The sequence below is a fragment of the Ruditapes philippinarum genome, unplaced genomic scaffold (genome assembly GCF_026571515.1).
Source record: "Ruditapes philippinarum isolate M1 unplaced genomic scaffold, ASM2657151v2 ctg7948_1_1_1_1, whole genome shotgun sequence".
Taxonomy (NCBI): domain Eukaryota; kingdom Metazoa; phylum Mollusca; class Bivalvia; order Venerida; family Veneridae; genus Ruditapes; species Ruditapes philippinarum.
Genome location: NW_026864683.1, coordinates 4687 through 76775, shown reverse-complemented (window position 1 = coordinate 76775; position 72089 = coordinate 4687). Strand labels below are relative to the sequence as shown.

At 33.1% G+C, this 72089-nt stretch overlaps 3 protein-coding genes across 3 annotated transcripts; all 3 read right to left on the bottom strand.

Moving 5' to 3' along the window:
• Positions 1 to 34371: 34371 nt before the first annotated feature.
• LOC132726502 (piggyBac transposable element-derived protein 4-like) lies at positions 34372 to 35979 on the bottom strand. Its single transcript, XM_060711825.1, has one exon. It carries the CDS (start codon positions 35450 to 35452, stop codon positions 34505 to 34507), a length of 948 nt encoding a protein of 315 aa, XP_060567808.1. The 5' UTR covers positions 35453 to 35979; the 3' UTR covers positions 34372 to 34504.
• Positions 35980 to 51661: 15682 nt separating this feature from the next.
• LOC132726501 (uncharacterized) lies at positions 51662 to 55817 on the bottom strand. The gene has a single exon (XM_060711824.1). It carries the CDS (start codon positions 55675 to 55677, stop codon positions 54889 to 54891), a length of 789 nt encoding a protein of 262 aa, XP_060567807.1. The 5' UTR covers positions 55678 to 55817; the 3' UTR covers positions 51662 to 54888.
• LOC132726500 (uncharacterized) lies at positions 55686 to 62894 on the bottom strand. Its single transcript, XM_060711822.1, has 2 exons — positions 60556 to 62894; positions 55686 to 57118 (listed from the first exon to the last, which is right to left on the bottom strand). The coding sequence occupies exon 2, from the start codon at positions 56583 to 56585 to the stop codon at positions 55686 to 55688; it is 900 nt and encodes a 299-aa protein (XP_060567805.1). The 5' UTR covers positions 56586 to 57118; positions 60556 to 62894.
• Between the last annotated feature and the right edge of the window lie 9195 nt (positions 62895 to 72089).

The window sequence follows — 72089 nt, the reverse complement described above, 5'->3', positions numbered from 1 at the left end:
TTGATAAATCTAATTTGAGCATCATATTTATGATATAAGACCATAACAAATTGTGTTACAGGACCTTTAAAATCCTTCTCCGATCAATAATTTGAAAAGTATTTGGCCTAAGTTTATGATAAGCGCATTGCCCAGTTGATAACCTCTATTGTTTTCTCATGTCATATGGCTAAAGGTTACATGCACTGACCACTATTAAATCCCTTTTCTGATCTATAATAAGACCAGAAGGAGTCCCATATTCTTTAGGAGGTCGATATTTAAAGGTCACACTAACGTATAAACTCTTTCATAATCAGTAAAAAGACTTTCCCCATTCACAAGCTTGTGAATTTTATTACTAATAATTCAATTTTTAACATATGTTACGTAATAAAATATCACTTGACTCTTTTGTTCAATGTGTATTGGTATGTAAACAGCAAATCAAATGGGGACCCCTATTGTCCACATGTATACACTTCTAGTTTATTTCAGCGTCCAATATCTTAAACTTCCGTTTCTCCCTTCCTATGATATTATTATATTCCGATCATATTGCATAATCTGTTTTTCGTACCTCACAATCCCAAAATCATGCTCGTTCCATCCTTCCACCCTTACTATGACGTAATATTGTGTGTCTACTTTTGAACATAATGAAATTAGCGTTAATAAAATTTGACTGTTTTGACACACATTCATCAAATGGAATACTATTTGTTTGATTGGTATTTCACTTAACGATTTTTATTCCCTGACAGGTATCTAATATTGTTTATTTTCCTTCTGTGGTGTCCCTCACAGAGTCACGCTGAGCTTTCATGCGATCTTCGCCACTTTGTCATTTTTGCAAGATTTGTCAAGGGATTCCAAAATCTCATAAGTAAATATCATTGGTAATAATATTACTTTTTGATTGAACCCGTTTCCTTTGATACGAAAATTAGAAAGTGTCATAAAGAGTTATTCAAAATATAAAAATCCGTTTGATATTTATGATTATTCAGCACTTAAAACCAACATTCCACCTTTAATAGATTGGGTTTTTAAAATTGGTAAATATAAATCACCTTGACATATTGACTAATTAAAATGACGGAAAATGGGTTCAGGCGAGAAAGGAAAGTTCAGTAAATTATAACACTATGGAGTCTTAAATAATAATTGTTTATCACACACCCGTGCCGATTTTGCGACTCCGTAAAAATGGTATTTTTTATTGACGTCATTAGCGTTATACAAACATAATGCGCTAAATGTTAGGTAAACGTTATACTATAGGCGCGTCAATGAAAAATAATCCTTTTTTCACTTTAAACGGTCTTTATTTTGGGTATGTGATAAATAAAATATGAAATTCATGTAAGTTTATTACAGAATTTATTGAACTCGTTGAATAAGATAATATTATGCTGGTGATGGTGAAATTTTGAAATATCCGGAGATGTGTTCATACAGCAGATCGCATTATCCTGTCAATGGTGAACATTTTTAAAAATACAACAGTGGTCCCGTTTTGTTCAATATAGTTTATCATAGCAGACTCGATATAATGTAGGTCAGAGTGATTTCAATAGCAACCTTTATGTCGCTTTGATGCGTAGGACTCAAACAGCCAGGCCTTTTGCCTTATTTGTACTATCTACACACACAAACTTTGCGTATGATAGACAAAAATATTGACATCAATTTACATACAAATGTAAATGTGTTTAAGAAATTAAATTTTAACAGAATTTCAAAAATGCTAATTGAGAAATGATTTGTAAATGTCAAGCAATGTCGTATTTAAACGTTGAAAATTCACCTCACCTCGCTGACGGCAAATATCTTGTTTTTGTGTCGCCTCTATGAATTAGTAGATATATAGGGATCACTTCTTTGTTCGTCTGTCCGTCCGTCACAAAACTTGTTCGGACTACCCCTCAGAAACTACTTGTGCAATTATATCCAAACATTACATGAATTATCAGTACCAAATAAAATATGATGAACAAGATCAACAAGGACAGGCGGCGGACAATGAACGCAACCCCCCACACGGCCCAGTACCAACGACTGAGCGACCCCTTCAATTAAACGATTCTTTGTCTAATCCGACTTAATTTCAGTCGGTCCAACGTATTTCCTATATGAATGGCCATATGCGACAAGCGACCCAAATTGGTCCTGACTCGCTGCTTTGCCGATATCTAACGACTTTCACAGCTTTCGAAATATCGGTCACATGTTTTTAACAACATTTATGCCGGTGCCCCACATTAGTGCATTGAGAACATCCCTGTACAACTGATGGTTTATGTGAAAGTTTCAACCATTAGTATTTGATATACTGGCTAACCTAAAGCATAAACATTATCTTAGGTTATATTAGCCTTCATTAGGTATAAAGACATGTCAGAAATAATTTGAATTTATTCTGAAATATTTCATTCATAGAAAAATTAAAGGAGAAACTGCCAATTATTTCTCAAAGGTCATTGACCTCGTCTTAATGATAACGTTCTATTTTGTTTTGTCTTGTTTGTTGTTTCTTTTATTCTCACGCAGTCACACAGTGACAGCGCTTTCAGTCTGTCGTCTGCCGTCCACAATTCATTTAAATGGCGTATACTCTGAAACCACCAAGCCAAATTTCATAAAATTTTGCAGAAATATTTCTTAGATAACGTTCTATGGAAATGTTAAAATAGTTTTTGCACATTGCATATCTGGATCACAGCTTCCTTTTTGGAGTGTTATATCTAAAATATTCTCTGTCAGCACAAGACCTTGTGGTTAGGTACATGTATTTGTTGTGAATTATTTTTAGTTGAACCTCTTCTAACTCTATTTTAACCCTAGGAATAAATTGATTTTATATGTCATGTAGCAATTACAATCTTTGTCGCTACATTGTATGGCTGCCATACTATGGTAAGCATCTTATATATTTGGTGTGAAGTATTGCCTAGTAGACCCATTCTAACATACTTACTTTGTTCAAGGCTCTGAAGACAAAGCAGGTGCTATTAAAGTACATGTATATTATATTGAAATCTTAAAAAATCATCTTTTTCTAAACCAGAATGTCTAGTGCGTAGATATTTAGTATGTAGAAATACATAATTGGATCACTACTAAGGCTGCTTAAGCCATATCCTTAGGGGCAAAATTCGTCATTTTTATATAGGATTTTAAAATTCTCTTCTCCCCGATGCCAATGCCTAGAGCTTATTATCCCCCGCCGAAAAGGCGGCGGGGGATATAGAAATAGTCTCCGTCCGTCCGTCCGTCCGTCCGACCTTCCGTCCGTCCGTCCTTCCGTCGGACATTTTTGTCCAGAGCATATCTGTAAAAGTATTTGAGTTATCAACTTGAAACTTCATAGGTGGATAGACCTCATTGAGGAGGAGTGCAGTGCACAAGAATGATAACTCTACCCTGCATTATTTTTGAGTTATTGCCCTTTGTTATTTTTTTAAAATTGATTTTTGTCCAGAGCATAACTCCAAAAGCCTATGAGATATCAACATGAAACTTCATAGGTGCATATACCTCACTCAGGAGGTGTGCAGTGCACAAGAATGATAACTCTACCTTTCATAATTTTTGAGTTATTGCCCTTTGTTATTTTTCATACTTAATTTTTCACCGGAGTGGAGCAAAACTCAAAAAGTTTTTGAGATATCAACATGAAATGTCATAGTTGGATAGATCTTATTGAGGAGGAATGTTGTGCGCACGAATGATAACTCTTCCCTATTCAATTTTTGAGTTATTGCCCTTTGTTCTTTTTCATACTATTTTGTCCAGAGCTTATCTCAAAAAGTATTTGAGGTATCAACTTGAAACTTCATAGGTGGATGGATCTCATTGAGGAGGAGTGCATTGTACAAGAATGATAACTCTACCCTGCATTATTTTTGAGTTATTGCCCTTTGTTATTTTTCAAAATTAATTTTTGTCCAGAGCATAACTCAAAAAGCCTTTGAGATATCAAAATGAAACTTCATAGGTGCATAGATCTCACTCAGGAGGTGTGCAATGCATAAGAATGATAACTCTACCTTTTATAATTTTTGAGTTATTGCCCTTTGTTATTTTTCATACCTACTTTTTCACCCGAGTGGAGCATAACTCAAAAGTGTTTGAGATGTCAACATGAAATGTCATAGGTGGATAGATTTTATTTAGGAGGAATGCTGTGCACAAGAATGATAACTCTTCCCTGTACAATTTTTGAGTTATTGCCCTTTGTTCTTTTTCATACTATTTTGTCCGGAGCTTATCTCAAAAAGTATTTGAGGTATCAACTTGAAACTTCATAGGTGGATGAATCTCATTGAGGAAGAGTGCAGTGCACAAGAATGATAACTCTACCCTGCATTATTTTTGAGTTATTGCCCTTTGTTATTTTTCAAAATTAAGTTTTGTCCATAGCATAACTCAAAAAGCCTTTGAGATATCAAAATGAAACTTCATAGGTGCACAGATCTCACTCAGGAGGTGTGCAGTGCACAAGAATGATAACTCTACCTTTCATAATTTTTGAGTTATTGCCCTTTGTTATTTTTCATACCTAATTTTTCACCCGAGTGGAGCATAACTCAAAAGTGTTTGAGATGTCAACATGAAATGTCATAGGTGGATAGATTTTATTGAGGAGGAATGCTGTGCACAAGAATGATAACTCTTCCCTGTACAATTTTTGAGTTATATCCCTTTGTTCTTTTTCATACTATTTTGTCCGGAGCTTATCTCAAAAAGTATTTGAGGTATCAACTTGAAACTTCATAGGTGGATGAATCTCATTGAGGAAGAGTGCAGTGCACAAGAACGATAACTCTACCCTGCATAATTGTTTAGTTATTGCCTTTTTTTTATTTTTCAAAATTAATTTTTGTCCAGAGCATAACTTCAAGGGTTGTAATAGAATGCGAAATGGACCCCATTTCGCGAAATGAACTTACCGCCTACGAAATGGACATTTGTTTGTTTAACCATGATGAGTAATATTATTTTTATTAATTTATGTTTAACATATGACATAAAACTACAGATTGAACCAGTTAAAATTACTATTTTCCTATTTTATAGTCATATTTCTGAAAATAATCTGGCCTCTACGAAATGGAGTTTTCGGCCACGAAATGGAGTTTTTGCTTACGGAATGGACATTTGCTTTACAAATTATGGTGTAACTGACATGTCACAAAGGGTATCTTTTCTATTCACTTACGTTTATTCTGGGACGACAAAAATATTTTTGTCCCAGGTTAAACATATGATATAATATAAAACAGAATCTTTCTACTTGAAAGACCATGTATAAAACACTGAACTATGTGGCATTATTATACGATTATTTTCAAATGTAAAAGCATAAATAATGAAAAAAATATTAACAAAATTGTTTAAATCGTAATTATATGTCATATATCACTTGTTCATTATTAAAAATGATATTAAATAGTACACTTAAACCAAAATTTAAAGAACAAATGTCCATTTCGTAGTCGAAAAGTTCATTTCGCGAAATGGAGTCCATTTCGCATTCTATTACTACCGTAACTCAAAAGGCCTTTGAGATATCATTATGAAACTTCATAGGTGCATAGATCTCACTCAGAAGGTGTGCAGTGCACAAGAATGATAACTCTACCTTTTATAATTTTTGAGTTATTGCCCTTTGTTATCTTTCATACTTAATTTTTCAATTCAATTTTTTTCTCAAAAAGTATTTGAGGTATCAACTTGAAACTTCATAGGTGGATAGATTTTACTGAGGAGGGATGCAGCGCACAAGAATGATAGCCTACCCTGCATTATTTTTCAGTTATTGCCCTTTGTTATTTTCAGCCCTCAGTATTCACATAGGTTTCAAATCTGTAATCACTATAGCCATCAGTTTTCATTACCAAAAGACCTCTTAAAATGGAATTATTCTGCTCTACTACATATACATTCTTCCAATGAGCAAACACATTCGGCGGGGGATGGCCATGTTGACATGGCTCTTGTATACATGTAGTTGGTATTTATAATTGTGTGGTGAACCAGTAGGAAGAGTTAGTTTCCAAATCATGACCATGAGATCAGAATTAGCTCTGTCCTGTGGGTCACTTGATTTTACAAAGAGTCATATATGAAGAACTATTTAAAAAATATTTTTCATGACTGCAGCTGAGGCTTAAATATTTTGTGTAGCATTGTAAAGCAGACCATTGCCATGATTTCTGGAATCGTGACCTTGCGGTCAAAACAAGCCCGCCTGGAAGGTATTATAACCTAAATTATGATCAAGTGACCTTCTTTTTACAAAAGAAAGTACAATCTGAAAGTTTAAAATACCTAATCAGTTTGATTTTCAATCGAAGTTTGATATAAGTTGACCTAGATTTTATCTATAGACCTATGTTTATTTTATATTTTGAGCTACGGCTCTATGGATCAAACACAGTTTCATATACAGATACAGTTGACATAGATTCTAACCGTGTGTCTGCGTTTTATTAAATATATTAGTATCAGTTATCCCTGTCATTTAAAGCTTCATAGACAGCTGACCTATCTTTGGCCATAATGGTCCTCTTGTTTCTTTTTAAGAGAAAGAAATACAGATCAACAAAAATAAGAAGTGCAGTTTTAGTAGAATGATAACACACTCCAATATCTATTACAGTTCTTTTTCAAGTTACCAAGTATGATGGCTAAACTTGTCCAGCATTTTCGCGCACGTGCAAACTTCCGCGTGCGTGCGTGCGCGCGCGCGTGTGATAGAATTAACTTAAATGATTGAAATCATCATCTCGTTATGTTTTACATCAAAACCAAATATTGCTTATGGCAAAAAAAAGTAATCTTTTAGAAAATAAATTATTCACATGAGAGAACAATGGTTTCTAATCGTAAAATACATCAGAAATAATATTTCAAATATCTATAGACCAATTATATATGATGCAATACCAGACGTTTTCATTATTTGACACTTAGCCAATTATTTAAGTGGTTCAATTTATAAGGGACGCTTGAATCGTTTGACCTTAATCGATGTAGATACAAAATGTACAGGAGACATCGATGTTTTCCATGCGAAAAAAAGTTCTATACAGCAGTGTGACGGGAGAAAATAAAATATGTTTATGTACGTGACCATCGGCCTCTAAAAGAAATCAGGATCAAAGTGAAGATGATGCTAGTGACGAAATCGTCATAGCTTATCTGTTAGGGAAAACGAAATAAATATACAATATGTGAAGTTATACTGTTTTTTTAGTACATTGTATGACAGGAACACTAGATCTGAAGCTGTTTTATATATATAACTGTTTAATACTGTAATAATTAAATCTAACTATAGAAAAATTGACCCGAAAGAAACATTTTATCAACTTGGAACCGTCCATGATCAGGCTCATCAATAAAAACGAGCCTGCAACTTTTACAACTTTGACGTGTTAGGTTTTCTTCAGGAATTCTGTTATTTTCTATTTTATTGCCTTATCATTCTTATTTTTGTCGTGTGACAGCTGTAAAAGGTGTCCCTGTATATTTAATCAAAGATGTTATATTTTCGATCCTTAAAGTTTGTTCAGCACGACATTATTGTTTTGAGTGCGTGTTTTTGGTACTATAGGTTTTTTTTATTTGGCATTTTTAGTAGGATGGTTCCAGTATTCCTCACTTGAATACTGTACAATCACCCTTGTGATATTTTGCGTGCTTTTTAACATTGTCTTTTGACAGCTTATCTTTCTTAACCTCTGATTCCCTTTCAAAATTCAATTTTATTTAGTTTCGCTCTTTGTTTTCTCGTTTAGGGCACACGCATATTTTTTACTTAGGGACCCAACGCCGCTTCTCATGGAATGGCAGTAACGTGTCACATTGAAGGTTCCATGAAAACCGTCGCATGAACACATCTGCGGATGTTTACAATTTTCAAAATTTTACTAGTTTTTGTAAAATATTGACTGGGCGAAACAAAATAAAATGAAATTTTGAAAGTATTCAATGCCTTAAAGATAGACAGAACAACAAGAATATCTCCTATAAGGGCCAGGCGAAGCAAGATAGAAGACAAAAATTATTTAAGAAAATTCAATACCCATGGGTCCCAACATCTTTTTTGCTGTTATCCCTTGAGATTTGGAATAATATCGACTTGTCATACAACTGTTTTAATATAAGCTTAAAGTCTTATAAAGCAACAATGTCCGATATTTTTCTTATTCGTCAAAGATACTCTTCTTTGAGCTTTCTTTAGGGATTCTGTTTTTTTTTTCTCTATTTTATTGCACTGGAAACTAAAACTAATTTTCCATTAAACATTAATACATTACTTTTAAGTCGTGATAATTTAGGATATGAAGATAACGTTGTCATTTTCGAAACTGATCAAAAATTATTAAGACTATGAATCGTTTTGATGATACATATTGATCTTGTATTCATTTATTTATGCTAATTTAATGAAATAACACCACTGAATTCTAAAAACAGTAATAAATCACTAAATAAGGATGTTAACCTGTGGGGTAATCGCTCAATAAAGCGTTTTCTAAAATTCTATTTATTACATTGATCTGATTAATTAAATAATGATTAAAAAAATGACAAAATAATACATCATTTAATTTTATAAATGTAAAAAGAAATCGTTACATTGTTGCCCTTATAGTATTTATTTCCCCTAATATTATTCATTACTGTGAAAGGCTTAATCTAATTTTAAATAACGAATACCTCGGAGTACACAATAGACCTTCGTTGAAGGAAAAACAACGGGTGAAGCTATTTCAAGAAACTTTTTATGAGTATATTTTATTTCTTATAGCGTATTTTCTTTCTATTTTCCTGATAATAGATAATAAGTTTTTGTTATGGTGTTACACTCTGTATATGTCTTAATGTGTAAAGTTATTATTATTTAATTATTTATTCATTTATTTATTTATTTATTTATTTATTATTATTATTATTATTATTATATTATTATTATTATTATTATTATTATTACTGCATTCATTTTCAAAATAATACGTTAAAGTGACATTATGCCCATCCAATGGTATGTAGTGAGAGAACGGATGAAGATCAAAATAAGTTTTCATTTTGTCATAATTCCTTTTAATTTTATAATTTAGTTCACATAAACAATAAATAACTCACAGATCCAAACGAAATTTCTGTAAATATCCATTAGAATTTACCTTTAACGCTATTAGTTTAACAACAATAATAATAAATGGCACATACCGTACTCATTAAACTTGAGTGAGCATTTCTTTCGTAAATGATTTTTAGAATAATTCCAAATATCTTTATACAAATGAGGTTGTTTTTTCATTCCGCAGACAATGGCCGCCATGCTGCTAGAGTATTTAGATAAGTGACATACTTTGGACTCTCAAATATCTGAATGCTTCTAAGGAGGTTGATTTATTTCATTAATACACGCCTTAGCTATCTTATGTGATAGTATTTTTTCTTATCTGTGTCATTTCCTCATATTTCCTTATTTCTCTAAACAAGCTAACACTATTTGTATTGCATGTTTGACTACGCATAATATTCTTTCATGTATGGAATCAAATATATATAATATTACATTAAAGTTTCAAGTTTTTAATACTTAAAAGACTTATACCTTATACTAGTTCTATGTACAAAGTGAAATTAAGGAATTCAGCATAAACACATTCATGTACAATGAAAGAGCGTAACACAGTATATGGATAAATTTTGACGTTTTTGGTTATAATGAAATTCATCTGAGTATATTAATAAAACCATTATATACGTTTCATATGGTTTAAATTAATGGTTTACCTCTATTTTCATGAAAAGTAAAGATAATTAATCGAAACTTGCTTTGTTTCCCAATGTAATTTTCAAATTTTCACCAGTGTGTAACAAAGGTTATGTAAAGAACGTTTTACAGAAAAAGCAGTTCATTCATTAAAATCAAAAAAATTACGTTACTATTTAGCGTCAATATTTTTGAAAGAGTTCTTCGCAAGCATCGATTAAGATATTAGCGAAGATATTATTGCCATTGGCCAATAATCATAAAGTTTTAAACTATTTTATTACCTTATTCTTAAAAAAAATATTTCACATTTATTAAAAAATTGATACTTTGCCTTTAAAAGGAAATATAATTAACAATTTCTCTTAAATTGTGTATAAATCTTTATTTATGTACATTTCATCACATACAAATATCAAATCATATGTTTATATAATATATTTAGCATAAATATATTGTTTTACTTTTTTCTATCATTGTATATTTATCTCGAAAAGTATATTTATCTCCAAATGTTATTGTTTTTTTATTTGATTTGCACTTTAACATTAACTCTTAAATAGTGTACTCCTCTTTTTCATCACACACATATAACCTCTCAAGACCGAAATATTCTGCATCTTAAAGATGAGGCAATGAATTCATATCTAGTCTCTCCTTTTGTATTTTGTTGCAAATCCAAAATGTTCAGTTGTTTCCTGTCTATATATTTTGCTAGAACGTTGTATAATGTTAAACTTTATTGTATTGTATTGTATTGTATTGTAATTGATAATTTAATTAATCTATACATCTGTATTAAAGAACATACAAATTCCATTAAACATTTTTATGTATATTGCAGATATTTTCTGATGATATATCTGTGATATAAACATGTATATTTAATTACGTTTAAAACAGTTTATCATCAACATTATAATATCAATTTTTTTTATTTGAAATAACGTTCTAGTATAATTACCCGTGCTCGTACTACAAATGACGTCATTAAAATGTAACGTGACATTGTCTTCAAAGTTTATTTTAATTCATTGAAAATTTGTATTTAAATTGTATTGTTTATGCATTTCTATCAATGTATTATCACACTTAGTATGATGATGTATTATGTACATATCAAAATAAAAAAATGTTCTGTTCTGTTCTATTCTATACTATATACATACATACAAACAAACATACAAACAAACAAAAAGATTTATAAAGAGTGTCAACTGTTTCTTTGAAGCAGTTGTGCGTTCACAGATATATGGTTGTACATTTGTATAAACATTTTTAAACAATTTATAAACAATTATTTGTACGTGCAATGTAATCTATGCAGGAAAAGCTAATAACATGTGGTGCCAAAATGCTGCGCATACCCTTAACGATTACACAACGATTCCGTTAATGAATTTTACTAACGACTGATTAGCGATATGGTAACGATGCTTTCTGGTTATGCAACAAAAACAATCGTAAAAATAACTAACGTGTTCGTTACGCGATCGCTAACGCCTTCGTAAGCGTGATTTTAACGAAAGCTTCGGGTTACTCACCCCTGGATAGCTTCCTCACATGAAAGACTTTGTTGCTCAACCAATTTGTTTTTATTGTATACTTATTATTGTACATTGTTTAACATGTATGTGATATAATCAAATAAGTTCAAACTTAAATCAAAACATAACGATTGAAGAAAGAATGTATTGTGTCTTTCGGCAAGATAGACCATGTTTTCTCAGTGTTGGTGAAATTCGAAACAAAGCAAATTTATAAAAATTGACAAAACGTATATCAACCTAAAGCATAAAGAAATATCTCTATTGATTATGCCTTTACTTGAATGTACTTCCATATTGTCGTTATTTCTGTTTGTCCTTGTCCTTTTTCGATTTTTCCTTTCCATTTGTTTACAAAGATTAGGATTCATTTGGGGATCAAATATTTTGCATACCCAGGGGTATAGAACTAAAACATTCATTTAATAGCTTTTGGCAATTCTTTTTTTGCAATTCTTTTTTTTAATTATATAAATACAATACACTTGTTTTGTTGTAACTTTGTCTTTGTATAACTTATTTTTAATTTGAAAACCATTTGTAAAAATGACTTCTTATTTCATTTTATTTTTATATATGAAATGAACCATTCCGTCCCTAATATGCTTTCATTTCATTTCTCAAAGGCTTTTTATGTTTTTCCAGATTTGGTATAATCTTTTCGAAACAGTACCCGTTTGCCATAACTAAACGATCACTTGTTGTTTTGGCCATCAGTAAAGTTATAGTAATTTACTACTTATATTGCATTTTGATACTTTATTATGAAATAGTTCACACTCAACGCCACTTTCTCCATGTGATAAGCATGTAACATGCTCTAAATCCATTATAAAAACGTTATACATTTGTACATTTGCATCATGAGAACAATTGAATTTAGCTGAGGCTCAACGTGCCTAGGATTTGAGGTCATAACATAATGAGGTCACTAAATATTTGAAGATATTTCATCATTTAAAAATATGAAAGTAATTGAAACAAAGTACATGTATGAAAATAACAACTTGGACAATTAATATTCAATCTCGTAAACAACTTTTAAGTTTCCATGGAAACATACTAGACTTTAGTTTGTTTACTTTATAATTACTTTTGTGTCTTGGTTTAGGTTCGAAGGGAATGTCATGAAAGCAATATTGATCATGAGGCTCACAAATATAAAGGACAAGTTACTTTCTAGTTGCTATCTTTTCTACAAATATTTATACTAAATATGATTTATAATTATTTGAAAGCACAAGGATGGGCTATTTTGAAGAGAATCCCCAAGTGTGTAGATCAAATGACCACGGAAATAAAATTTAGATCAACAGAACTGTTAACAATAAATACAAATGACAGAAAAAAAATCTCAGATATTCTAGGGGCACAGTGGTCGACATTGATGAAAACAAGAGTAATTAGCAAATATTGCAGACTCGGGGCAGTGAACTGCAAAACATACCCCACGCACCTTGTTTTTCACTAAAAGTATTGATCAATGATCACTATGATGTGGTATGTAGCTTCTTTACAGTTAACCAAGTCTCTCTCAGAAATTATATTCGTACACAGATCTATTACATTTCAATTGCTGGTTCAGTTTTTAACCACAATGCCCCCACATTACTACAATTTACCTGTATTTCACAGATGTGATAGGTAAAATTTTTGCGTGATTTGTACTAGTATTTGCATGTTTTCACGAAAATAACGTTCGTTGATATTTGAAGTGTGTTTTTGCTTACAAGCCACATCCACGGTGGGTCATGACCTCCTAACCCCCGCTCCCCCTCTAGAACCGCTCATGCGAAACCCTGTGTGATGGGACATGTCAATACATAATTTGCCTGATAATATTGATCTTAGAAATTACTGAGTGTAAAAAAAAAGAAAGAAAAAAAAACGGAAAAAAAAATATATAAAAAGGAATGGTCGAAATGAAAATGTCTCCATAAACGGCAAAATTGTGTAAATGTTCACAAATGCATTTTGTCGAAGCCTCTTCATAGATAATTTGTTATATATATTTACAAAGAAATGTCAGGTCTCGGAATCTAATAATTTTGAATATCATGCGATGCTCAGTTTTAGTACTAGTGATAATCCTATTTACTGGCATTTTGAAAACTTCTGCAGCGTTAATTAATATGTTTAGTATAGTTTATATATTGCATCTACGAATTCCGTGGTTAGAGAAAAAAGTCTGCCCAGAACTTACACTATGTAGACATACAAGAATATGCATTAAAGAGTTTTCTTCCTTTTTAAAAGCCGATTGAATTAATTATAAGACGCACCTTTTTATTCAGTAAACGATGCAAAAACATTTTATCATTTATGTAATAAGAAACAGATAACGTAAGCAATTTTAAAGTGAGGGTGACATTTTAAACTTCAATAAACAATGGGTGTCCTAAATGTTTCGGGACAATTAAAGCAGTTGGTTATCAAATCTTAGACTGTTTCGTTTATTTAGCTATATAAATCCTTTGGGAAAATGTACGCTTATGTTTGATATCATAAAACAATTAGCAATCTTAAAGGTGATACACGAAATAATTTTTGCGAGACTTATAATTTAATTGCGACGTCAACATTGCACATGGCCGATAAACGTCAGAAGCTAAAATTATCAAATTCAGATAAAATCGTTATGTATCGTGCGTTGTTCAGAAACGGCTTGGGATAAAGCTTTATTTGTATTATTCATGATAAAGACCGTCATCTCGTTGCCATGATACCTTCATAATAATCGGCGTCTTTGCCATGTTTTTTAACAAATACCGGTAACTCATATATGACTCATATTCCATGCCACCCTGATCCCAGTTTCTAAGTAAATTGTGTCTGATTTCTATTGATAACCATTTAAATTCGTATTAAAATCGATGACTTGGTCCGAAACTGATGTAGTTAACATGACATAAAGAAGCAACAAGTTAATTTCCCTCCATACATGTATATTATTTTAAATTAGAATATTAAAATTTTTCTATGCAGTAAATTTGTGCAGATAAGTTCCACAATATTTGTGTCACATTTATTTTTTTTCACCATTCATGTCCTTAAAGGTTATAATCTACATGTAACAAAATCTTGATATACAATATATTACACCGGCAGTTACATTTTTTTTACCTTGTTACTTTCAGCATTATTGTTAATATAATCAGCTCCGGATAGTATTTAGTGGTGTCAAAACGCTAATTACTGATGAGGTACTTTGGCGGGAAAGGCCGAATATAGCGATTGGCTGGGAACAGAAAATAAACCAATTGCTGCATGTAGTTATCAACCCTGCCCGGAGCACATTTAATTGAAAGAGACAAATTGCTTTCTAAATATAATACAGCGAAAAGATAGTAAGTTTGAATGCATACATAAGTTGTCAAACCATTTCTTTATCAACTGTATCTAGTATAAATGCATGACAAATAATGTATCAATTTTAATTACTCATTTGAGTTTATGAACGATTCGACATCAAAACGATTCGAGCCTTAGAAAATTCGACCCCATTATTAATTACTACATGATGGCTAGGTCCTATGATATAAGTAAAACATGTATGTGTACAGTAAACAAATTTAAAAAGAAAAAAGGTGATTAAATCAATTATATAATTATTCATAGAGTTAATTAGAATTTAGAGTAGGTACAAATGTAGTTAACTTAAACAGGTCTAGGATTTCATGATATTTATGGACTGTCCTTAAATTTATAGACAGTCTAGAAATTTAAAGATTTTTCAATCCATAAATTTACAGATATTCAGTGTGGAATTTGCTGTTTTTAGTTTAACACTAAAATCCGCAGCTTAAAACAATTTGTTTTATTGATTGTTTTATGTCAATGTCCAAGCATGTCAATGTTTGGACTTTTCTTTTTAGCTTTTCTCTTCACCTTTTACTAACAATCCGACGTGCACTAAATTCCTGCCTTTAACACTCGTAAGAGGGGTTGGCAGTATCCAGAGATAGATAGATAGATAGTTTATATTTACAAAGGTAAAAGAGTGAGTTTCATCTTTGTATGACGATTTTGAAATTTTTGTTAAAAGTGAAAATTGAAAATCATCAAATTGTTCTGAATCTTACCATAGTGATTCATTTAATCAAATAATACATAGACTTATTGACCGCCTCCGTGGTCGAGGGGTTAGAGTCGATAACTTCTAATCCATTTACCTCTTTGTGTGGGTTCGATCCCCGGGAGATGCTTTGATAGTTTAGCGCGGAGGAAGGTAGTCTAGTACTGGTATAACTCTCCAGGAACGATGGTTAGGAAACTACCTGCCTATTTGACTGAAATACTGTTGGTAAAAGGCGTAACATGAAACAAACAAACAAACATAGACTTATTCATTTTAACCTGCGGATCTGAATTTGAGTGCCACTTCTACTAATTCCTTATTTAATGTCCGTAAATTTACAGGTAAAAAAATCTATAAAATAATGGATTGTCCAAAAATTTACTGACTGTCCATAAATATCATGAAATCCTAGACCTGTTAAGCAAACTTTAGAGGTGAGTAAGTCATTTTTGTCAGGCTTATATATAGCAATTAAATGCAACATATTTAGTTCATAATCATTGAAAAGGTTTTACTATTTATATAGTCCAACTAATTGTACTACACAATAAAATATTGTGCTATAATGTATATGGGCAATATCTCCCCCTACGTACAACATAAAAGTAGGCGTTACCTTTTCTGTGGTGATGGTGAAATTGGCTATATCCTGGAATAGACCCGGGGGTCTAAACCAGGAGTATATAATTTAGGTTCATACCATTTGCTTTAGTTTAATAAAATACAAGTTTTACTCCTAAAATATACATAGGGGTCTAATCCAGGAGATTGAAGTGAAATTTGCCACAGGATTTTGAGCGCAAGCTTTGAACCATCTAAAATCGTATTAGAATTTATATTTGAAAACATTGATTATATAAGATCCCTTTAAAGACTATCAATTTCTACATAATTTCATGAATTATATATGAAAATATTCCTTACATTATGATTTTGATAGAAAAGTAAACACATGTACCATAAAAATAAAGACATTACCACTAAAGTCACATGACAAATACACTGTTACTAATAATGATAAAATCTTTATTTAAAGAAGGTAACATACAGAGTTTATACACTAAGAGGATATTGTTAAGTTTGAGTGAAATATGGAATATATTTTCACTCAACATGATAAAATGCCATATATTTTCACGAGCCAGGACAGCGAGTGAAAATATGTGGCATTTTATAATGTTGAGTGAAAATACATGTATATATATATACCATATTTCACGAAAAATAACCTTTTTATTTAATTTCATTATCAAAGAAAAATGGTGATGAATCCCCTTGCTTGCTACGCAACTGCAATTGTACAGCGCGCAGTAATATATTGTTTTGACTTTTTTTTTTGCATGCGCTGTTTGGCGCTACATTGTGACGTCAAGTAAACAACTCTTTAAACATCTGTACAGTGGTAATGACTGAATTAAAGATATTGGTGTTCGGATTTATTTTCTTATTTAGATCATTTTGTATCATTGTAGACAGTTTTCAAAACAAAATTCAACAAAAAATTGTTTTTTATTAATCATCTTTTTCAAACAAAATGGCGAAAGAAGTCCATTAAAATAAATATGAGTTTTGACTCCGCCTACTTTTATATTTATATTTCATATTTATTTTTAACAAATATGAAATACCGTAAAATTCCTATTAAACGCCCCCGGGGGCTAAACATTTTCCAAAAGGGGGGCTATTATTACAACACAGTTTTTCCTAAATCCAAAAATCACTGTAAATACATTTAGTGTTAGCAAGTGTTGGTAATAACATTAAAAAGTGTTAAGGTTTTAAAGTTCATATTATACATATTTGTGTTTACTATAAAATACTATGGATTCTGAATGATTTGAATAAAATTATGGCTTTAATTATGAGTTCAGCACTGATAAGTAGATTGTTTTCCTTATCAAAAGGCCTGGTGGGGGGCCTTTATTAGGGGAGGGGCGTTTATTAGGAATTTTACGGTATATTTGTCTGATATAGCATCATATTTCATGGGTAAAATTAAATAAAGACTAATATTTACAAAAATTTAAAGTTTGTGGTTGATACAAAGAAAACAAAGAAGGGGAGAAGACTGTTGCGCATAAATTATTAATAGTGTCAACATTTCCAAAATGTATATATTGGCCAGCATACTTGTGTCAGAGTTGTGGAATCGTTTAATAAATATTAAGTTAAATATATTTTCTATTTTGGGACAGTCATCTCCAGAACATCTCTTACACAACAATCAATATCCAGGCCATTACAGCATGTACTGCATGTCTTTCATTATAATAAACTGATAAATAATGGTACATGTACACAGGCTCTTTCAAATACAGCTAGATGAAACAAGGGCACTTTTTGTAAACAATTTTTACTTTTCTGAAAATTGTTGAAGGATGAATAATTATCATTTGAATTCAAAATGCTTTCCTGGCATAGTGCACATTTGGGAAACAAAACTTGCCTAGGCTAGGGAGCAAGTTGGGACTAATAAATATTAACATATGTTTTGAGAGTGCTGACAATATAAGTTTTAATGAAATACAGTATTTATTTTAATTAATAAATAAGTTTATATAAAAAAAATCCATTATAAGACTTAGTTTCTCTTTATTATTTCAATTATGAAAGTAATTATTTTCAGGCGATTTTTTAATGTAGCATTAAATATAATTAAAGAATAATAACAAATTTTTTTACAGTTTTTCATGTTTTTATAATCATTGTCATGCAAACAAATATTTAACAATATTCACTATGATTTTAATAGGGATATTTATATTAATGCATGGTATGGGATTGGACCGAGCAATATCGATTTTTAGCGTACATGTTACATTTACAGTATGGCGGTGTTTGTACACAAATCATACGATGAAATGAAACCAATGTGGTTTACTTTCTTCAAACTTGACAGACTGACACTTTCTTTGCAGTTACTGCCTTATAATTATATTGTTGAACAAGTTCTTAATTTTAATATGCACCTAAATCCATGTTTCACAACGTAAGGTCTGTTGCTGGTTTTGACATAGAAGCAAGATTCTGACCCAGAAAAAACATATCTCAGAATCTAGCATTGGCACGTCAATATATTTTGACTATTTTACTTTTAATGATTTATGATGATGTTCAAAGACATTCATTACAGAACCTCAGAGGGATAAGCAGCTATAAAAATAGGAAAACTTTCCAGAAAATAAGAGGCTGTAAAAATGAGAGGCTAATTATTGCTCTTGCTTATTAAGAAATTAATAACAGTTCATGGCTATTTACATGTTTGACATGTAAAATTTTGTTTATGTGAGGAAATCAATAACTTGCATTGTACATGGTGTAAATATCAGCTGGCATGCCACTAGTTAGGTGCAGACAGATAGTAATGTTAAAGCTTATTTTTGCTTTTGAAACATTATAATTGTTTGGTCAGGAAAGTTCATAAAGTGACATGCAGTACTTATTTGTTCACAGCTAAACAAAGACTCATGTTATGTTGCATTGTAGCACGTACAGGACTTTCAGTTTGGAATAAGCAATTTATTTGATAAAATTGTTTGAATATTAAGCAGGTTCTATTATACTTAGCTTTTGTTGGATTTAGAGGTGGAGGTAATACATGGAATATCATAATATCTCTAGTCAAAGCAGAGATCAAAAATTCCACTTGTCTGCTTGTATTAATGAGTAGAATTTAAGAGAACTTGATGCAGGACAAGTAGAAAAATTGGATTTAAAAGCTACTCATCCGACTCTGAAAAGAGTTCAATTATTGAAACTAGATTTCATAGCATAAGAAGATTTGAGATGGAAATTGGATATTGATATATAGCCTTTTGTTGTTTAATTTTTTAATTTTTTTTGCAGGTAGATTTAGACTTGGTAGATATGTATGAATTACATAAGTACAGTGAAGGATAATTGCATTGGCTTGAATAGGGTATATTAGTTTGTGCTTATAAAAAAAGAGTCAAAGACATGCTTATTTTAAACAATTCATTCAGCTCAGCTTTAGTATGCAGAAAATGTATTCTGCCCACAAAGGTGAAAACAACTTTTGTATCAAAATGACATAAATATGTATAAAGATTACACAGTAAGTCTTAGTTTAATGACCTCTTGTCAGAGTGGATTCTTAAAGTGAGACTTTCTAATTTTGACTTTCTATTTGAAAGACAAGTCATATTATAGTTTCCCCCCTGGCAGGCGGTCTGGCAGGCGGCGTCCACAATTTTGGCATATCTCCTACACACATTGAGGAATTTTGATAAAACTTCATAGAAATGTTCACCACTATGAGAAGCTGTGTCACCTACATGAACCAGGTCTCTAGGTCAAATTTCAAGGTCACACTTAGGGGTCATTGAAAAACGCATGTCTGAAGCAAAAGTTCTACATCCATAGAGGGATTTCAATATAGCTTGGCACAAATGTTAGGTCCCTGCAGCCAAGGTCAAGGTCACACATAAGGGTCAAAGTTTAGATAAAAATATGAATATATATGTTTATTCAAACCATTTAGTCATCATTTATTGAAGGATTGAAACACAAATAGTTATTATCATTACCACCATTGTGAAGCTAAGTATTGTGCACATAATCCATGTCCCTGCTACCAAAGCCAAGAGGTCAAAGTTTGTGTACAGGGACCATTTAGTCATCATTTATTGATGGATTGTAACACAAATGATAACTATCATGACTACAAGTGTGACACATGTAATTAAGGTTGATATTTGTAAGGTCAAGGTCACTAGAGATGATTAAATATCTAAGTTTCAAGTTTTATTGATATCTCGAGGCCCAACTGGGCATTTGAGAAATCAACAATATAACAAATGTTTACAAAACAAAGTAAAGTGATACATAATTGAAATGGCAATGTTATGAACATAATTATGTACATAAAAAAGAGAACAAAATAGAATAAAAAAAATAGAATAAAAATATAACATATTTATACTTAACAATTTAGAATCGGAGAATGAGATAAAAATGAAAAAAATATATTAATATGTATTATTAAGCACAAAGATTATTTTCTTACAGAATATTGCTAGATTGAATAAAACATTTTTGCTTTCACTATTCATTAAATTTGAAAAATTAATAATGTTAGGTCTATGAAAAAATGAATTGTCTAAATATGTCTTTCTCAGGTGTTGAAAATAGGAACAGTGAAATAAATAATAAAATTCATCACCTAACAAATTATCAGAACATAAACAGCACACTCTTAGACTTCTATCCAAATTAAAAAATCTACCTGTTTCAATTGGCATTTTGTGGTTCATACATCTAAATTTGAAAAACGCTATTGCTAAATCTGATGGTAAAATGTTAAAGTATTTTTCAAAACCAAATTGAGTTTTAAAAATTCTATAATTCAGACATTTACTGGATTTATGAATAGAAGATTGCCAATCTTTAATAAACTGATCCTTAATTCTAGCAGAAATAATTTTCTTAAAATGTGGGACAGAACTAACTGTTTGAAAAATCCAATAACTTGGCAGACCGAGAGAATCTAAAGCAGTATGCACAAATTTCAACCAAGGAAAATCCACATCAAAATCAGAGTAAAGTTTCTTTGACATGCAATACAGCATAGAACAAATTTTATCTTTTTTATCATTAATCAATTTGCCCCAATAGTTCAGAACTCTTGACTTAATTTGCAAAGACAAAGGCAATATTCCTAGCTCGCCATAAATCATACATGATGGGGTAGATTGCTTCAGTCCGAAAACTAATTTAATATATTTCAATTGGAAACAATCAATTATTTGTACATTTTCTACTCCCCAGACCTCGGATCCATATAAGATAATAGGAGCCACCATTGCATCAAATAAACTCAATTGTATATCAAATGGTAAAGAAAGTTTCCGAGACTTTGTTAACACAGAAAACATAGCTTTTCGAGCTTGATCAATCAGTTTTTTTCTTGTGCCTAAAAATTTTCCGTTAAATGAAAACTGAACCCCAAGATAATCAAAACAATCTACAATCTCAAGTATGTTACCCTCAAATTCTAGAGGATTAATATTATTCCACCCCCTTTTACTTTTACAGAACACAACAATTTTTGTTTTGGCAGTGTTTACCTTTAAACCCCAAGTATTACAGTAATCAGACATTGCATTTAATGCTTTTTGTAACTCATTAGGACTTTCAGCTAAAATAACTGTATCGTCAGCATAGAGCAACATAAACAATTTAAGATAAACTTCAAAATCATCTGTGCTTAAAGTGTTACTAACACTGTTAGACAGGAAATTTAAACCTTCAAATCTTTGAGACAGGAACGAGTTCAATTCATTTAAAAACAAAGAGAATAAAACTGGGGATAAATTTTCTCCTTGTCGGACGCCAGCCAGACTTGAGAAAAAGTCAGAAAAATGGTCACTGACTCTAACACAGGACTTAATATTTTCATACATATTGTGTATTATCTTAAAACATTTACCATCTATATTTGAACTTAATAACTTGTTCCATAAAGCAAGTCTATTTACAGAATCAAAGGCTTTTCTATAATCAATAAAAGCACAAAATAGTTTTCTTTTGTTTGCCAAGTACAAATCTATTAAACATTTAAGTGAAAAAATATGATCAACTGTACTGTATTTCTTTCTAAACCCGGCTTGCTCTTCACAAAGAATATTATCAGATTCTAAAAATTTATTCAACCGACTATTCACAACAGATGTAAATTATTTACCAAAACAGCTCAAAATTGTTATTCCCCTAAAAAAATATCCAGATATTTTCCGAATATTGCTCAGAGCATATCTTCTATATACATATCTATAATGCCCACATCTCTGACAAAGGCTTTTGTGACGGGTGTATTTTTTGACAATGTTGCCTTGTTAACATTAAACATCAGACTATCAGATGCAAATTAACCCTTTTTCTACATTGTTTTATCTGTGATAGATGTCCAGCAAAAGCTGACTTAGTGTACTAGTAGTTTCTAAAAATACTGACCTACTTTCTTGTCCTTTGATATACAGCTATAAAATTTGGAACATGTGCACAGATTAAGATGTCAATTGCACTTTGATATCAGCTGACGTAGATTTTGACATAGTGACTGACTGTCTTGTCCTTTGTTGTACAGTCATGAAATTTAGGCCATATGAAATATGACCTTGACCACCAAATTCACTAGACTCAACTGCATTGTGACAAAGTTCAATTTTAAAGAATCAAACAAAAAAAATCTTCTGTTCCTACACTAATATTTAGTGTTTTATTAATGAGGTTCACAAATGCAATCTTGTTTCGAATTTGATACCATTTAGTTACAAATTTAATAATATTTAACAATAAATTAAAAACTAGATTTCATAGCATAGGAAGATTTGAGAAGGAAATTGGATATTGATATAAAGCTTTGTTGTTTGATTCCGGTAGATGTAGACTTGGAAGATGTGTATGAATTTATACAGAAGTACAGTGAAGGATAATGGCATTGGCTTTAATAAGGTATAAGTTTGTGCTTATTAAAAAGAGTAAAAGACATGCTTATTTTAAACAATTCATTCAGCTCAGCTTTAGTATGCAGAATATTTATTTTGCCCACTATGGGGAACACAACTTTTGTATCAAAATGACATAAATATTTATAAAGATTACACAGTAAGTCTTAGTTTACTGACCTCTTGTCAGAGTGCATTCTTGAAGTGAGACTTTTTAATATTAATCATCAGACTATCAGATGCAAATTAACCCTCTCTATCAGTGATAGACCACCAGCAGAAGCTGACTAAGTGTACTAGTGTTTCGAAAAATTGGTAAAGCAGACAGTGGGTTTTTATATACCTTTATGATTGCATGCCTGCAAGCAGAATTGAACAGACTTCTCTCAGAGAGACAACAAAAGTTAGCCAAATTTCTGACTACCAGTTGTAGGTTTTCTGTTTTAGGACTTTTTACCTTGATGGCAAAGGTTAGATACATCTATTTATGTTAATATATACTGTTTTGACCCTTATCATCCAGTATTCAATACATATGTAAACTACTATATAGTATGATTTCTTATATATAATTTTATACCTCAGGTATATTTTGATTAGAAGTGTATTGCTATTCTGCTATCAGCAGAGATAAAACGAAATATCACATTTCTGTGTTTAATTGGCATACAGCACTACAATACAAAAGGGGTGACAAGTATTGTAAGGTGTTGTTTCTAATGCATTATCTAATTAGTGCAGAGTTTCTGAGACAAACAATTTGAGAAATCGTTTTCTTATTTCAAAGTTGATACCATTTAGTTAACATAATGATATTTTATCAATAAATGTAACTGCGTAATTTATTATGTACATGTGCACCTTCCATACATAACATGTTTTGCATCTACTATATTTAGATGACCTTTGTCTGAAATCAGTTTAGAAGGGAATTTTTTTGAGCTTGCGAAATAGTTTTGCTTGGTGCTTTCACTGATTTGTGTGGTAAAGTTTGTTCGGTAGTTTGTTCGGTAGTTACTGGTCACTAAGAGCAGAAACTTACCTTTGAAGGTCTTTTTAACAAGTATGTTATATACATATATACACCTACCCTTGGTTCAAATTTGAATTTCTGTTATCAATTGTTTTTAAATTCCATGTAAAGGAACCTATTTTTATGCCCCCGGGCATATAGTGATTGAACCGTCCGTCCGTCTGTCCGTCTGTCCGTACGAGGTTAACCTAGAACGGCAAGTTGGATTTTTCTTAAGTTCTACCTGTACCAATGGCTTCTAAGTTTACACACTAATCAATACAAAGTACACGATCTGGGCAAGTTTCATAACTCTGGCTTTCATATTTACCAAGTTATTGCCCTTTTCAGTACTTAGAAAATGAATAATGGTTAGCCTAAAACGGCAAGTTGGAAATATCTTAAGTTCTATCTATACTAATGGCTTTATAATTTCCACACTTATCAATACAAAGCACATGATATTGCCAAGTTGTATAACTGTGTCATCCATATTTCCCAGTTATTTCCCTTTTTTCACTTTGAAAATAGGGCCTTGTCTGGTTAACCTATTTCGGCAAGTTGGATTTATCTTAATTGCTTAATTTCTTTACTGATATCTTTCATATTTAGTAGGTGGATACCTTTGATGGTCCTCTAATTTTTTTTAGAGTAAGCGGTCTCTAGGGTCAAGGTAAAGGTCACTGGTTTAAAAAATAAATATAAACCTTTTTGCTCATACAGCCTTTATTTTTTAGTTAATGTCTTAGTTTAATACAAACACCTCCTTCTTTGGGTGTAGTATGGGGTCATTTGGGTCAAGGTCAATGTTACCAATGTCAAGGTCACCAATGTTAAAAATAGATTTTTACAGGTGTATTGACCTTATTCTATAGACAGATGTTATTTATAATTGATAGAAACATAAACTTTGATGGAGTTAGTGGTCAGTTGGTCAAGGTCACCAGTGCTAAAAATAGATTTTTTACACATTTGCTCATACAGCCTTTATTAAGTGACAGATATATTTATATTTGGTAGGAAGATAAACTTGCATGGTATTCATCCTTTTGATTTGGGTAGGGATCAGTGGGTCAAGGTCACTTGTGCTAAAAATAGATTCTTACACTTTTGCCCATACAGCTTTTATTTATTGACAGTTGTATTTCATATTTGGTAGGAAGATAACTTGCATTGTATTCTACCTTTGGATGGAGTAAGGGGTCAGTTGGGTCAAGGTCACAAGTGCTAAAAATAGATTTTTACACTTTTGCCCATACAGCCTTTATTTATTGACAGATGTATTTCATATTTGGTAGGAAGATAACTTACATGGTATTCTTCTTTTGGATAGAGTTAGGGGTCAGATGGTCAAGGTCACCAGTGCTCAAAATAGATTTTTACACTTTTGCCCATACAGCCTTTATTTAATGACAGATGTATTTCGTATTTGGTAGGAAAATAACTTGCATGAAGTTGAATATTTTTCAACTTCACAAGTCAGAGCATTGACTTGGCAAGTTATATTTTTCACAATTACAAAATGCCATGACTTTGTCAAGCTATAAAACTTGTGTTTACAATTTTTTGGTGATTTTTCTGTCCATAACTGAGTGAATGGGTAAACATTTATGAAGTATTGCTACTGACAAGAATCTGAGCCGGGGGCATTTGTGTTTAACAAACACGTTCTTGTTAATAAATTTTGATTTTCTTGTCTTAGATTGATAGGTTAATCATTTAGCTTCATTTAGGATTTTTTTCATTAGTAAAACCACCATTTTACATCAAATATTTAAAAAAAATCTTTCCCTGAGCTGAATACAGTTCAAAAATGCAAGGCAAACCACCCATCAGTCATTACCTCCCTTTTATACCTAGGCTGGGTCTTTAATAAAAAACTAACAAATGTTGTTTTTTTTCGGGATTTGATTAACTCTTTTTGAAAAGGAAAAACATTTTGGGAAAAATGCAATGAAAAAACCCAGACAATTATTTAAAGGGTACATTTTAAAAAATAGAAATATTTAATCAAACCCCATGTGATCAATTTTTGTGTAAAAAAATATTTTTGGTAAAATTGTAAATTTTTTACCTTTAACAATCCAAATATAGGGAGCTAAATTCATATTTAACTGATTAAGAATTTTTTGAAAAAACCCCGGGCCCAAATGAATCGGGAAAAGAGAGAGAGGCTTTTAAAAGAAACAAATAACAGAAACAGTACGCTGGATTTTAAATTTAAATTTTATCTAAGAAAGGGAAGTAAATCAAACTAACAAAAACTTGTTTCTATTTCGGAAAAAATACAGAAAACAAAGAGAAATTTTTGGGTTTTTATTTGACTGAAGCCGGGATAACAAAAAACAGTTCAAATTTGAAAACTCGGGGGAAAAACATAACAGAACATGGGGGTTAAGAGTAACAGAACATTTGGTGAATGAACAGTTTTAAATCTAAAAAAGTAAATTTCTTTAGGCTAAGTAGGGGAACAGGTTGTTCAACCCTTAACAGTTGTTAGAATTTTTTACAGTCACATAACACAGAATTGTTTACTAATGAAGGAGGAACTTTTCGGGGTAAAGACGATATTCCCCTAGTAAAAAAATTTTTTAATTTAAAGGAACATTTTTTTTTTAATTATTTTAGGAAACATTGTTCAAGGGATAAACCCAACTGAAATCTGAAAGAAAACATTGCAAGAATAAAAGATGAATATTCAAAGTAATCAACTAAAGTTTAATGAGGTACACTAGGTGTTAAAGCTTATGTACTTAAATCTAGGATGGAAACTGAAAACTAGGAGGGAACATTTCTAGAGAAATAGACATTCAATGTAATCATCTAAAGTTTTATTAGGTACATTTTATCAGTAATACTACTCTAGGTCTTTAAGCTGATAATTTGAAATCGAGGATGAAACAAAACTAAAAACATGTAAGGAAATATATCAAGAGTACCTAAACACAGTTCTTTAATTGACAGGCTTGAAATTGTTAGCTGGGATAGAAAATATTTAAAAGTGTCATTTCTTCAGTCACTGAGCACAGAACAGTTCCAATTTTTTACCTTAAAAGTTATTTGGAATATTTCGTAAGGAAGATAGTTTTGTTGATAAACCGACTGACAAGAATGATGGAATTAATTTAAAAGAATCTGAGAATCATCATCTGGAAGTTGCAACTTGTGAACTGGATATTAATTAACAGTTGGATGAAAAAGTTAAACAGAACAGGGACCAAAAAGGTATAGATATTGTGATAAACAGAACAGGGACCAAAAAGATATAAATATTGTGATAAACAGAATAGGGACCAAAAAGATATAAATATTGTGATTGACGTTAACAGGTGAAAAAATATTTCCTTTTCATAAAGAAGAACAGAAAAGGTAGGATTGTTCTGTTTTATAAAAAGAAATGGAGCTATGATACTATGATCTCCATATTCTGTACTTGTTAGATTGTTATTGCATGCTCTTAGTTATGTTAAGGATCAGAAATATTTGCAAAAAGTAAAAGAACACTGAACTGGTATTTTATATTAACTAAATGGTAGTATTCCTCCACTAAAATGTAAAAAAGACCTAAACAAAACAAAGATTCATTTTTGAAATATGTTCGAAAGTTACAAATTTGCAAAAATTTCTGATTCAACTGTAAGTTTATTGATTATGTCATGATTTTGTCATAAGTAACTCATTGATTGGTATTGAGTGAGACATAACTACCCTCTACTACAAGCGGATATGGTTGGGACATAACTATAAAAATGGGAAAATTATTGCTGTTCAAGATTGAAAATATTGTACCACTTCTTATTTATAAAGTTTTTGTTTTGACATTCAGCATACAACTTGATGTTATGTGGATTTGAATTGAAAGTTGAAGTAATTGATAATCAAAGTAGATTGAAGGATTAAGTGATTTATAGATCAAGTTTCTTAAAAGAATTTCAATTGATTGAAGAAGTTAGTAATTTGTAGATCAAGCTTCTTAGAAATACCAAAGGATTAATGGATTAAAGACTTTATAGATACAGTTTCTTAGAAATCTTGATGGATTGAAGGATTAAGTTATTTTTCAATCAAGTGTCTTAAAATATTTACAAATCAGATTTTTTAAAAATATCAATGGTTTGAAGAGTTAAGTTACTTATAGATCAAGTTTCTTAAACATATTTTGATCTCAATGAATTAAAGGATTTAGTAACTTATAATGTTCCTTAAAAATATTTCAAACTCAATGAGTTGAAGGATGTATTAATATATGAATCATATTCTTTTAAAAATTAAGTATATACCTTACCATATTTCCAATATGTTTTAGTCATTTAATGTTTTAGTCATTTACATTTTTTTTCCACATAATGAACATTGTTAAAGTTAAAACAAATCATCCTGATACAAAACCAGTGTATGATCCTGAAGCAGAGGGAAATGTATTCCAGATACTATCATACTATCAATGTATTCCAGATACTATCATACTATCCATGTATTCCAGATACTATCCATACAACATCTCCTGCTCCAAGTATACCCCTCCAAGTATACCCCCAAAGGTAAAATTTCTTTACCTGGAATGATATGTTGACTTGAAATCTTCAATGGATTGTTTCTATTGGCCAAGCATATCTCTAATGTGTGCCTGACCTATGGATGTAACTTAAGGATCTAGACAGATTTGTCCTTTTATATATTCTCAGTATACCAAAAAACATTCCAATCATTATAAGTGTGAAATCTTTATTTTGTGTAATTATTTTCAGTTTTGTAGGTTTGTAAGTCCTTAATATACTGCTTTTCCTAAAACTTTTTTGAATGTTCATGCAAAACTTGCCAAAGTATATGAGTTTGAATAAAAGGATGATGGCTGTACCTTATAATTCCTGTAAAATGTAATTGCTCAGTAACTAATTTATGTTGCTTAATGTTGTTCAAAATATGTAACAATAATTCCAAAACATGTAAAATAGTTTTCTTTTGCCATTGGCTGATAGATGGATGCCAGACTGAGAACTTCTATATCCAAAACCATTTTAATCGCCATAATTTGGACCAATAGAATGCCAGTGTTGAAACAATCAACTGTCCATGCCAAGATGTTTACATCCACTGGATGTGTTGAATAATCAAGTGGTTCCTTTCTGTAGATAGTTTAGCACACAACTATCTTTGGGACTGTAAGACGTGATAAAATGCAGTGTGTCTAACAAGTCTAGAAGCTGTGTAACTGTTGCTCCTTCCCTATACAAATCAATTTTACCAGTCAGTACAATAAGGAAATCAGGGGAGAAGTCAGAAATAATTTCCAATTTCTGTGTTCCTAGGTACCTGGAAAATTGAATAAGAAATTCCTTTCGATTCAAGTTAAGTAAATTATATGTAGCAAGTCATCATACAACTAACATACCCTTTACAATGACACCTCGAATCTGCATTTGTCAAAGCAATTTTTCTAGGTGTATGAGAACAGGTTTTTTCACTGATACCATGAAACTGTTTGGCTGATGGAAATTTCAAATTGAGCATGCTTGTCCATAATTCCATTTTTCCATAACTATTTCCACTTGTTAGAATTGTGGAACATATACAAAAAAATCCCCACTATGCATCCTTTGGTCATTGATATTCTATTCACTAATGCAAGAACATTGCTGAAGTGTAAAAAATGATAAAAGCTGTACTGTATTTTTTCATAATTCATCTAATTAATTATTTATTAAAACAGTCAGTCTCATTTAACAAAAGAAACAAAACAAATCATATTTCATTATTTGCTCTGACTCGATATAAAAGGGAGTAGTTAATCAAAATATGACAGGAGATAATTATATGAGAGGAGATACATGTATATGAGAATTAACTAATTTATATTGTAATGAGAGTTACACTAGTTTATATATATCCTAAAAATTAGGATGTTGAGAATGTTTTGCTCACCTATTTTGAAATTGACAGAAGTCACAACAATGTGTTAAACTATTTCCTTCTCTCAACTAATGGTAACTAACTTTTTTGTTGTTGATTGTATTTAATTTCCATGTTTGAAAAGTGGTGTCATTAAGTTTCTATTCATTTATTTATTTTATTTTGTTCACATTTTCTTGACTACGCTCTTCATAGGCTTGTTTTCTTTTCCTTTGTTGGTCAGCCTATTTTCAACGTTTGGAAAATGTACCTTGTTCTGTGACCTTTCTATCAGGGTAATCTTTCTTTTTATCCGGACAAGCTCATTAACTATTTTCTCCTCTGTCTTTTCTTGGCATCTAAGTCCCGCTAAGGCTTGGATATTACTGGATTTGATGTTTGATTATCAAATTCCACTGCTAGTCACCATTAAATGTTGCGCTACAGTTCAGTTATATGGTACCAGGCCCCTTTAATCTTCATAGAAATATGGTAACATGCGCAAGGCTTGGTACCCAATAATCTGACTGGACTGTAAAGAACGATACTGTATTAACGAACAATGAAATGATCACAATTATATCAATGTCCTATTTAAAATAGAAATTGTTAGGGTTAGAGGGACTTATGATAAATGTTTCAGGCGGCTGTCAGAGCCTTTAGATCCATTTAGATGAAATATGCTCTTATGACATCTGTTAAACTGATGCCAAACATTCAAATAACATTATTGTAAATAACATCAACACATGTATATAATTCAGTCCTTAATCTCCTAAAGCTATATCTTATATAGACTTCACATAAATTTTGATCGCGACTGCCGTTTAATTTCTCTTTAAAATGTGGAAACTTAAGTACAATTTTAGTTTGGTCAAGTCAGTGACCATATTAATGTGGAACAAAAATTATAAAGTTCTTATCAATTATTCTTAGATAATAATTGATTAATGCAAAATAATCATTTAAAGTCAATGTTTCGTTTTGCCTTTTAACATAAATAAAATTTGTCATTCAGAAGAAAAAGTCAATATTGTAGACTAACTAAAAAAAAAATGAAAACTGACTCAAAAAGTTGATCGTTTTCTAGCCTATTTATACCAAATCTAAGAAAACAAAAACAAAAAGATTAAAAATTTTTTCAATTGTACGTTTTGGTTGATGAACAATGATCGACATTCAAGAAACTGATCATTTGACGTTTGGAAACGATCATTTACATACACAAAGAATGCTGTCAACCAACCAAACGTTCGAACATCAACAATTCTTAGCTTAAGTTCTATGAAAGTTTATATAAAAATATGATAAAATTTATGTATACATATCATGTTCATAAAAATGACTAGTACCATGGAATGGCTGTTAAGTTTGTTGCTTTTGATGAAACATAATGTTATATCAGTTTGTTATCCCCCGCCGATGGAATCGGGAGGGGGATATAGTTTTGGCGTTGTCCGTCCGAGCAGACGAGAGCTACATTATGAGGTTTAGGTTTATGTACAGGCACTCTGTATGGGGTTCATTCCGTAGAGACATGTATTATGTGGTTAAAAATGCTCTTATGGGGTTAAAAAAATTTGCTCTTGTGGGGTTAAGAGATCAAAGGAATAACCCCACAAACACGTCTGCTAAGTATGTCCGTCCATCCGTCCGTCCAAATTTCGTTTCCGGAGTAGTTCTCTGCAATTACTGGCTGGAATTCAAGGAAACTTTATGGGAATCATCAATATCAAGAGGAGATGCGCATATAGTCGGCTTGTTCCGGTCCGACCCTTTAACTCAGAGTTATGGCCCTTGATTAGTTATGTAGTAATGCATATAGAGTTAAAAAAGTTTCCGGATAGTTCTCTGCAAACTACTGGGCTTATTTAAAAGGGTTCCCTGCTGCGGAGTGTGGTGGAAAAAACTTTATGGGAATCATTGACAATATCAAGAGGAAAAATGTGCAATATCATCGGCTTGTTCCGGTCAGACACTTTAACACAGAGTTATGGCCCATTTGATTTAGTTTATGCAGTATGCATATAGAGTAAAAATGGTTTTTCCGCACTACTTCTCTGCAACTACTGGCTGGAATTCAACGAAACTTTATGGGAATCATCAATACCAAGAAGGAGATGCGCATATCGTCGGTCTTGTTCCGGTCAGACACTTGAACTCAGAGTTTTGGCCCTTGATTAGTTATGCAGTATGCATATGGAGTAAAAAATCATTTCCTCGCTACTTCTCTGCAACTACTGGCTGGTATTCAACGAAAACTTTATGGGAACCTTCAATACCAAGAGGAGATGCGCATATCGTCGGCTTATTAGGTCAGACACTTGAACTCGAGAGTTTATGGCCCTTGATTAGTTATGCAGTATGCATATGGAGTAAAAATCGTTTCCTCGCTACTTCTCTGCAACTACTGGCTGGTATTCAACGAAACTTTATGGGAACCTCCAATACCAAGAGGAGATGCGCATATCATCTGCTTATTCGGGTCAGACACTTTAACTCAGAGTTATGGCCCTTGATTAGTTATGCAATATGCATATGGAGTAAAAATCGTTTCCGGAGTAGTTCTCTGCAACTACTGGCTGAAATTCAACGAAACTTTATGGGAATCATCAATATCAAGAGGAGATGCGCATATCGTCGGCTTGTTCCTTTTAACTCGGAGTTAATGGCCCTTGATTAGTTATGTAGTATGCATGTTAGAGTATAAAATCGTTTTCCCGCCACTACTTCCTCTGCAACTACTGGCTGGAAATTTCAACGAAACTTTTATGGGAACCTTCAATACCAAGAGGAGATGGGCATGTTCGTCGGCTTTGTTCAGGTCAGACACTTTAACTTAGAGTTATGGGCCTTGATTGTTATTGGCAGTTATCCATTATAGAAAAATAATTTGTTTTCCTCGCTACTTCTCTGCTAACTACTGGCTGGAATTTACCCAATGAAACTTTATGGGATACTAAGAGGAGATGTGCATATAGTGCCTTGTTTCCAGTCAGATCTTAATAACTCAGATTTATGGCCCCCTTGAAGTTTTATTTGTAGTATGGCATACATCTCATTGGGGCATTTCCAGATTTAACTATATTAAACTCCAAAGTTATGGCTCTGTTATTGCCCTGAATTATTTATCAAGTTTCAAAGAATATTACTGTTTATGCCATGATTAATATATAAATAAAGCCTTATGTCTTCAGTTGTTGTGTTAATAATAACCAGTACTCCGCGGGGGATATAAATTCAACGAATTTGCTTGTTTACTAAGCTTCAGCAATAATTGCTATTGACAACGGAAGTTATACAACCCATAATGAAAGGGGAACAACAACAAACACCTGTAAAAGTTTATTGAGTAAATTTACAATAAAAGCAACTACCTAGCTAAATGTACACTGTTTACAAGAAAATATGTAAATAATTAATGAAATAAATCATTAATCTTTATAATTCTGACATTATTAATGGTTGTCAGTCGCTCAAATTAATAACAAAAATATTAACTGGTACATGAAAAATTTAAAAAATGCGGGTAATTACCTACAATCTGAATACACAAATGAGATTATATCAGTATTTGTTGCCTTGAATATAAAACAAAGAATTTGAAAAGTATCCATCTGATGTCCTTGTGATGTCTTCCTGGCTACCCTTTGTCTTTAACTCTTTCGCTGCCAATTTTCTGAGAAAACGGTTGTCCCAGTGCCAAATAAATAACAGACAATCCCGAGAAATATAGTGTATATACAAAACTAGCCCTAAAATAGTTATTTGTTGTTAGATTTTGATGAAACTTTCAGGAAAATATTGTATTTATGTTACTCTTCATGATGATACATTCCAAATGTGTAAATTTTGAGAATGTGACCTTGACCTTGAACTTGCCTGACCTTAAACGACAAAATTAGGTATAATTTCATTTATTGTCATTTCTCGGTATACCAAACTCTTCAAAAGTTGTCTATATTAACAGTTATCTTCCTTTAACATAAAAAAGATACTAATATAAATATACTAGCCTTCTATTACACATCAAGGGCAGCCAGAATATGTCAAATATACCAATAATAATCACCGATTTATACAAAGTTCTACCAAATATTGTTGTTCAACATGTGTGAGTAAACATTTTAGTAAACATCTTACAGCTTATTACACCAGCATATTCATCTGAATAAATCTTCACTTATTGTACAGAAAGTAAACAAACACAAATTCACATTCAAATATGTGTACATAGTGATACAAACATTACTGGGCTAGCTGTATTTTGGTTACTCTCCGGAATTGTTTCTTGCAAGTCTTTCATAGTATGATACCATTCAAAACAATCTGTTGGACACATTGCTTTTTGACACTGTTTGCAGAAGAACCTAGTTTGCACTCTCTTTTTGTTTTCCCTATCGCTACACACTACACAGTCTGGTCTGTACTTATGCTCAGTATACTGAGCCACAAAGTGTCGTCCCGTCAATCGATCGGGTTTTTCTGTAATAGATGGCCGACCTTTCTTGCTTGTGCACATGTCCCATCCTTCTAGTAAACCGTCAATGACATTTTCACGGAATGTCACAGTGGCCATGGGTGTTTTTCCTTCTGGTACAGACTTGCAGTAAATAATATACCCATTGACAAGGGCCACTTCACGAAGTTGGTGAAAGATGGTCATGTACCACTTGGCCGACTTGTGGGGGTAACTGTAGGACCCAAGTTTTTGGTCTAAAATATCTACACCATTCATTTGGCTGTTGTAGGCGTCACACGTCGCACTACAGTTCTTCTTCCTTCTGCTTCTTTCCTATCCCGCACAACATTGTCAAACGTATTGTCTGAATGCACTGAACTAAGGAAGTGAACTCTCTTTGTGTCTACCATGGCACATGTAATCAGATCAGGCGTTCGCATGAATACAGGATCATCTCCCTTATTCAGTGCCAAGGAAGAGGGCTGCAAATCGTTTGGCATGTACTTTCGGTTTGGCTTCACTGTGCCACAAGCTCCAATTCCCTTTGATTTCAGTTCCTGGAACAATCGCGGGGAAGAATAGAAGTTGTCCATATACAACGTATGTCCGCTATTTTCAAATCCTCTCACCATTTCTAGGCGTACTTGCTCCGTCATAGAGAAATCAGATGCTCTGTCGGCATTGAATGTGCTCTTCCCTGTGTAAACTACGAACTGTAGTCCATAACCAGTGTTACTTTCACAAAGAGCGAAAGTTTTTATCCCCCATTTTGTCGGCTTGGCTGGTAAATACTGACGAAAGAAAATACGCCCTTTGAACTTGATCATTGATTCATCAATGGATAGTTCTTTATCCGGAGCATAGGCATTGAGGTATCTAGCATCTATAATGTCCAACAGAGGCCGAACCTTGAACAGTGGGTCATAACCATCTTGTCCTCTGGCTACTCTTTGGTCATTGTCATTGAAATGCAGAAACGTGTTGAGCAACTGGTAACAGTTTCTCGACATTACATCTGAAAACTTGTTAGAAGTCAGCCAGTATGTGCTCCAATAATCTGCTAATTCAGGTTTTGAGTTGATTCCCATCGCAATCTGCAAGGAGATGTATGCCTGCATCTCTAACACAGATGTTTGAGTCCACTTATTGTACCGAGAATATGCCCCAAGTTCCCGATTCTCCAAGTATTGATCAGCATACAGATTTGTGTTCCTAGCCATGATATCAAACACTTTATCCGGAAAAAAATACTTAAAAAAGTCTACAGTTTATAATTTGAAGTGTCAATCAGAACACCTGTCCTTTGTTGTTCCCCCAACCATTCAGTATCAAACGAATCGCTGAAATCTACATGACTCCAGGTGAACTCCTCTGGATTCCGAGTAGGTGCTGTCCTTCCACGCCCCCTTCCTCTTGCAGATGATGTCGCTCTGCCTCTGCCTCGTCTGACTCCTGGGCTAGCATGGTTATGAGCACGGCCCCTCCCCCTTTGTACAGACGGGGTTTCATGTATTTCGTCAGAGCTGAAATCTGAGTGCGAGCTCTCCACCTGCAATTGGAAGTGACAAGTCACTAGAAATGACGCGCTTACAAAGATATCAAATTATAGTTTTATTTATTGCTCAAAACACACACATAATATAGTTTGGATAGGGAAATACAAGTGTGTGATGTTTATTATAAAATTGACATGGTTGTACAACTGAATTATCAAAACAATACAGAAATTTAGCAAAAGTACACACAGACAGGTGATATCAAGGAGAGATCAAGGTAAATTGATGTAAAATATACAAAATAAACAACAACATTTTTTTTTAATCAATGGATATTGTTTACGTACATCATCTGTGACTTCAAAGTCCGATCCTGAATCTGAATCATTTGCAATCATTGAAAGAACGTCTGTAGTTGAATAGCGAGTCGCCATTTTGTTGCTGCCAATTACAAAACAAGTTTCACTCGAAAAAACTGCTTCAAAATCGATAAAAATGACTTTTTTTACATTGATTTTTCTTCACTTCTGCGTTTAATAACGTAAAACAGTCTATTTGCCGTAAAGTAGTCTAAATGTCGTTAACCCATTGCTTCATGAGCATTTTGTGAAAAATGGCTGTTTTCATTGAAAAGTCTCCCGTTACAAGTTCAAATTGCTATAATACTATAAAAACTGCTTCAACACTAATCAAACTTGGCACAAATGTTGACTGGACCATTGTCCTTGCAACAACATGCTCAGGCTTAAATTTTCTGTTACCATGGCAACGAGGGATCATCTCAAAATTGCCAAAAATCACTATTTGCGTTGATTTGTTTCATCAAACCTGATTTAAAAATCAAAGGATTGAGATAGAGTCAAAGGCTTCTCAGCGATGATTACACGTTACCTTAAGATCGACCTGAGGCCATTTTAGCCTCTTACAAGTCCTAAATTTTCTTGGCGATGAGGGGGACTCCGCCCCCCTTCAAACCCCCCCCCCAAACAGAAGGGGGCACATCCCCCTTCTGGCAACCCCCTGATGTATCTTTTTGTTGGGGGGCCGCGCCGAAAAAAGGGTCACTTTTTTTAACAACATTTCTCAAACAAAAACAAGTGTTTGGGGCCTAAATAAGGCATTTTTTTCATCATTTGAGACAACAAAAAAGGGGGGGGGTGAAAAAGGCGTTAAAAGGCGTGTATATGAAGTAATGGGTTAACAGAAAATGATGAAAATACTTGAAATTTACCTAAATCGCGTTTTTTCATGTTTTAAACATGGCCTGTCATATAAATTTGAAGAAAAATTGTTGTTTTGTAGATTTTTTTTATTTTTTTCATTAACCCATTGCTTCATGAGCATTTTGTGAAAAATGGCTGTTTTCATTGAAAAGTCTCCCGTTACAAGTTCAAATTGCTATAATACTATAAAAACTGCTTCAACACTAATCAAACTTGGCACAAATGTTGACTGGACCATTGTCCTTGCAACAACATGCTCAGGCTTAAATTTTCTGTTACCATGGCAACGAGGGGACATCTCAAAAATTGCCAAAAATCACTATTTTGCGTTGATTTTTTCCATCAAAATTGATTTCAAAGTGCTGCAACTTCTCAATGGATTGAGATAGAGTCAAATGCTTTTCAGCGTTGGTTACACGTTACCTTATGATCAATCTGGGGTCATTTACAGCCTCTCACAAGTTCCAAAATTTTCTTGGCGATGAGGGGGACTCCGCCCCCCTTCAAACCCCCCCCCAAACAGAAGGGGCACATCCCCCTTCTGGCAACCCCCTGATGTATCTTTTGGTTGGGGGGCCGCGCCGAAAAAAGGGTCACTTTTTTTAACAACATTTCTCAAACAAAAACAAGTGTTGGGGCCTAAATAAGGCATTTTTTTCATCATTTGAGACAACAAAAGGGGGGGGGGGTGAAAAAGGCGTTAAAAGGCGTGTATATGAAGTAATGGGTTAACAGAAAATGATGAAAATACTTGAAATTACCCTAAATCGCGTTTTTTCATGTTTAAACATGGCCTGTCATATAAATTTGAAGAAAAATTGTTGTTTTGTAGATTTTTTGATTTTTTTTCATTAACCCATTGCTTCATGAGCATTTTGTGAAAAATGGCTGTTTTCATTGAAAAGTCTCCCGTTACAAGTTCAAATTGCTATAATACTATAAAAACTGCTTCAACACTAATCAAACTTGGCACAAATGTTGACTGGACCATTGTCCTTGCAACAACATGCTCAGGCTTAAATTTTCTGTTACCATGGCAACGAGGGGACATCTCAAAATTGCCAAAAATCACTATTTTGCGTTGATTTTTTCCATCAAAATTGATTTCAAAGTGCTGCAACTTCTCAATGGATTGAGATAGAGTCAAATGCTTTTCAGCGTTGGTTACACGTTACCTTATGATCAATCTGGGGTCATTTACAGCCTCTCACAAGTCCAAAATTTTCTTGGCGATGAGGGGGACTCCGCCCCCCTTCAAACCCCCCCAAACAGAATGGGGGCACATCCCCCTTCTGGCAACCCCCTGATGTATCTTTTGGTTGGGGGGCCGCGCCGAAAAAAGGGTCACTTTTTTTGACAACATTTCTCAAACAAAAACAAGTGTTTGGGGCCTAAATAAGGCATTTTTTCATCATTTGAGACAACAAAAAGGGGGGGGGTGAAAAAGGCGTTAAAAGGCGTGTATATGAAGTAATGGGTTAAAATGAGAGTCGCAAAATGAAAGTAAACACATGTGGCAAAAAATGTGACATCTGGTCGCCTATCGGCGACATTGGCAGTCTATAGGAAAGTCGCTTATCGGCGACATTGGCAGCGAAAGAGTTAAGAGGTCCAGTGCTTTTCATGAGTGGTGTAAGTGCCAGTCCATCATTTCCATGTGATGTCTTCCTGACTACCCTTTGTCTTTAAGAGGTCCAGTGCTTTCAGGAGTGGTGTAAGAGCCAGTTCATTATTTCCTTGTGATATCTTCCTGGCTACCCTTTGTCTTTAAGAGGTCCTGCAGTGCTTTCAGGAGTGGTGTAAGCGCCAGTCCATAATTTCCTTGTGATGTCTTCCCGACTTACGCTTTGTCTTTAATAGGTCCAGTGCTCTAAGGAGTGATGTAAGCGCCAGTCCATAATTTCCTGTAACCCTCAGTAGAAGAAAATCTGCTAGCTGAACAACACTGTTCAGCTCCCTCTCTACCAAGATGAAGTCCATTAAAGGTCAGTTGTGTGGCAGCATTGCTTCATCTGAATTATTGAGAACCTTGCAAAAAATATGGCTTTGAACAAACATAGACATAAAAATGAATATAAATGAGACATTTCATAGCATCACCAGTAAATAGTTTCAAAACTAAATGAGTACCATGTAATATACAATTAACTTTCATTTAAATGGTTGTTGTGTTACTATTCTACAATAATGAATATATTTTGACTCCTTGCTGGTATTTTTCAAAGGATAATCTCAGTGTTTGGAGAAGCGTCGTGAACCATATTGCAAACCTTGATCACATTCTTGAATATCAGTATTTCAAATGTGTAATATTAACCACTTAAAAGTTTATTCACTAATGACTTAATAAACTGTGTAAAACTAAGGATTAGTTGAATCATTTAAACATACAAACTGAAGATCTTGTGACTTCTAACCTAAATTCTGTGTATTACTATAACTGGTGAAATTGGCTGCTGCCTTTTCAAATCATGACAGTTCAAATTTTTACTACAAAAAGGAAAACAGAATGTACACGGTGTTAAGAAAATCTTAGATGAATATGTAGATCTTAAGCTAAAACTCTCAATATAACCATATTTAATGTGTAACAAAATTAAGATTCAAGCCCACTGATAAACCATTTTTGGTCGAAAAGGCAGACAGTGTGATGCTCAACTAGCAAGTGTGGCACACACAGGAGTGGAATAACTTCAATAAGAAAATAAATTTCCTATTAGTAAAACACATACATGTAGATGGCAATACATCATTTGATCCCATGAACAAATACAGCTGTCTGTATCTAACGGCTAACTTTCGACAATTAAAAAAATGCACAGGGCTACAGAAATGAAAACTTTGATCATCAAGATCAAAGAAACAAAATTCTCGTATTTTTAGCTCACCTGTCACAAAGTGACAAGGTGAGCTTTTGTGACAAGTTCAGCTTTTGTGATCACAACTCTTACAGCCTCTGTTAGTAGACTTTTTTTAAAGTTTTTACTATATGCATATAGGGAAAATCAATGACCCCCTGGGGCGGGGCCAATTTTGACCCAAGGGCTCTTATTTGAACAAACTTGGTAGACATCCATTAGAACATGTTTCATGCTAAATATCTTAGCTGTAGCTCTTTGGGTTCTTTAAAAGAAGATTTTATAAGTTTTTACTATATGCATATAGGGAAAATCAATGACCCCCCCTGGGGCGGGGCCAATTTTGACCCCAGGGCTTTTATTTGAACAAACTTGGTAGACACTCACTAGAAGATGTTTCATGCCAAATATCTAAGCTCTAGCTCTTTGGATTTTTTAGAAGAAGATATTTAAAGTTTTTTCTTTTGGTTGCCATGGCAACCAGAGTTCTGCATGGAAATAAATTCTTTGAACAATTTTCAAAGGTGACCACCAGAGGAATATTCCTGTGAAGTTTGGATGAAATTGGCATAGTGGTTTATGAGAAAATGTCATTTAAAGTAAAAGTTTACGGACGACGGATGAAAAGCGATCACAAAAGCTCACCCTGTCACTTTGTGACAGGTGAGCTAAATAGTAAACAAGAAAACTGTTGTGGCTGAATACATTTCCAACATTTTCATAAGACCAAAGCAAAATGGAAACATAACATCTTACATGCTCCTAATGTCTTACTTTGAAAAACATATATTACAAGGTATTGTTTTAATAGCAAAAATATTTCATCTGCTTCAGTAAGTTTCTTGAAACGTTTCATGAAGCTTCTTATGCACATGTGCAATGACATTTATCAGTTCTTTTTATTTAGAATGAAATTTAAAAAATGCAGCTGTCATTGCATTCAGAGAAATTTATAACATATATGCTTGTGTGAATTTTCATAAAAGTGCAATGATAGCATGTTCTCATGTAAAACTAATCAATTGTTAGATGTTTTTTCTCTGGTAATGAAAATCTGAGTGTAAGGAGATGTAAGATGACATTTTTAAACCAAATACCTGAAGGTGTTAGTTGCCTCACTTTGGCAGGCATTTTCCTTTCCTGGATTTGGAGTTGACAGACTCTATTCAAGTTATGTCAACTCCAACTCAGCAGCAGCTAATTCTATTTCTTTACCATGTTTTTCTTTAGTTCCTTTTCCCTGGAAGGAAAATATAAATATCTTATATATATCTTATATATCTTTTCCAGGATTTTTTCAAATCATTTCATGAATGCCTGTTAACACCATGTTCATGTTGAAGCTGGTGTTCACTTAATATGAAATACTTTCAATCTTAAATACAAAACTAACAAATATCCTCTACAGACTACTGTCTTTATGAAATATTTTTTATTGCATCCACAACCTAATATGTTACCTCTAATTTTCTTTTCTTTCCCTTGCTGCTTTCCGCAACAGCCTTCACTGGCAGTACAGCTTCATTCCTATCATTACTATCATCATTTTGCTGAGTGTCAGATTCTGTAATGAAATATTATATATGACTGTGAAGTGTGTATCTATATATATATTTTTTCAACAGGGGAATCAAAATCATCAGCAGAATTAAAATGTCTCCTTATTACCCATAACATCTATGTATAAGTTCTTTTATTGTTTGTAAAATGTCAGGTATTGTAATATTATTTTTTCCAATGATTTTATTTACAGACCTTTCATTACAAAATTATTGGCATGTATAATTTAATCTCTTAAATAGAAGAATATTGCACCAAACTTAAAATTAGTAACTTGTCATTCTGTTACTGATACTTTTGATTATTAATCAACAAATCAAATTTTACATTTGTGTCTTGCTCCACTTTAAAACCAATAAAAATCTTAAAAAGTTTACCTTTTTCTTTAACCTGGTTATCACTTGACACTAAACCACTCACTGCCAATTTCTGCCTATTATTCATTTTTAGAACTAAGTCTTTCTTTGATTCTGTAAAATCATAAAGTTTGATAAACATTATTAGTGGTTTTTTTTACATCACACCTGAACACAGTTTAAGTCATGTGGAAATGACTGAATAAATGATAAAAAAATTTAATCTGTAACTTTCATTGCAATTATTAAAAAAAATAATTAAATTTCATATAAAAATGTTAATTAATGATCCTACACTTCGGTCAAAAAATCTCATCAAAATTTTACAAATTATTTTGTAGGCCGGTAGTACATTCTAGGTACGATTTTTTTTCAGGTCCGTTATAAGTAATTAAATAGAATCGCTTCGCCAGTAATTCTCAATAAATCACTGAAAAATGATAAAGAAACATTTAATGAAAGCGTGTCTTCTGAATTATTACTTATTTAAATTAACAAATGTTAAATAGACAATATAAAGACGACAAACGTACCACTTATTTAAACAATTTCCCCATTCCATAAGCCGAACTGCGGTAACTTAGCCAGAACTTTATCGCCCTTCTTGTATTCGGTCAAAGGCTTCCGTGGTTCTTTGATGATGGCCCACCTTTGAGAATCAAACACTTATCATTTAACACACTAGATTTCTTATCACTACATATTTCTGCTTAGCCGCAGCCTCTCTACATGGCTACTAAAGGAATCATGACTTCTTTGACAATTTGGAGTTGTAATTTCAAAAACAAAACTGAGATCATTAAAAATGACACTGAACTTTTTCACAAAGCTTGTGAAATGGAACACAGTAACTTTCTTTGTTGAAGCTTGAGCAGTCCATTTCTGCTGCAAATTGTATGGCAATTTGTTGACAATGGGGTTCACACCTACAGATGAATCAAAGTAGGATAGTGTTTTATTGTACTGTGTATTAGACATTAGGCCTTCAATCCCCAATAGTAAAAAAAATCAGGAAAAAGTGTGATCCCTCCAAAGCATTGGGTAGGCACGTCTGCTAACCTAACTATCTTTGTTATAAAAGTCAAGATAGGAAAACTGAGTACACTTTCAGGGGTTCCAGTTAACTCTCATCAAGACATTGCCATATTTGGATCAAAGCTATATTGGCGTCATGAAGATGTTCATAGGCTTATTGCTTGTTTTCTTGAGCTGGGACCCGAGTATTTTATAAGCAAATTAATTTCTTAACTTCTTGGCAAGGACATTTCATCACTGATGTATTTAAAGTTATCTTTCCAAGCTTGATAATTTCCATGTGTCGTTGAATTTGTTAGTCGAGACAAAATTAAGTCTTTTCTCAATAAAAACTGAGCTGTAACGTTTTTCTCCTGCTCTTCCAACTTCACTTGTTTCACATTATCATCTGTTCCTTTACTAAGAATATATTGACCTACTTAAGACAACAGATCTTATTCAGGTAAACTGTCTTTTGTTTAAACACTTTCTAAATATTTAACATATTCGCCATATGCCACCTGCACTGCATTAATGATAAATGTAAATTTGTACACATTAGTCTCAACACTTGTTCAAAGCAGAAATTGAACTGTTTATAGATAACCCGAGTTTGATGCAATGTGATTCTCAAATTCTTTCATAGTTTAATTATACTTTGTGAAAAGCTTCTGTTCCTGCAATGCCATACTTTTTTCAGTAAGTGCCGGCGTCGGCGTCGTTGTCGGCGTCCCCTAAAGCTTGTCCAGAGCATAACTCAGTCACTTTAAGTAAGATTGACTTCAAACTTGGTATGCATGCTTCTTTCAATAACACGAAGTGCAGTGCACAAGGACCGGTACTCTGCACTTCTTAATTTTTGAGTTATTGCCCTTTGTAAATTTTCATACTTTAATTTTGTCCGGGCCATTTCTCCTAATGTATAACAGCTATGGACTTGAAACTTCATACGATGATAGATCTTATTAAAAAGAAGTGCAGTGCACAAGAATTGGTACTCTGCTCTTCCTAATTTTTGAGTTATTTCCCTTTGTTAATTTTCATACTTTATTTTTGTCCGGGCCATTTCTCCTAATTTATAACAGCTATGGACTTGAAACTTTATACGATGATAGATCTCATTAAGAAGTGCAGTGCACAAGAACAGGTACTCTGCATTTCTTATTTTTTGAGTTATTGCCCTTTGTTAATTTTCATACTTTATTTTTGTCCGGGCCATTTCTCCAAAAGTATAAAAGCTATGGACTTGAAACTTCATAGGATGATAGATCTCATTTAGAAGAAGTGCAGTGCACAAGAACCGGTACTCTGCATTTCTTATTTTTTGTGTTATTGCCCTTTGTAAATTTTCATACTTTAATTTTGTCCGGGCCATTTCTCCTAATGTATAACAGCTATGGACTTGAAACTTCATACGATGATAGATCTTATTGAAAAAAAGAAGTGCAGTGCACAAGAATTGGTACTCTGCTCTTCCTAATTTTTGAGTTATTTCCCTTTGTTAATTTTCTTACTTTATTTTTGTCCAGGTCATTTCTCCTCAAGTATGAAAGCTATAGACATGAAACTGCATAGGATGATAGATCTCATTAAGAAAAAGTGCAGTGTACAAGAACCTGTACTCTGCATTTCTTATTTTTGAGTAATTACCCTTTATATATTTTCATATTTTACTTTTGTCCAGGCCATTTCTCATAAATTATAAAAGATATGGACTTGAAACTTCATAGAATGATAGATCTTATTGATAAGAAGTGCAGTGCATAGAAACTGGTGCTCTGAACTTATTATTTTTTTAGCTATTGCCCTTTGTTAGTTTTCGTATTTCATTTTTGTCCTGGCCATTTCTCTTAAACTATATTGTTCACAAGGCGACACATCCGACTCGCGGAGTTCTAGTTCAACTAATAAATTCATGGTAAAGCTTTGCTTGTAAGCTGTTATCTCCATAACTACTGAAGGGTTTGTGCCTTTTTTGGGACTGATGCTGTACAAGTTCTGCACATTTTTTTAACACCTCGATGTAGGATTTTCTTACTGCCATAGGCATGACTGTTGTATGATCAGTGTCATTGTCAGGTTTCTTATCCACAAAGGTATCAGTATTAGCATTAAATGCATTTGGCTTGTTAATAGGAAGGTAATGGTTTTGATCATCAGCAATCTGCCTGAATACATTGAAGTCCAGGTTGAAGCATGGCTGATTTATGTAAAGACTTTGATCTTTTAAAATTGAATGCAATAATTCACTTATCAGTAATGGAATAACCCTTATCAGTAATGAATATATATTACTGAAAGAAATAGTAGAAACATTGCAGAAAGAGTTTAGATTGTTCGTGACCTTTAAAACATGTTAAATGAAATGTCATATTGTTTTAATTTGAGCCGTTTTCTTTATCTGATGAAAGTGGTGTATACCATGGTATAAGTATCTGCAATATGCCATATCTAATATGATTAAAAAATACCACAGGTGTTCGTTTATTGCTACTCCCCAACACACATACCTACGGTGGCATAAAAGTGACATTTGCAAATTTTTTATTTTTTTTTTTGTTTTTGATACTTTTTTTAGCTCACCTGTCACAAAGTGACAGGGGTGAGCTTTTGTGATCGCTTTTCGTCCGGCGTCCGTCTGTCGTCCGTCCATCTGTAAACTTTTACTCTAAATGAAATCTCCTCATAAACCAACTAAGCCAATTTCATCCAAACTTCACAGGAATGTTCCTTTGGTGGTCACCTTTAAAAATTGTTCAAAGAATTTAATTCCATGCAGAACTCTGGTTGCCATGGCAACCGAAAGAAAAAACTTTAAATATCTCCTTTTAAAAAACCCTAAGAGCTTAGATATTTGGCATGAAGATATTCTAGTGACTGTCTACCAAGTTTGTTAAAATAAAAGCCCTTGGGTCAAAATTTGCCCTGCCCCAGGGGGTCATTGATTTTTTCCTTTATGCATATAGTAAAAACTTAAAAAATCTTCTTTTAAAGAACCCAAAGAGCTAGAGATAAGATATTTAGCATGAAACATCTTCTAATGAGTGTCTACCAAGTTTGGTGAAATAGAAGCCCCGGGGTCAAAATTGGCCCCATCCCAGTGTGTCATTGATTTTCCCTATATGAATATAGTAAAAACTTAAAAATTCTTCTTTTAAAGAACTCAAAGAGCTAGAGCTAAGATATTTAGCATGAAACATGTTCTAATGGGTGTCTACCAAGTTTGTTCAAATAAAAGCCCTGGGGTCAAAATTGGCCCCGCCCCGGGGGTCATTGATTTTCCTTAGCAAAAACTTAAATATCTTCTTTGAAAAAACCCAAATAGCTAGAGTTTAGATATAAGGCATGAAGCATCTTCTAGTGAGTGTCTACAAAGTTTGTTCAAATAACTCTGGGGTCAAAATTGGCCCCGCCCCGGGGGGGACATTTGATTTTCCTTATATGTGTATAGCAAAAACTTAAAAATCTTCTTTGAAAAAACCCAAATAGCTAGAGTTTAGATATTAAGCATGAAACATCTTCTAGTAAGTGTCTACATAGTTTGTTCAAATAAAAGCCCTGGGGTCAAAACTGGCCCCGCCCCAGGGGTGTCATTGTTTTTAACTATATGTGTATAGTAAAAACTTAAAAATTCTTCTTTTAAAAAACCCAATGAGCTTAGTAGGAGCTTAGATGTTTAGTATGAAACATTTTCTTATGGATGTCTACCAAGTTTGTTCAAATAACAGCCCTTGGGTTAAAATTGGTCCTGTCGGGGGGGGGGGGGAGGAGGTCATTGTTTTTCATTATATGTGTGTAGTAAAAACTTAACATCATGAAACATCTTCTAATGTTTGTCTTCCAAGTTTGTTCAAATAAAAGCCCTGGGGTTTGAACTGGCGTTTGTACAGGTGAGCGACCTCAGGGCCCTCTTGTTTAATATAATTATAAAACCACATAAAATGTCTAATTTTGTGAAAATGTAAAACTGCAATAGAATACAAACAGCAAGATTTTGAAATAATATGATCTTGCATTGTATTTCTATACTTTAAGATATATTTCTGCAATTCTGGAAATAAGACTTTAATTATGCCATTTAAAAGTTATGTAACTGTAAATTGCCAACTGAAAAAAATAGGGATGGCAACGAATACCAAAATCAATACTCGAGTACTCGGTCATTTTTCCGATCGAGTACTCGGTTACTCGGACGATTTCCAATGATCTTCAAAGTTTATCACACAATATCAAAACCGTCCGCATGCTTCTTTCGTTTTCTATTTACATTCATAGAATTTGTAACTATAGATAGGACTGCAAAAGAGACAAATTAATTAAAATTAAATCAACGACATTATATTTTAGAACATATTTATTAATGCAATGTCAAGTTTAAAACATGTTTAACAGTTGAACCATCTTTTTCTTCTTGTAATAAAATAGACTAATCGGCGGCAACAAAAGTTTACCCGGGTCTAAATACTACCTTAATTATCATATCATAATAGCAATACGGCCCTTTGTTGTTTTCAAAAATGTTACCTTAAAACAAGATTCGGGTACAAACTGCACTATATTACACAATTAAAGGTTACTAAATATCATAAGAGGCCGGATGACGTAAGCGACACATGTGCGCGTGTCAAACTGTTGATCGCCTCATTAAATTTATGGTATCATTTTCGCACCTCTGCAAGGAAGTTGTGATTGCATTTAACAGGTATTTATGAAGGTATATGCACATCTCCGAATTTCTGAATTAATTGGATACATTTATTAAATATAATGTCTAAATAGCAAATAAAATAGAAATTATACATTTTTTCCGAGTAATCGAACATCAATTTTGTTAACCGATATTCGGACGTTCGATCGAGTACTCGGTTAACCGGTTACTCGTTGCCATCCCTAGAAAAAAATCAACAAAAAAATTGTTTAGCAATTTCTGTATTCAGAACTACGAGATTTTTTATACAAAAACTAACAGGAATGCACAATGGTAGTCAAATGACATCAATAAGTTCTTCCCATCTATCAACAGCTCTCGTTCGGGAACAAATTCACTAAAACAGTCGCATAATAAATATCCATTATTATATTGATGCACATGCTCATATCAAAATAATCCACTCATTACTTTTAGGTCAAAAACAAACAATGAGGGCATTTTGAAAACACGTGACACTGTAAATTTTTCCAGTAAAAGCAGAGGAACACTCCGAAAGGAAGCCACAAAAATTTGTCCATTGAAAATCTTACCTTATTTTACGTTTCTTTCCCATCTTAGACTGATGTGTCTGCAAAATATTGCTAGTCATTCACATCTGGTCCATGTGTTGTCTGGTACCTCGCACACTGTACTATTAGGCTTACTTGCGAAAAGTAAATGGAACCAGTACAGGATGTGCAGCCATCTTGAATGGGAACCATAACAGGAAAGGGAACCAGATTATGATCTGATAGGCAAAAAGACAGAGAGTTTCGTTTCCAAATGAATGCTGCAGTCTAAGGGAGACAATTCAATTTTAAGAGCATATGGAATTCCATATAAATGGACAATTTTATTCCAACAATAGAACCTCCCAGGGGATGGACTTATCCCAAAGATATGCAGGGTAATTAACCATATACAGATATACCTCTTGTTTTAAATCCACTCCTGATTAGCAATCACATCTTGGAAACCCATCTTTTAACAACTTTAAACTTCGGAATTCACTTACTTCCTATTATGCTGTGAGAAATTGCCTTACATGAGGTCTAGCACCATCTTCCCTCCTTCTCCTACTCTTGTAGCTTTTTCTAAAAATATACGGTGAAATATTTCAGTAATACTTCAGACTTTTGACAAACAATGACCTTGGAATGTGAAAATAATTATTTTAACCACATGTCGACGTAAGCATACATGCCATAACGTCCCGGATGCCCGGGATTGTCCCGGAAATCGGATGTCTGTCCCGGAGATGTCCCGGGCATCGATTTGATCCCGGAAAAAAAAATCAGGATATTTTGCAAAATTTTCATAAATTTTCTTAAATCAAATCTCGCACATTTCACCTCTCGATCGTAAAACATATTCTGACCTGGTACACATAATACACAGGAACGTTGACACTTACAAGTTTACAATATACAGCCCCCCAATTATCGATGGCAATAGCTTTCTTCATGCATCGGCAATTAACATTCTCTGTTGAATTCGGCAGCGTTTAATGGTCGGGTTAATTAATGGTTTACGGCCCTTAACAATTATCGTTAATCCACGATAATCAATCGCTAACTTGCCGAAAGTCTAATTATTGCAAACAATGTAAATATATCTATCACATAAAAAATTAAAGGTGTCAAATAAATCACCTTGCTGTGTTTGTTTTTATGACTGGAAGAATTGCATTACGTGACATGTAGTAATTATCACGACTTTAAGATATAACGGGTGAACAACATGGCTGCACCCATTCACCGGGTTTATAATAACTAATAACTTACAACTTACTTGCTTTTAGGGAATAATAAATGAAATAAAGAAATACTATAAAATGATAATTATGTCGACCTAAAAGACTACTTATTAAATTAGTAAGTTAACTGTTTATCATTAAAATTCAGGAGAAAGTCGTCCTAATTAATAACGTTATACGATTGACACCCCCCCCCCCCCCCTTTCCACTCCTTATTTTTTTTATAAGTCTATTTAGACACATAATTATTGGATTTAATGTCCATTTCATTTTCTTATGTGGCTAGCCACATAAGAGATTCTAGCCATTTAAATGCATTAGAAAACGTAACTGAAGCCACTTATGTATGTTAATGTCACTAAAACACGGACGTACAGCCAGGAGAGACATTGTGGAGTCTGATGTCCAAAACCACTTTGAGGTCTCCAAATGTTTGCACAAATGGTTGTTCTGGGGATGACATCAGGAAATCATATAAATGATACATTTTGGGGTTGGATGTCTTCCCAAGATCACTCTGGGGTTAAATATACAGTAGAACCCCACTAATGTAACCAGACCGCTTGTTGGTCTTTTCTTTTAAAGATAATACTTTCCATTTAAATTCTGTATCACTATTAAATTATGGTAGCTCATAGTTGGAATGACAGAAACAGCATCAGTACAGCATAACAAGAGCTGTCGCTTGACTATTCTTAGTGCTTAATAGTAAAAGAGCCTTGATAATGTAAAATTTTCTAATTTAACAAAAGGGCCATTTTTTCTTAAAATCAATGTTACTGTTATAGGCCTTGGAGAGTCTTATTAGGCTCTCAAAGAAGTGTATAAAATTTCAACTTGTATTTAAGCAAAATATCAATGTAATATGAAAATATGAGGTGGTATACCAACTTTAATGTAAATGTAAAGTAAAAGTCGAAAAAGGGGCATTATTCTGATAAATGCTTGATAGAGTTACCTCCTCCTGTGATCACATTTGGGGCATGATGGTAAGCAAATGTGCAGTTTCAAAGCCAATAATCAACTTTATTTTCAGGTGGTACAAAAACTTAAACGTAAATTGTAAGTTGAAAAAGGGACATAATCCTGTCTAAATGCTTGATAGATTTATCTCCTCCTGTGTACATGTTGGGAGTTATGATGTTGAACATGTGTGCAAAGTTTCAAAGACATATGTAAACAGACTTTGAAAATATTTGAGATGTTACAAAACACAAGTGGTTACGCCGACTGGTATAGCTCTACTTACTCTTATGGAATACTCGGGCTAAAAACACCCGTTAAGAAGGTATCACTGTATTAACTGAAAGCAGAAGTTATGAACAAAACTTTCAAGAAGTATAAACAGGTAAACTAAATTTAAATCGGAAAATATCATTATTAATTAACAAAGCCTTCTATTTTCTTGTTACAAATTGGTTATTTTTGTTACCATTTAAAAAAAAGGAAAACCTTAACATGAATATCTGACAATTATTATATCTTTCAATTAGCAACTGCCATAACTTGTTCATGATGTTGTTAGGACAACGGTTAATAATTAAGTAATAATTAAGTACAATACTGACTACAGCAGTTGACAGAAAATTAGTGTTGTCACGCATGGTTAAACAATTTAACAGGTATGGTCTAAATACATGCAAAATTATTGTTTGGAAAAAATAGTTGTATTAGGCAATAGCAGGTTGGTCTCAATTTTGGATAGAAAGACTCTAATAAGAAAAAAAATCTTTGAAAAATTGATCGTAATAGCAGACTGGTCATGCAAACGGGTGGTTTATGGTGGAGCTCTACTGTATATATTTTTATACCCCCGCACAACAAAGTTGTAAGGGGGGTATACTGGAATCAGCTTGTCCGGCCGTCCGGCCGTCCGGCTGTCCGTCGGTTTTTTCTTGTCCGCCCAATAACTTAAGATTCCTTTGACCCTTAGTCTTCATATTTGGCATGGAGGTTAGTCATGATTAGTAGATGACCCCTATTGATTTTGAGGTCACTAGGTCAAAGGTCAAGGTCACAGGGGCCTTGACTTCAAAAAGCTTGTCCGCCCAATAACGTAAGATTCCTTTGACCTACAGTCGTCATATTTGGCATGGAGGTTAGTCATGATAAGTAGATGACCCCTATTGATTTTGAGGTCACTAGGTCAAAGGTCAAGGTCACAGGGGCCTTGACTTCAAAAAGCTTGTCCGCCCAATAACTTAAGATTCCTTTGACCCACAGTCTTCATATTTGGCATGGAGGTAAGTCATGATTAGTAGATGACCCCTATTGATTTTGAGGTCACCAGGTCAAAGGTCAAGGTCACAGGGGCCTTGACTTCAAAAAGCTTGTCCGCCCAATAACTTAAGATTCCTTTGACCCACAGTCTTCATATTTGGCATGGAGGCAAGTCATGATTAGTAGATGACCCCTATTGACTTTGAGGTCACCAGGTCAAAGGTCAAGGTCACAGGGGCCTTGACTTCAAAAAGCTTGTCCGCCCAATAACTTAAGATTCCTTTGACCCACAGTCTTCATATTTGGCATGGAGGCTAGTCATGATAAGTAGATGACCCCTATTGACTTTGAGGTCACCAGGTCAAAGGTCAAGGTCACAGGGGCCTTGACTTCAAAAAGCTTGTCCGCCCAATAACTTAAGATTCCTTTGACCCACAGTCTTCATATTTGGCATGGAGGTTAGTCATGATTAGTAGATGACCCCTATTGACTTTGAGGTCACCAGGTCAAAGGTCAAGGTCACAGGGGCCTTGACTTCAAAAAGCTTGTCCGCCTAATAACTTAAGATTCCTTTGACCCACAGTCTTCATATTTGGCATGGAGGTTAGTCATGATTAGTAGATGACCCCTATTGACTTTAAGGTCACCAGGTCAAAGGTCAAGGTCACAGGGGCCTTGACTTCAAAAAGCTTGTCCGCCCTATAACTTAAGATTCCTTTGACCCACAGTCTTCATATTCGGCATGGAGGTTAGTCATGATTAGTAGATGACCCCTATTGATTTTGAGGTCACCAGGTCAAGGTCACAGGGACTTTGACTTCAAAAAGTTTGTCTGCCCAATAACTTAAGATTCCTTTGACCCACAGTCTTCATATTTGGCATGGATGTTGATCATGACTATAAGGTGACCCCTATTGATTTTGAGGTCACTGGGTCAAAGGTCAAGGTCACAGGGACCTTGACAAAAAAAGAAGCTTTTTTTCTTAATTGCCAAAGAATGTCCTGTCCGCAATGTATTGATTTTGACATTTTCACATTTAAAGCATGTAGAATACATAACTTAGCAATGCACTGGCTTAGTTACCTCAGATTTGGCTGGGAGGTTGTCCTTGAGCTCTAAATGGCCACTGTTGATTCTGACAAAGTGGTATGCGGGGGTATTCACGCCATGATAGTGGCAGTTCTAGTTTATTTTCCTTTCTTCTTAATCAGTTGAGATGTAAACTCAACAAGAATTTCAAGATAAAATATATTTTATTTTCAACATAAGTTATGCTTTCACATCAAAGATATTGATTAATTTTCATGAACATACATAATTCTAATATTAAACAAGTATGTCAAAGCGCCAAAAAAATACAGAGACAACTTCAGTAAAGTTAAATTTCTTTCAGGACATTCTATTTATACTAAGCGTCATGGGCTCTCATTGAGAACAAACTACAAACTTTAAAAAGTTAAAAGTCAATTTGTTTTTTAAACAAGAGCTGTCCAATGAGCAGCATGGTTCTGGATTAGTAAAAAGCACAATTTACACATTTAACCTTGACCTTATGACCACAAATGACTGAAGGAGGTAGAAATCATCAATGTGCATCCATGCATGAAGTTTGGAGTTCCTGGTCATTTCATCACCAATTTTAAAACAGATGCCAGTGAACTTGACCTCTGGCATAATGACTTGAAAATAGGTGTAGAAGGTTGAAATGATAAAATTACATTCACAAATGATGTTTGAAGTTACAAGTCATATGCACTTTCATTTTACAGGTTGCAAGAGGCTTTGACCTGAAACTTTAAGTGGCAGGAAGAAGTCAATGAGGTTCATGCATGTAGGAAGTTTGAAGTTACTGGGTAAATGCACGTTCATTTTATGACCAGTTGCATTTCTTAAAACAAGTCCAATTGACCTTTACCTTTGAACCTGAAAATGGTTCAGAGAGGTAGAGTTCATCAAGATGTAGTCCCCTAGTTATATGCACTTTCAATATGGCCTGTAACATTTTAAAAAATATCAGGTACCAGTGACATTGTCCTTTGACATAAATAGATGAAGGTAAATTTCATGGAAGTATATCTATATTCTAATATTCAAGTCCCTGAATATATGCACTATCATTTTATGGCCAATTACATAACTACATACATACATATATGTATGGTCCATGTGACCTTTAACCTGAGAATCGGTGTGGCAGGCGGAACTCATCAAGGTATATGCATTATTATTTTACAGCCCATTGAATTTTTTTAGTGACATTGACCTTTTGACCTGAAAATGGGTGTTGGAGGTAAACTCAAATATGAAGTTATTTTGTTATAGGTTAATTAATATTAAAATGATGCACCATAAACAAAAAACTAAAAAGGTTAACTAACACTGATGTCATGGTAATATCCGTCTTCAAAAAAGCAGAGAAAAAATATAAATGTAGGAAAAATTTGCAATGTACTTTCATTTTATCAATGATATAAAGAAACAAACTTTTGTGCATTTATTATTACAATATCTAAAAAAAAAATGTGTCAATATAACAGTTTTGAAATTAAGTTAATGCAAGATTTAACAAGACTTTCCCAGCTTGCTCCGTGAAATACAATGACAAAACGCAACAAAAAGGAAACAAAAAAAAAGTAGGCAGATGTGACACTGATCCATCAAACATAATCAATCAATTAAATGAACAAGAGCTGTTGAGCAAAGTGACAAATGCCCCTGAAAAAATGTAAAGGTATTTTAATTCAATAGACTTAACTCTTTACTTAATGCATTGCCCAGCATCAGTCATCACAAAGGCACATAAACATAAGAGTGTGATATGCAACAATGACAAGCAATCATCTGTTATACCACTGGCAAAGCAGTTGTCCTTTAAAAAAACAATACATAAAATTGACGGTCACCTTGTAATCAAAATACATTTTCTACTGAATACTAACAAAATAAATCCCAAGTTTATGGAAAATAATGTAATTATTTCAATATATTTCACAATTAATTATTAACATATAGTTATGGAATGCACCAACACAAACAAATTTAAATTTGTTGCAGAAAGTAAATATTTGTTTAGAAGTGCTTCTTGCCAACTGTCTTTAAAACTGTTTTTAAACATTTAAACTATAAAGCACTACTGTTTCTTTATACATTTGAAAACAGCTTATTTAACATTTTCAACTAAACAACAAAAACAAGAATAAATTCTGGGTAGGCAACCCTAGACTTTTTTTAATTTTTTGAAAAATGAACAAATAATCCAATTCAGACTAGCACGAGTGTCAGAGGAGACAGCAAGGCAAAAAATAACTTTTTGGGTTCACATTTTCAGCACTTTAACCTGAAAATCATGTTACTTGTTTCTTAATTTTATCATCATATTGCTTAGCTTTTTCTTAATGGTGTCTCTCTTTCGTTTGTATATTTCTCCATTCTTTGATAAGCTTACTTTCATTATTTTTTCTATTCGTTTCTGTCCTGGTAGTTTAAGACATTTGAATTCCTCTTAAAGCCTGCACTTCATGGCATCTTCTCCTGTTGAATAGTGTTATTCTGGTTAACGTCAATATAGCGATTTTCCTGAAGTTACAGAAAGTACAGTCTTCCAAATCAACACCTGACAATTCTTTTTGAAGGTGCATGGACAGTTTTTTTACATCATCAGGCAGAGGTAACTCCTTCACTTGATTAAAGGAGCGTTCAATTAAAACACATCTAGCTAACTTTGTAACTCGAAGGCCCCACTGCATTGACATAAGTCTGAGGAAGTCTTGGGCTTCTTTTTGCTCATCATTATCTTCTTGTATGATTGCTTTGGCAAGTTTCGCATCAACCATTCTCTTTATATCATGCCCTAATTTTAAAGCATTGCTAGGGGCCTTTAAATCTTCTTCATCCTCTGCATGGCAGCACACTAAGGCTGCCTTTGTAACAACTTCAAAATACTTTGGTGCCAAATATTTACTCATTTCTAGAGTTGTGTTGGAAAGTTTTTGAGTGGCCTGTTTCAATTTTGCTGCTAAGCGCATCACAGAGCTGGTATAATATTTCCTCATTATCTCATTTCCCCTGTTACGCATCATCCACTGATTTCCTAGGTTTATTATAAGAGAGTCATGGCATGCAATTTCAGCTATATCATCGTTTTTCATTATAGGGAAAACTTCATTGACTAGAGCTTGAGATGCCTCTTCTGGTAACTTTCCCATGATAATATCTGATTGTACCATCAAAGACCGCTTTGAGGAATAGTTCTCGGATGAACACACATTCATATGTCTTTTCAAAGAGCGACGAACAATCCATCCATAACAATTAGGACATGGACCATATTGCGATAAATCCACAGTTTTACCAGTGCCTTCATATGATGGTTCTTATCAGAATCTTCTTCAGTTTTATTAGATCTACGCAACACATAGATTTCTCCCTTTTTTTCTTTGTCTACATTGTTTAGCTTTATCCTCTTTGCACTAAGCATAGGAAACACTTCAGACTGATCACTGTTCTCATTGTCATCAGATTCTAACACTTGTCTGATCCTTTTCCTGACAGGTGCTGGTGACCAATCACTGTCTACTTCATAAGGACTGTTATCAGAATTCTCAGATTCTGAAATCAACTTAGGCCTTTTCTTAACTTGTTCTTTTTTCCGGTCCCCACTGTTTCTTTTAAGCACAGATACATTAGCGAATTTATTGCCTTCATCATTTTTCTTCATTTCAAGGTTATTTGTTGAATGTTTATGCTGTTCTTCAATTAAAACAGTATATTCACAATTTTCTTGCACTTCGTTACTACAGCTCCCAAGGACTTTTTCAGCAGTGTTCCTTGCTTGCTCAGGTAGATCTGTGTCTGTATGCACAGCTTTGTTGATAACTTCCCCAGGTAAGGCTGTCCCTGGACTGTAGCACTGTAAGGCTTTCTCTGAGGCCTCTTTAGGAGAAGCTGTGTCTTTAGTAACCTTAGTTAAGGCTGTAGCTTCTTCAACTTGGGTTGTGTCTATAGCTTCTTCAACTTGGGTTGTGTCTATAGCTTCCACAACTTGTGCTGTGTCTATAAGATTCTGAAGTAGGGCTATGCCTAAAGCTTCATCAGATGTGGCTTTATCTGTAACTTCCTCGGTTATGGTTGTGTTTGTTAGTTTCTCAAATAAGACTGTATCTGAAGCTGAGTTGGGCATTACAGTGTCTGGGGTTTCTGGATCTTCATCAGGTAAGGGTCTTACTTCCTCAATTCTTGGAGAAGGTTTAAGCTGTTCTTCAATTATAACAATGTATTCATAATTTTCATGAGCTTCATTACTAGTCTGAATTGGATTATTTGTTCATTTTTCAAAAAATTAAAAAAAAGTCTAGGGTTGCCTACCCAGAATTTATTCTTGTTTTTGTTGTTTAGTTGAAAATGTTAAATAAGCTGTTTTCAAATGTATAAAGAAACAGTAGTGCTTTATTTATTACTTAGTTAAGGCTGTAGCTTCGTCAACTTGGGCTGTGTCTATCGCTTCCACAACTTGGGCTGTGTCTATATGATTCTGAAGTAGGGCTTTGTCTATAGCTCCCTCAGTTATGGTTGTGTTAGTTAGTTTCTCAAATAAGACTGTATCTGAAGCTATGTTGGGCATGACAGTGTCTGGGGTTTCTGGATCTTCATTAGGTAATGGTCTTACTTCATCAGGTAAGGCAACATCTCTTGCTTTCTCCTGAGTTGGTGTGCCTACAAGTTCAAAGTTACTTTAGGTGAAAGTCACAAATAAAGAACCTGGAATACTCTTGTGTAAATAGCAAACAGACCTATCAAATTATACAAGAGGGCCCTAGATCGCTCACCTGACCCATCATTTCATTGTTCATTATATTAATAGAGATATTTTGTCCTATTATTCTGTAAAGGCTTTGTAAAAAAATATCAATAATGCAAGTGTGTTTCTAGAGACTTTGTAGGATAAATGTACAATTAATAACAAACTAGAGCAGGGTAAATTTTGATGGGACAATCTTTTTTATAACTAATAAATAAATACACTCAAATGTGACATGCAAATTAAAATAGTTTGAAGGTTACTGTTTTGGACAACAAAAGTATTAAGCTTTTTTATACATTCTACATGGTAATAATAAATATGTATGTCATCTGATCATACATGCCATATTTCCAGCCACCCAGATAGGGGGATTTGGCTTTAAAAAGCAGGGGATTTGGACCAAAAGTAGGGGGATTTTTTTAAGCAAGCACAAACCAGTCGTGATCTTAAAACGATGCAAACATTTAATTAAATTTCCCCCATTTTATTATGAAAATGAACATTTCTACAAGATCATTTGATGTTTTCAAGTTTTAACATACATGACTGTGAAAGAATAATAATAATTATGTAAACAATTGCAAATAAACATAGGTACTGTACTTTAAATATTTGATGTAAATAAAATAAGAATCCCTGTAAAACAAATATAATTAATTGAATGTATATCATATAAAATACATTTTTATATCAGATATATTGAATCATTTTAGTACAAATAACTTGAATTTAATGCATTAAAATAAATATACTTTAACAGCCAAAGTTTTTTTCTCTTTAAATGAAAGGTACAGAATTTTCTCTTTAAATGAAAGGTATCAACATTTTCACGGAGAATTTTTGTAGCCATAGAAAGGTGAAATAAAAAAATACTGTGTTGGCACTTGGTAAACAGTAAAAAAAAACAAATCTGACACAAATCTTAATCCAGTTTACTCAGTTCACACCTCAATTTGTTAACACACATCGATTGCCTTATATGGCAGTAGGGAGTCTAGACACTACGTCACTTGATACCTGTATGTACATGTAAACTGTGTAATTGATGCAGAGTTGTGTAAAGGTTTTTTGGAGTGTACTGGATAATAATTGGACCTAATTATTTTGGCCCTTTGGGTGTTAAAACAGGTATTATTTATGGTATCCGGACAATTCCCCTCCCGGACGATTCCCCTCCCAGTAAATTTGAATGTTTTTTCACAACCCGGACATTTCCCCTCCCGTTATTTTTTTTACGGCGGACAATTCCCCTCCCGTTAATTTTACAGGGCGGACAATTCCCCTCACGTTATTTTAGCAGAGCGGACAATTCCCCTCCCGCTGTTGTCAGAGCGGACAATTTCCCTCCCGTGACTGTTGAACATATATATGTTATAATATTGTTTATTTTAAAGGCAAGACATGTCGATTTTTTGTAGCTTATTGTGCAGTTGCAGTACATGAAAAACGGGCACATGACAAATCAGCACATAAATAAAACATTATAGTGTTCCGTGGTATACATCTTTTCTACGTGTCATACTGCCTTTCCTTGTTACAATGAAATTTTACTTGATTGTTATCCATCGCTGATTTGTTTTTAGCAGAGAATGACCTGTGCATGTTCAAAGAGGGTACCGTTAGAGCAGATTTCGCAAAGAGGGTACTGATATGGATATGCACCGTGATTTCTGCAGCGGTAAAATAATTGTAAATAATTGGTTTTGCAACCAAGGACACATTTAATTAAGGGCATCATTGATTAAAGATTTTTTATTGACAGTTTGTTTATCTTAAGCAATGATTAAAGGCGGTATAATGTCACCTTTTGTGAAATAATGCTTCTTAAAAGTTCCGATCTTTAACAGTTTGTTGTTATAAGAGTAAAAATTGTCATCTTTAATAAGAATGGTTATACACAGTGGCGGTTATGATTAAGGGCCGTATAATGTCACGTTCCGCTATGTGAAAAAAACGGGAGGGGAATTGTCCGCTCAGCTAAAATAACGGGAGGGGAATTGTCCGTCCTGTAAAATTAACGGGAGGGGAATAGTCCACCCTATTAAAATAACGAGAGGGGAAATGTCCGGGTTGTGAAAATAATATGGAAGGGGAATCGTCCGGGAGGGGGATTGTCCGGGATTCATTATTTATTATTTATCTGATTGAAACGGATTTTTACCTCTTTCAATCCCTCCTCAGTGTTTGTTGCTTACTGTGAGACAAAGCTAGTTTATATTATTTTTGCAACAACATAGATCACAGTTACATAAAAAATAATAGATTCAAACATTGCTAATCTGTGATTCTTTGAGATTCTATTGCCTGATCATTATTTTTTTATCTGCACTTATCAACTTCAAAGACCCAATGCCAACAACAAACTCAAGGCGGGGTTACATAGCCCAACAAATATTGATACGTCACACATTCAGTATCGGACGCTGTCATTGGTTAAGCACCTGCAATACTGACACTGATTGACAGGTTTATCAAAGGAGAATTTGTTATTCCTCGACAGCTGAAGTGTGTCGGAGTAACTAACAATACAATTATCCGTTGGACCCCTGCTGTTTAATGGGGAAATATTACCTCAGGCATATATAGTTGTTTAAGTCTCTTGTTTAATTATGTTTATTGGTAAAAATTATGCTTTAATTTTTTGTTGGTTGAATTTTTGAAAATCGGGGGATTTCGATCCCACGGCGGGAGATCGGGAGACATGGTCGAAAATCGGGGGTTTTTGTCCCCCGGCGGGGATATGGCATGTATGCATCTGATCCAAATTTTAAGTCTCTAAGTAAAGCAAGAATGCATTTGTGAAAAAAATGCTATGACACCGCACCATTAAAACAGAAGTAGATTTTTTTTAAAATAGGTATCCTGATAAGTTTGATGATGATTGAGACAAAAATGTGACCATAAGAGTCTTAAACTAATGTGGGCGGACGACCAACATTCAACAATCCTAAAAACTAAATGCTAATAATGCACTAAAACAACAATACCCACCTGTGATTAAACTTAAAGCAAGCAAGAGCTGTCATAGGAGCGAGCAGAATGGCAAACTTCTCAGATTTACAAAAAAAAAAAAAAAAAAATCATTTGTTTTTCTCAGATTTACATAAAAATATATATTTTGATTACATATATCAAAACTAAAACTGAGAGGTTAAAAAAACAATAATTAGTAAAAAAAAAAAAAAAAAAAAAACAAATTTGGAAGCCCTTCACCCAAGTAACAATTTGACAAGTTTTGTTGATATAGTTTACCCAGACACACACAAATACATCTGATTCAGTTTTTGCCACCATATGACAGAGGCTGCTGTGGCATAAAAATTGAAAGAAAAAAATGTGGAACACTTACAAGTTTGAAGTTGCCAAATAGCCCAATCCACATTGTCTAAAAAAGCGGCCAAGGATTCAGGTTTCTTTTTCAGTATCTCTGAAAAAAAGAAACAAAGAATAAAATACAGGGCATTTTTTGTCACAATTGTGAAGGGGCCTGGGCCTGTTCATTTTGTGAAAAAAAAGCGTGATGCTCCATGAAATTGTGAAAAAAAACCTGTAAATTGAGAACAGTCATGCATTTTTTTTCAGACTTGAATTGACTTCTATTTTGTTTTATTGACATGCTATTTCAAAGTTTAAGGTGTCTTTCTTTTGCATTTTTGAAAATTTCAATTATTTGATCAGAGACTGAGAGTATGTATCCTTTCTATTTTATCACCATGATCTGATTCGGTCATTTGTTCCGATGGTGGCGATCCCGTTTCATGGGACAAAGGTACAAAACAAGGTTTCTCAACTACTCTTACCATTAATTATTTTACCATGATCGGATTCGATCATTTGTACCAATGATGGCGGTCGTTCAAGGTACAGGACACAATTCTGTATTAACCGAATCTGGTGGTAGCACTTCTGCCCAGTTGTCTAGTTTTTGTTATTTTTTTATGCCTAAATTGAATAGATTTTGTTCTAGCGTTAAAGTATGAAGATATTCCACTTTAATTAAGGCCACCTTTAAAATATATCTGTTTGCTGTTGCCGACCAAAAGGTTGCAAGGAGTGGATCGTTATGGGTAAGAAGGCTTTTTTTTGATGATATATGATTTTCACAGAACTCAAGTATATATATATGCTTGGTTGTAGCAGATGAATTGTAAAAATATGGACATCATCATCATCAGCGATGACGAACCTGGCGATGACGAACCTGACATGTATTAGACAGTAAACAAGAGCTGTCGGTAGGACAGCAACGCTCGACTATTCTTAGTGCTTGATAGTAAAAAAAATGCTTGATAGAGTTACCTCCTCCTGTTTACAGGTTGGGGTCATGATGGTGAACAAGTGTGCAAAGTTTCAAAGCCATATGTCAGTGGACTTTGAAAATATTTGAACTATTACAAAAACTTTAACGTAAATTCTAAGTCGAAAAAGGGGCATAATTCTGTCAATATGCTTGATAGAGTTACCTCCTCCTGTTTACAGGTTGGGGTCATGATGGTGAACAAGTGTGCAAAGTTTCAAAGCCATATGTCTCTGGACTTTGAAAATATTTGAACTATTACAAAAACTTTAACATTAGTGGTTACGCCGACGCTCGGGTGACTGCAATAGCTCTACTTATTCTTATCGAATAGTCGAGCTAAAAACAGAGACATATTCCATAGTAATCATAACACAAAATAAAATGACTTTGTAGGCATAAATTTAAGCGGTCAAATTACTGTTGTGACACAACTGATTTTCTTAAATATTCCTGAATAACCTTGAAAAATTATATTTAATTTTTATACAACACGGCAGTATTTCAAAGACAATTTTTGCGATATTTTCCTTCAATTCTATTTTGGTTTTCTGGGGGATTTTTTTTTTGGCCGCCTACCTTAAATGTGGCCTAATTACACAGTTACAGAAATCAATGAAAATAATATAATTTAACCTTCAGGGCCTTTAATGATCCAAGGTAAAATTTGGCTTGACATAAATGACAGTTGTATCCAAAGAATATAATATATTAAAGTATATAAATGACATCAAACAAAATTATAGCCACTTCAGCAAACAAATAAGAAAATTTCAATAATTTGACCTGTAAGGTAGAAACAAATTCAAGTGGATTTTTTTTTACAATAATTGTCATGGTATTAGAAGTTGCTGGAACCGAGAATAAAGACAGTCATTTTTTTTCGTATATTTTATAGCCTTTTCCAGCAGCTGTTTCCCCTAGCCAAAAATGCTATATTTTCCCTTAAATAGTGCCATGTTTTTCCCTTGGACATGAAATAAGTCTGTAACTGCAAGAACACAATTCAAATTACCAAATAAATAGCTCTGAGAAAAATCAAAATTTGTAATGGAAAATTTAATTAAAATAATGGATCTGATAAATAATGTCACTTGTGTTTAATTTCAGATTTTTCCTTTATTGATTAAAGGCCCATTAGGCCACAAAAATGCTGCCATTCTCATTATTCAAAAAGCCTTTGTTTTTTATGTCTTGGTTTTCAAAAATAACTTTCTTGGATACATTCTTTTGCTTTTATAAATTTATTGCTTCATCCTAATAAGTATATATTTATAGTGTCTGAATTAGTACTTTGTATGGAAGTCAAAATACTACTTTGTTTACAATTGCTACTTTTTTGACAAATAATGTCACATTCAGGCTTCTTTCTGTAAGTTATAAGCATTTAACTTACTATAAAACAATTGTTCAAATGTTATAAAAGACATTTTTGCAATTCTAAACAGTGAAAAATTAATTTGCTTCTAATTAAAAAACCAAAATGCATGCCTGCGACAAGCTTGCCGCAAGCTTGTCACAAGCTTGCCGCAAGCTTACAGCTTAAATACAAGGTTGCTGCATGCTTGCAACAAGCTTGCGCAAGCTTGCGATGACTTTTGAAATATATTGCAAGCTTGTTTAAAAAATTCATGCAAGCTTGCAAAACATTTGATTGTAAGCTTGCAATGCCCAAGCTTTGCAATTAGTAGACACTTAGAAAATTTTTGTACAAATCTACACTTAGAAATTTCTTGTGAAAGTAATTGAAATACTTAGAAAAATTTTTGTCAAAAGTGTAACACATTAAAATAAAAATTCCAAAAATGATAGTATCAGTGATAATTAACTAGTTTAAACTAAATTACCACGCTAAAGTTTATTATTAGTTATTAGTTATTTTAAATATATTCAGCTCAGTATTGTAAATTTACGAAAAAATATAAAAATCATCATCTATTTTAATGCAAGTTACTGTAAATGATTTGAAATTTGACACTTTATACATTTCATGTAGTTGGAAAAGGGTATCTCAGAAAAAATGTCTGTGCAAAAGAAGTAAATGAATTGATTGTTAATACATATTATTATTTCAATAAAATCTACATTGAAGTTATGTACAATGAATAATATCCATTTAATTACAGGCTTTAAGTTTAACTATAAATTAATTAAAGTCTGTATTCAATCATTCAGACACTATAATAATCAAGATGGGGATTGCATTTGCTTGCCATTTTTAAATTCTAAAAAATTCATGTTTTTGGATAACAATAAATAAATAAACAAAACAAAAACAGTGCATGAAATAATCTCATATATATTCTATATTAAATTAATCAATATATATTGCTTTTATTTAGGAAAAATAAATACTCCACCACTGAGATTTTACGCTACACACATCAGAGCCTTGATAAAATTCATTGACCATCTGTGCATGACTAATTTACTCTCTGGTCATTCCGACAGAAATCAGGCTGTTCCATGTGATTATTTTGGGGAGAGATAACATTTAATAAATTTCATATACAGAATATGTCTAGAAGGACATTGCAATCTTTTTGTACAAAAAATTTGTAATGATTTTTTAAAAATCTATATATCTATTAGCTATTTGATATTTTTTTTTACGCTCAAGAATGAAAGTTAAAAAATGATGAGTAGATTAACCCTGCTTTACATAATGATAGACCTGTCCAGTTTTACAGTAACTGTTTAAAATTTGAATTCTAAGATATATGGGTCAGCAAAGAGAGCAGAGGAATGTACTTGATATTTTTTAGCAGTTTTGGAGATATTGTTTTGTTTAACATTTAAAGTTGTTTAAGTTATTTGTTTGATAACAATCAGAATCACCTGGGAACAAGGAGAATAACAACAAATCAAGGTATTTATAAACCTTAGTTACATTAAATGCAGAAAAAGGTTATATATCAAATTATTAAACATTTGTAACAAGAGATCAAGGTTGTTTTTAAATGATTTTCAACTTCATGCATTTTGTTTTTTGATAATTCTTTTTAATCTATACATGTATAAATCTGTAAAATATAAAATTATTCAATGATTTCTTTTTAATGATTGTTTTATTTGTTTAAATGGCATGTTAGTAGATCTTTTTCATTTTCCTGCAAATTAAACAAATTAAATAATTTGATTAAATAGGACTAAATGGTACAATCAGTAGTTAAAAGTTGTACGCTGAACAGGGTCAATCTAATCATTTGTTATTTTCATGTATGTGTTGTGTTTTCAATGGAACAATCTAAAATTACATTATACATAAATAATTTGCAGACTGGGAGCATAAGTGGACTGTGAGAAATAGGGGCAGTGTTTAATAAATGATGTGCATATTAATCCTGAAAAGGTATATTATTAAATCTCAATACTTTTCTATTCAACATCTTCTTGAAAAAATACATACTGGGTAATAAATATTGTCACAAATTTACTTAATCTCATAAGAGAAATTCTTAAATTTGTGCACATTGAATAAGATATACTGCATTGCTTTAGTATTTTTTGAAAATGCATAACATAGTTAATATTTAATAGTTAATACTGTTGAAACATTAGTTCGATGTTATTAAAAGATATGTAATTAACTGCATTTATGCAATAAAACACATAGTTCATTACTGCATCTGTATTTAATAATTATGAATTTTATCTTTAAAGGTCAGCACAACCATAAGAAAGTCTAAGGAAACACAGGCAGAGGACTAAAAATGGACACTGATAAAAGAAATAAGTAATTTAAAATAATCAGAAACATTTAAAACAAATTTAAGATTGAATAGTTTGTCACTGACAAGGACTAAGAGCAAAATAAATTGCTTAAAACAAAGTGTTGATTCTAAGAAAACAAGAACCTACAAAACCTGCAGCTAGAAAAAAATTATTTGTGTTATAGTGAATGCAGGGTGTTACTATTCTGTATTTTTGGACTAAAGGATATGTATTTAAATTTTGTGAAAGAAATATGTGATCATGTTAAACTCATAAAAATTCTACCCCAAACATTCCTGTGCTGAATTCCATCCCAGAAAATTTTACATTTTAAGAAACATTCAGGGATCTGGAATTAGGCTGGATTTTTTCAATGTCATTCCATCAAGGCTGGACTATTTACCATGGTAATTGGAAGAAAACATTAGTATATGAAAAATTTAACATCAGCTTCTTTTTTACAATTTTATGATTAAATAAGTTTATTCATGGTAATTTAATGCCTTTTTTTTTTTGCAATGTTATATAGGATTCAGAGACTGTTATACGTAGCAGCTCCCTTTCCAATATCAGGGTTTACAGTTTTGCAAAGCCTGCGATTTTAAAAAGGGGGCTTGCGCAAGCTTATAGCAGTGTAAGCTTGTGCAAGCTTATACATTAAGCTTGTAGTTATACATGCACAAGCTTGCGACTATAGCCTGTGCAGGCTTGCCAGATTAAACCGCGCAAGCTAATGCGAATAAGCTTGCCGCAAGCTTACCGGATTAGCTTTGCGCTCTGCTTGCTGCAAGCTTGCGATTAGCTTAGCGCCAAGCTTAAATATTAAACTAGTTTGCCAGATGTCAGAGTGTGTGTTTTTTTAAATAATTTCTGAATCGCAAGCTTCCGCAAGGCTTGCCGCAAGGTTCTCAATTACTAGCCAGTAGCAAGCTTGCAACTTAAGCTTGCGCAGCTTGTGATACAATCTTGACAATGTTAGCTTTTCATGCGATTTTTGGTTTGGGAATTAAGATCCTTGTGCGCTCGCCTTTAAAAATGTGGATATATTTCGCCGTTAAGAAAGCGCCTGTTTTGTATCTTTTCAACCAAAAATCACTCACTATAGTCTGTATCACTAACACTCTCGCAATAATTCATACATTATTGATAAAGAGGTTACAATGTTTTATTGTAAATAGTAAACAAGAAATGAAACATAAAACATGAACAAACTTTAATTTGGGAAAGGTCCAACAAAAACAGTGAATTGCTAAGGCCTAAAATAAGAAATTTGGTGTTGTTTCCTTCCCATAATGAATGAGGCGCGGATGGGTGGTATTAGGTCATGAATGATAATGTTTGTACATTTAATACTTTAAGAAAACTTTTTAAGTGTGATGGCAAACCATCCCATGGAGCTGCCATTTTTCTGATTACAAGGGCCAATAACATAAACTCACACCCTATGACCTGCTATGGTATTGAGCATACACGGTATTCACAGGTCCTAAACAAATCTTTAAATAAGCAAAATTTATATTTAGAGAATTGCTTTAAGTTTAGAGTGAGAGGGTTATTCATGACCCTTCTAAAATTACGCAATTGTCTTTTTTTAGGTCCTTAGGATGTTTTATCTTCACTTAAGATAGTCTGGTCAATTCCAATAATAGACTTTGATATACATCAATAAATCATTTGTTTTTGCAAAAGGTCATTAGAGAAATACAAAGGAAACATTTGGTAGTCGTGTTATTATGATGGCCAATATTGACTTCATAAATGATGAAATATTTTATTTCTATCCAAGTCTAGTGAGATACTTCCTTACTCAGTAAAGCCAAACTATTAGGCAACACACTAGAGCTCCCTTTTTTACGCAGATCAGATAATTTTTACAACAATTTACTTTAAGAGAATGATATGACTTGATTTGAATAGTTTCTGAAATGTATTATTGTTGTCTCAAGACAACAATTCAGAATGTTATGTTTTTATGCGTACACACTTGCGTAATGTATACTGACCTATTTCTTAACCAAATTACAAACTACATCCCCCAAGAAATAGAGATTTCTTCATAAATCAACTCAAATTTGTCTACGCCAGTTTGTATACACTTACTCCAGTCTAATCTCTCATTCCCTGTCAGTTTTTGTGGCCACAATCTTCCTCATCCGTGAATTTTGGTGTCTCTCAACTCCCTGAAAAGTTGTTAAGGTGAGGGGCTACATCCTCAAAGCTAATAGACAATAAAAAGCCTTCGCAGGATGAAGCAATTTGCCTTTTTTGCAAGAAATAGGTAAATAAGTACCACTCAACACCGACCAAATTAAGCGAAAGCGCAATAGTGGTATTATGTAGATATAAAATAAAATAAACATGAATTTGGTAAAAAAATCAACTTTTTCAACATTTTGATAACACAAGTCATTACTTCTCATGCAGCAGATTTCCATTTTCAATGTTGTTAAGTTGAAATTACTTCAACTGTGCTGTACTGTAGTTTTCTAAACTTAAGCCTGTAATCAATATAGTTGCAAAAGTTATGTGGATTCTAAGTATGTACAATGCAGTATGCTTCATTATTCTATATAATTAATTGAAATCATAATGCATATATCCCCTGAACCTATTAATTCTCAATCAAAGATTTGTACCCACATATAACAATTTCACCAACAACCCTATTTGTTAAAGAGCACATGTCAATGTTGTGTGATTAATCTCATTGTTATTCAAATAAAAAGGTCGAAAGGTCTTATTCAAAAAACCCAGAAAATTTAATGCTTTATTTTGTGTCTTCAAATCAATCTTTTTTTTGCATTTGTTTATCGGTTTCCTGAAAATAAGTTACCTTCTCTGTTTATTTTTGTGCAAATTGTACACTAACTATATAATGCTCAGTTGTCTAAGAAAAATTTTGGGGTCAAGGTCCACTAATTATATGTTTGAATAGCATTAATATAATCAAGAATAGGACTGGTTTTAATAAAATATGACATCACACGTGGTAAGGACCAAATGTTCACAGCATGTCTGCACTAAATTCAATGGTTGACTTAATGGCCTATATTTATACTGACAAACTATATAACCTTGTCAGGAATTGAATAAAATGGTAGATCAGTTGCTTGTTTTATTGTTGTACTCAAAATTTATTTTGATAACGACAAAAATCCATTTATATTGAATCTTCAGTTAAAAACAGAACATGTCAGACTGATACATTTCAGAAGTTTCTCACTTAAGCACCCTGAGGACAGTAATGCTTAAAATTTTGTATGTGTAAATTTTATTGTGTAAACAATTCTATATAAATGGCCATTTATAAAGTGTACAAAAAACGACATTATTAGTTATATTAAATGAGTTACCAGGCTTCGATCAGAATGACATTAAAACCATAAGATGGAGACAACGTTCATAACTTTTACTGCTGTCCATCTCATTGTCTTTAGGTCTAATCGCTTGCAGGTTGGGCCCATTTCATACCACCCTGTCAAAGAATCTGGTCTGAAAGAGTAATCAATCAACATCAGAAGGATGTGCAAACACTATCAATAAAATAAACAATAATTTAATGGAGTTTCTTGATGAAACCATTCACTTACTTTAGAAAAAAATGTAATGGATAAAAAGGGCAAAATATATTTTTAAAAAATGAAGTTTTCTTGTGTAACCCCACACATATTTATGGTACAAACATCTGTATACCCCCATATATGATAGTGAACATAAACCCGCTCACTATCAATAGACAAAAAATAAATCATTCAACATTTGAATAAGTCTCTAGCGCTGTGAACAACCACAAAATACAAATTACAGACATTAATAAGTGTCAACCCCCATTATAAATACTAAGTGGACATATTAGCCCACAGCTTAAAGACAAAAAAGTTCAAATATAACCATTTTAAAATGATTTTTTTTCTGATTAAACCCCACACTTTCTGGACTAAAAACTTAGTTTAGCCCAAAACAACTTTTAGTGCTTAACCCCACAACCTATAGACAAAACCAAATGTTCAAAAATTAATCTATTCATTTATAATTAGTAAGATTTACCTATTTTCAAAACCCTACACTTGATGGACAAAAATGTAAGCCCCAATTCTACTTTATGAGTTGACAATATATAACAATGTACGCCCACAACAAATTATATAGTACAAAAAAAAGTTTAAAAATTAATAATTTAAAATGAAGATGTCTTATTAAACCCCACACTCTATGGACAAAAAATTGTAGGCCCACATACTATGGACATATAAACCCTAACCTTATAGACAAAAAAAATCAAATTAATAATTTAAAATTGAAGTTGTCTTTATTAAACCCGCATACTCATGGACAAAAATGTAAGCCCCACCCCACGACTGATTGGACATTTAAACCCCACACCTATAGACAAAAAAATGTCCATAAATTAATAATTTAGAATGAAGTTTCTTATTTAAACCCACACACATGGACAAAAATGTAAGCCCACACACTAATGGACATTTACTCCTCACAACCTATAGACTCCAAAATAAAAGTCAAAATTAATCATTTAAAATGATAGTTGTCTTATTAAACCCCATATCATGGACAAAATGTAAGCCCCACACACAATTGATTTATGGACATTTAACCCACAAACCTATAACAAAAACCAGTCAAATATTAATATATTTAAAATGAATTGTCTTATTAACCACCCCACACTCATGTAGTCAAAAATGTAAAGCCCCACACACTAATGGACATTTCCCCACAACCTTAATAAGACTATAATAAATAGGTTCAAAATTTAAATATATTTAACAATTGTTTTACATGTTGTCAGCTTTGCTTAGCCAGAAGTGCCTCTATTAAACCCCAACACTCATGGACATTATAAATGTAAGCCCGCCATCACTATGGACTATAACCCCATAACCTATTATTGACAAATAAAAGTCAAAAATAAATAGATTTAAATAATGACTGAAGTGAATGTACTTTAATTGAAACCCTCACACCTCAAATGGACTCAACAAATGTAAGCCCCATCAATCCGCCCTAATGGACATTTATACCGCCCAAAACGTAATAATGAGACACCAAAAACCAGTCATAATAATTAAAAATAATTTTCATAAAATGAAGTTGTCCTTTATTAAAACCCCACATACTCTGTGTTATCAAAAATGTACAGCGCCACACTACTATGAGCACATTTAACCCACAACCCTATTCATAGAGCGCAACCAATAGTCACAATCAAATAAGTTAAAATGAAGTTGTCATATATCAACCCCACATCTATGGACAAAAATGTAGGCCCCAATATCTATGTCACATTTAACCCACAATATCCCATAGACAATAATTAAGTAAATATTAAAAATCTTATAAAATAAATGTTGGTGTCTTATTTAAATCCCACACTCACAATTACTCGTGGACAAAAATTGTTATACCCCACAACATTGCTATTGGACTAGCACTAACCCGTTAAACCTTTAGACAAAAAAAGTAAAAGTGAATCATTCATTTTAAAATGAAGTTTTTTTTTACTTTATAAACCCCCACACTTACATTACAAAAATTTAAAACCCACACTTGGACATATAGGCCCACAAACATAAAATAGATGTCGCCAGAATTACAAGACTTTTTAATGAATGAATTTTTATGATTGAAACTCCCACATCTTCGGACTAAATTGTTAGCCCTGCACATTATGGATAATGATTTTCCCCAAACCTATAGACATAACAAAGCACATATGTCACCGGAGACAGCAAGCTTTAAAATGTCGCTGTGTGGTAGCACGATGTACTTAAGGAAGACTAAAAAAAAATAACTCTATTTATAGCTGTATTAACGATCTGTGTTTATCAGAGAGCTTCGTGATTAATATTTGGTTACTGTGTGTTTATACACACTTGCAAACAAATTCTATATTGTATATAATTATGCAAAATATAAAACCAATAAACACAAGAATATGTTTAAATGTGTACTGCCACACTATTTGTGCACATATTATTTTACATCAATCGAGAGTATTGTATAGTTTGTCATTCCGTTATTTCTTTATTGGAGCAGAATTGACTTCATAAGAAAACTTAATATTGCTTATTACCTCCCTTTATTCACATGAAAATTGTTATAATCGAAGTCTTCTCAGTTATGATATGTGCGTAATTATCTTTATAAATATGCTTAATGTAACTTGTATATTGACAGCTCTTAACTATTAAAGCATCCATATTCTCATTGAAACATTTAAACTTGTGTAAAAACAATGTCGTTACCGGATCTGATGTAAGTTATATAGAGAATAAAAATAATATTTTGTTAACTAGTATTGAACATAATATTTCCTAATAGACGATTTACCTAAGATGGGATATAATAGTTTCGAAAATTTGTTTACCCATATAACCCAGGGCTTTCATACAGACATTCAGTGCCAAAATTCAGGAACTTTTTAAGCATGTTTTTCCTTCAACCATTAATTTTAAAGCCATTTTTGTTGAATACACATTTCTGGCTACACTTTAAGTCACACTAAATTTTCTGCTACAAAAAAAAACCCTTAAGAAACAAAGAAACAGGCAAAAACATACGTTCCCTAGGACCCGTGGTGCGCCATCACCACTAAAAAAAAACACACTTTTGCTGAAGTCAGTGCAATAAACATTGTAGTTTAGGACACAATAACCCAAGACGGCCCATAGGAATGGTCCTGATTTTAGTTTTTTATCTTTCTTCAGTGAGTTGTTATAATCAATCAGTCGCCTTTTTTATTCAACATTTATTTCTGTTATGTAATTGCAGCAGGTGGGATTAGGGGTCGTGTGTGGATTCTTGTTATAACTGTAGTGTCACGACCTTTGGACTCCAAACATGACTCAATG

What these genes read in the sequence shown, in the direction of transcription:
- LOC132726502 (XM_060711825.1), bottom strand. Translation starts at nt 35,452, where the DNA reads ATGGCTAGGAACACAAATCTGTATGCTGATCAATACTTGGAGAATCGG.
- LOC132726501 (XM_060711824.1), bottom strand. Translation starts at nt 55,677, where the DNA reads ATGAATGTGTGTTCATCCGAGAACTATTCCTCAAAGCGGTCTTTGATG.
- LOC132726500 (XM_060711822.1), bottom strand. Translation starts at nt 56,585, where the DNA reads ATGCCCAACTCAGCTTCAGATACAGTCTTATTTGAGAAACTAACAAAC.